Consider the following 68734-nt stretch of genomic DNA (forward strand, 5'->3'; position numbering starts at 1 on the left):
TCTATAACACTGTGAAACATTTTCAAAATGGACTCACAACCCTTGCATCCCTCGGCTTCCTGGGAAACAGAAGCACAGCAGACGCTGGTTAGGATGGATGAAGGGAAGGGTCATCAGTGTGCTGTCTACCCCTCCGTTGGTGACACGAGATGTGAGCACTTGCTTCTCACCTCACACCTAGAGAGAAGAGCTCTGGTGGGATCAGGTTTTGAGAAGCCTAAGGCAAGTCTTCTCCAATCTGTGGGGAACAAGGGGACCAGTATCTCATTTCTATTTTCTAAAGGAAACAAGTTTGGCTCCTGAGCTATAAGCAGAGGTAGGGAGAAAGTCTGCTGCACTGGGTTTGGCCTGAGCAAACTGAAGGTGTCATGGTGACAGATGTGTGCTGCGCAGAGGGCAGGCGGCAGGCCATGAGTGAGGCAGAGCCAGAGTGAGTTTCTCTAATATCCTGAAGGGCCTTTCTCTCAAGGAAGGAATCCTCACTGGGAAGAAGACAGAGGAGGAAGGCCATGTGCCTAGGGGCTGTGAAAGGCAACAGGGGACCAGCTCTCACAGAGATGTGCTTGCTTTCCAGAAGAAAACTAATGTCCTGCAATCGCACTTAGGAGGCAGAAGCAGGAATGCTGGGAGTTTGAGGCCAACCTTGGCTACTTAGTGAGAGACTGCATCAAAATATCTGAGAGAGAGAGAGAGAGAGAGAGAGAGAGAGAGAGAGAGAGAGAGAGAGAATAAATATGAGTTGAGAGAGTTCTTCCAAACACACACACACACACACACACACACACACACACACACACACACACACACACACACACCCTCAAGAGAAATACTCAGCTTTACACACATCCAGGGACACCTACAAGCCACATTGCCCAGGAAAGCCACAATTCTGTCCAAGTATTCCTTCCCAGGAGCAGGTCCAAACCAGCTCACCGTGAAGAGGACACAAAGGCCAATCTAGGAGCTGGAGAGATAACTCTGTGAGTACAAGACTGATGACCCGACTTCAAATCCCCAAGCCCACATATAAAGCCAGACACGGTAGCACGCATCTGTAATCCCAGGGCAGCTCAGATGAGATGGGAGGTGGAGCCAGAAGACGTCCATAGGCTGGCTAGTCAGCCGTATGCAGCCATAATCAAGAAAAAAAGGGACTTTGATCTCAAAGGATTAGGCAAGAACGAATACCCAAGGTTGTTTTCTGAAATCTGTACATATGCTGTGGCAAGATGGCTACACAAACAAGGGTGTAACACACACACACACACACACACACACACACACACACACACACACCATAAAAATCAACCCACTTTCTGGTCACTCCTTCACAATGATGACATAGTTCCTCAAAATACTAGATTTAAACAGTTTTCATTTCAATTCACATGTATACACTTGGCCAATTTTGAGCACTTATTCTGAGCAGAACAAGCTTCATATCATATGAGGGTTTGTTTTTCCTGAAGTGTTTAGGTTAATTTTAGAGATACAGAGAAAGAGACCCATGGAAATGAGAGCTACCTATGTGTGTTCCCCTTGCAAGCCAAGGCATAAAGTGAGAATCTGAGTGTCAGGAGTAAGCCTGGGTTCCATCCAGCTTTCCAAGGCCCTGTCCAGAAAACACAGCTGCAAAAGGATGACGTGTGAACACACGACCTACGGGAGACATCCCATGAGTGTTAACACATGCTCCAGGCAGCACAAAGCCTAGACTCTGCACATACCATGGACCCGGGAGTCCAGCGTTAACCAGACCAGCATCTAATACAAAAGGGAAGGGCTTGCTCTGAAGGATCCTTTTCCTTCTGCTGTGCATTGCCCATACCAGTCAGGCAACTTAAAAATGGAGGGGCACTGAAAGTGGCGACACACACACACCTTTAATCCCAGCACTTGGGAGGCGGATCTCTGTGAGTTCAAGTTCCAGCACAGCCAGGGCTACACACAGAGAAACCCTGCCTCGAACCAACCCTACCCCCCACCCCCAAAATAAAACCTGAGAGGCTTCCCAGCCACACACAGGATTGCACAGTGTGAACATCAGCGCTATGGAGCCTGACATAGGAGGATTCCAAGTACCAGGCAAGACCCTGCCTCAAGCACATCAGTAACGACACCCAGCAGCACAGTCCCCACCCCCAGAAAGTACACACAGTAGACCTATTTTAGACATTTTACCATTTTCGAGTGGTTGCATATGCGCACGCTCAGGTCTCCAGATTGACCAACCTGCATGGTTCTGCCTCTCCCATCCCTCTCTCAACCCGGGTCCCCACCCCCACACCGCCATCTCTCCATCCTCGGTTCCGTCCACACCTCCTTTCCCTTTCATAAGGCCAACATAGTCAATTATTTTTCACTTTCTCAGTATCCTTGGCTTTCTTTAATGACCAGGAAATCATCCCACAGCCCACATTTAAGTACAAGCTACACTAGGCTTTTAAATTGTTTACTTGCTTGTGTAAGTTCCGTAAAAGAATTCCATTCATTCATCTATTTAATAAACACCATCTCAGTTCTGAATTATAGACCATTTAGCTCCCTGAATGGCACACTGTAGGCACCTTCTAAAAATCGCTTAACAAGATAGACACATAGATGGATAGATGGGTAGATGGATGGATAGATGGATGGATGGGTGGATATGGCAATTAGGAATATGTCAATTAAGGATGCATTTGGCAATAAGTAAAAGAAAATCTAAACTATGGTTTAAATGAAAAGGAATTTAAGCTGAGTGTGGCGGTGCATCCCTATGATCTCAGCACACAGGAGACTGATGCACTAGAGTCATGAGTTCAAAACCAGGTGGAGCTACACAGAAATACTGTCTCAAAAGTAAAAAGGAAGGAAGAGGGAGCGAGGGAAGGATGGAACAGGAAGGGAAGAAGGTAGGAAGGACAAGAGGACAGAATGGGAGAGAAGAAGGGGACATATGTGACTTATAAGAAGCCCTAAGTTTGTACGCTAATTAAAAATGGGATTTTAAAAGCAGCTTGAACACAGGTGTGCGGCATGGATGCATAGTGCTCTTCCCGCCGCTCTCAGTGCCTTGCAGTTATTAAATGAAAATTCAGTGCCATAGCCTCCCCGTGAGGATTAATCAGGGAGGCCCCTAAAACCACCAAAACAAAAGAGGCTATCGCCGTTGCTCTTAGTTGCCCATGAAAAGTAAATGGTAAGACCACACTGCTGAAAATAAAACAAACAAAAACACACAAAAAAGCCAACACACACTTCAATTGCAGACCGCAGAGGAATCAGCCTGGACCTGGCTAGCTGTCACAGTTCTCAAAGGAGCTATGCAGACCACTGGAGGAGAAAATAAGCAGTAAACCTGAAGATACAATACCAGGCTGCCAGGCAAGATGTGCCCATGGGGTTATGGGGGCAACCAACCACTTTCTGATTGGATTTGAAGCCTGTTCCTCAGGAGGGAATTCCTGCCTGGTACTGTAAACCTGCAGGAAAGCCCATGGCTGAGGAGGTCAGAGGCCCTAAGGGAGAAACCACTACTGTTGTCTTGCTAAATGGACTTGTTGACAAACTCCTTTCTGAAGCTTTCTTTATTCTTTATACCCATAGATCAAAGCTGCCTCAGCCTTGACCAGGGAAACCTCTCTGTGGAATAGGCAGCAGTTACCACAGAGATGCACAGCTGGCCTAAGAGCTGAGACTACGTGACTGTTGATTGTTCAGTCCTACATGGGACGTCTGTATTAACCACACTCTCCTTACTGCTCAGGAAAAATCATAGATGAGAAATTGGAAAGCGGGACCTGAGACTTTCATTTAATAATCCATGTCTTCAGGGGGAAGCACTGTCCATTCACGCAGGATGCCTGTGTTCAAATGCACACACTTTTAACCCTAGCACTTTGGGAGGCAGAGGCAAGTGGATCACTGTGAGTTCAAGGCCAGCCTGGTCTACAGATCGAGTTCAAGGACAGCCAGGGCTATTACACAGAGAAACCTTGTCTTTAAAAACCATATGTGTATGTATGTATGTATATATATGTGTGTATATATATAATGTTTAAATTAGCTTGCAAATTTATAACATCTTGTGTGAGTCAAATAAATTCCCCCCTTCTCCCCTCCCCTCCTCTGTCCTCCCCTCCTATGTTCTTTCCCTCCCTACCTCTCCCTCCTTCTTATAAGACACAGAGGATGAGGACAAGTGCTGTGAAACATCTTCTGGACGGGACATGGCCACTGTACTCAGGAACTCACTGCAGTTGTGGTCACCTGCACAAGTGGAGGCCAGCAAGGTGCCTCAGCATTCCAGGAGGCAGCTTGATTAGATACTGTGGGTTAGAAAGGTGGAGGGGGGAACGTGTGGGCCAGTGTTCCAGGAGAGCGAGAGGGACACGCTGAAGTAGATATGATCAAGATCTGTTATATGCACACATGAAATTGTCAAAATAAACTGTAGATATAATACATGAAAAAATATATATATATACATACATATGTGTGTGTGATAAGTAGGCCACCCAAGGTTGAGCACAAGGTTCACAGAAACTTCTGTCTTCTCACTGTCTGGCCCCTGTCTGTTGTATTAGTTGAATGGTGCTTTCCTAACACACATCCAAGTCCTAACCCCTAGCACCTGTGGCTGAATTGTACTTGGATGTATGGTTTGTAGATAGAATCAAATCAAGATGAGGTCATATTGAAGTAGTGTTAACCTTGAGTCCAATGTGACTGGTGCACCTGAAAGCGGAGGCCCGTGAAAGTGCCCAGCCCCGGTACAGGCAGAGCCTGGCGTGATAAGCCCCCAAGGCTCCACAAGGATTGCCCACAACAGCGGAAGCTAGGAGGAAGCCGGGAGGACCCTTCTCTGGAGCCTTAGGAAGAGAGAGTGCGGTCCTACAGAGAGCTTGCTTTCTCTCAGGGCTGTGGTCAAGCCTGGAGCCAGTCATGGAGCACTTCTGGAGAGAGCTGCTGGTCACCAGCTTGGGCCCCCTTCCCCGCTGCTGCCATAGCCCATCTGGTCTAATAAAACCTGGAGCCGACCATCACACCTCTAGGGAAAGTGCCCACAGACCAGGCCAGAGACGCCTGAAACCCCCTCTCTCTTTTAAAAAAATATTCTCTCTCTTAAAAAAAAAAAAGATTTGTTTATTAATTGTCTTACACAATATTCTGTCTACATGTATGCTTGCCTGCCAGAAGAGGGCACCAGATCTCATTGTAGATGGTTGTGAGCCACCATGTGGTTGCTGAGAATTGAACTCAGGACCTTTGGAAGACAGTGCTCTTAACCTCTGAGCAATCTCTCCAGCCCTACTACAATATTGTTAATTCATTCTCTCCCTCTCCCTCTCCCTCTCCCTCTCCCTCTCCCTCTCCCTCTCCCTCTCCCTCTCCCTCTCCCTCTCTCTCTCTCTCTCTCTCTCTCTCTCTCTCTGGTTTTCTCAAGACCAGGTTTCTCTGTGTAGCCCTGGCTGTCCTAGAACTCACTCTGTAGATCAGGCTGGCTTCGAACTCGTTGGTCCACCTGCTTCTGCCTCCTGAGTGCTGGGATTAAAGGCATGCACCACCATTGCTCAATATTCTTAAATATTTAACAACTTATACAATAGAAATAATACTCTTCCTATACCAGTATACTTCACCCTTGCATACATCAAATATATCCTGATAGAAGCAACCATTATTAGCAATTTATATGTTGCTTCCTGTTGCCTATTTATGCAAACACACACACACACACACACACACACACACACACACACACACACACACACCACATAAGCAGCATTTTGAATTTCTTTTTTAAAAATGAATTTACACTGCCACCCATCTGTTTCATTTTATAATCTGTCTTGTAAGGACTTCGGTGATTTATACAATAAAACTTATGGGCTGTATGGTAGCATTACAAATCAGGCTCCTCCTCCCACTAGCTGAGTGGCCTTGAGTAACCTGCACTGCTCTGTGCTCAGGTGCAGTCCTCACTGTATTTCCTTACAGGGCTGCCCTGGAGGACGAGGTTTGTGTGAAGTGCCAAAGACAGCTACTGAACTGTTACGGAGACAGCAGTGTTTCGAACATGTGCCATCATGAGATCTTGATAAACAATGAAGGGAGCATCCTGTGTGGGCACATTGCACATTCCTGAGGGAGGGTCCCCATCCCTAGCAGTGGGACTACTAAATCAAATGATAGGCACATTTTCTGTTTTCTCGGCACTGCAACCTTGGGCCTCCCAAAGACAAAAATAGGTGCGGGGGCACGTGTTTCTTTGTACGTGCACCGACGCTGGGTGGTTCGGATGGTTCTTCATGTGTTCCTTTGCAGCCCCTGATGACCATCAAAAGTAGGTATTGACTTGTCTTCCTTCAGCCACATCGCACCCACTCCCTTCCCAGAATCTGTTAGCTGTGCTCTCAGCCAGTTTTTCTCTTGGTTTATCTTTCTTTTCTTTTTAATACAATAGATTTTATTTATTCTTTGATGATTTTGTACACATAAACAGTGTATATTGATCAATGCACCCAAAGTTCTACCTCCCCTCAGACACTTCCCAACATCCCCCCTTTCCCATTTCATGCCCTGTTCTTTTATTATTATTGTTATTATTATTATCATGATGATGATGATGATGATGATGATGATGATGGTAATGACAATTTAATTCTCTGAGTCCATTAGTGCTGCCTGTTGGCTGATCTTGCTGGCTTGGTCTTGTGAATACAACCATAGCCATAGTGAGTTCACTCATGGCCGTGTTGTGTCCAGAAGACAGCATTCCTCAGCACCCCCCTCCATCCTCTTGCCCTTACATCCTCCCCACTCCCTCTTCCATGAAGTTCTCTGAACCTGGGGCTGGAGGGGTGGGGGGAGGGTGATACAGATGCTCCGGCTAGAGCTGAGCACCCAACCATCACTCACTCTCAGCACTTTGACCAGGACAAGTCTCTGTATTAACTGCTGCCCACCACGGAGAGAAGCTCCCGAGGCATTACTAATCTAAAGCACAAAGATTCAGAAGGCAGTTTGAGGCCCTGTCCATTTAGCAAGGCAACAGCTCCCTAGGGCTCAGGACCTCTCTAGCCACAGCCTTCTGACCCAATTTAGAATAGCAGGCATGAATTCCCTTCTGTGAGTACACCTCAAGTCCTATCAGAAAATGGTTGGCTGCCCCTGATAACCTTCACGCTACTATTGTACCCACAGGCACATCTTGCTTTGCAGGTCAGTATTATAGCGTGCAAGACTAATGGTTTTCCTCTCTTGGCAGCCTTGAGCACTACAAAAACTAGCTGGGAAAGTGGAGGCATGTTTTCAGGTCAGTGACAGCTTTATTTTTTTTTCTAGATTATGCACAACCAACGTGTATCTTATTTCCAGCAATGGGTCGTACCATTTACTTCTGGCAGGCAACAAGGGGGCAACAGCAATAGCTGTGTTGCTTCAGGAACTCCTAGCTACCTCTTTTTCCTCTTCATCTGTCTTTGCTTTCTCTGTGCCATGGTAATTGGCCACTTATGACTGTATATATTACACATAGATTCACTTACTGAGTTGCTTCATTATCTTTAATCTGTTACGCAAAAAAAAATAATGTATCAAAATTTTGATGGAACCTCCTGACAGTCTTTTCGATTGACATCTTGATCATAGGAAAAGTCTTTTCCACACCAAATCATACAAAGGAAAGATGGAGTACAAGTGGGGCAGTTAAGGGGGGGATGTGTCTTCATAACAAATAATGAAAAACGTTTGAGCTGGAAACATATCTGGGAAAATTAATTTAAATATATTTTTGTTCTAATATCAAACAACATTTTTGTTATTATTTCAAGCATCCATTGATTTTTTGAGACGAGCAAAAGGACGGCAGGCTTCTGTGGCGAGGAAGCTACTTCTTATGCCTTTGGTCAATGTGTAAGAACGCTTCCATTTTTGCAACGGCCATTTTTACAAAAGCATCCTTGCTCCATCAGTTCACCCACAAGTCTGACCTCTTTGGTATTACAATTACTCCCTCTTGAAAAAAAAATTCTTTTGATGTTCTGTGAGCTTTCTCTTCCTCATTCCTTCCTTGGTGCTGCCTTCCAGAGCCCTTCTGGCTGAGCGCTGGTCTACTGTCCCTTCCACCAGCTTGCTGAGATGCTCACTTGCTTTGGCATGGCACCTCAGGGTGTCTGAGGTAGGGTGGAGTGGGATGTAGCTGTGGAGACAGTCTCAGTCTCCCCCCACCCCACCCCCGCAACCCCTACCCCCCCCCCACTGCCATTTCTGGCATCTGTCTCCATGTCTGGCCATCGTAAGACAGAGACTGGTGTGTGCCTGACGAGATTTCCAAGTGTATTGTGTGAACAGCTGTGTCTGTGCCCCGAGTCACGCTGGTCACTAGATGGAGGGGGAGAAGACGGAATGGCTGTGATCCAAGCCCTCCAGGGTCCTGCAACACTGTGATAAGGAACGCTGCAGCCAAATGCACTGAGAGTTGGTCACCAGCATGAAGGGGACAGGCCATCCAGATGGGGGAGTGAATGTCACACTGAAGTACAGAATCCAAAGAACCCCATGGAACTTTCTTTGGGGGTGGGTCCCCAACATGCCTCCCACTTGCCTAAACTTTAACTGGAACCACAGCCGTTATCGAGTTTACATGCTGAATGTTATTAAGAAGACTGGAAGAAAACATCCTGGGTGGTGGTTTTTTTTTTTCTTTTTTTATTATAACCTGGGGTCTAGAGCAAGGGTCAGCAAGTTGCAGCTTAGGCTGGCCAAGCTTGGCCCATCACCCATCTTGGTAAATAAAATTTTATTGGATTGCCTAGGGCTGGCCTGCACTACAATAGCAGAGATGAGTAATTGCAACAGAAACCATATGGCCCACAAAGCCAAAAGTATTTACTTTTGGCCTTTTGCGAAAAGGAGGTTGCCAACCCCTGATTTAGAGGAAAGACATCTGAACTCAGACAAGCCCAATGTTTGTGCTTCCATGGAGGTAGTGTGACGTGTTAAAGGCAAGGCAAGGCAAGCCCGATGGCCAAAATCTTCCTCCAAGATTCAGTCATCTGTTAAAATGCAAATATTGGTTCATACTCCTTACCTGCTCCTAGTCTGCTGGGGTGGGGCCTCGCCCCCTCTGCGTCCTGCCTGCTCTCCTTCTCACAGACGACTGTGCTGTGGGCCCAAGAAAGCTTATGTTCAGGGTCCTGTCCAAGGTCTGGTATGGAGATTTGCTGCCACTCCCCCTCCTCTTCCTCCTCCATCCTCCCCTCCCCCTCCTCCTTCTCCTCTTCCATCCTCCTCCTTCTCCTCCTCCATCCTCCCCCTCCTCCTCCTTCTCCTCTTCCATCCTCCTCCTTCTCCATCCTCCTCCATCCTCCTCCTCCATCCTCCCCCTCCTCCTCCGTCTCCTCCTCCTTCTCCCCCTCAGTCCTCCTCCTCCATCCTCCCACTCTTCCTCCTCCTCCTCCTCCATCCTCCTCCTCCCCCTCCTCCATCCTCCCCCTCCTCCTCCATCTCCTCCTCCTTCTCCCCCTCAATCCTCCTCCTCCATCCTTCTCCTCCATCCTCCTCTTCCCTCCTCCTCCATCCTTCTTCTCCATCTTCCTCTTCCCTCCTCCTCCCTCCTCCTCCCTCCTCCTCCTCCTCTTCGTTCTCCTTCTCCTATTCCCCTGTTTCGTGTCTCTCTGCTCCTCTCCTCCCTCCCCCATTTCTCCTCCCATTATATCTCTTCCTTCCCCTATTCCACCTCCATCCTCCTCCTCTTCCTTCTCTTCTTCCTCCTGCTCCTATTCTTCTCCTCCACCTTTGCCTCCTCAATCCTAGGCACGGACAGGGGCTTTACACATGCTGGCAGGCACCTCTGCCTCCGGCTTCTTGTGTTCTTTTTCTTAAAGAAAGCTTAAGATAAATGGGATCTGGCCCCAGTCTGACTGAACGCGGCTAAGGTGGTACCTGCCCCTGCCCAGCATGACTTGGTACCTTTTAGACTCCCAAGTTACAGAACAGTGGACTCTCCATCTGCAGGCTCCTGTGGAACCCCATTTCTGACAACCAGAGCCACTCATCAATTAGGGGGTCATCCTTTGACTACCACAGCCAGATGCCTATGCTGGTTAAAGTTTTGGTTTGGTTTTGTTTGCTCGTTTTTAAGACAGGGTCTCACTCTGTATCCTTGATTGGCTTTGAATTCACTGTATAGACCAGGCTGGCCTCAAACACATAGAGATCCACCTGCCTTTACCTCCCAATTGCTAGGATTAAAGGCATGTGCCACCCTGCCAGGTTCTGATTAAGTTTTTTATGTGACAACGTGATACATCACTTAGATGCTTGGTTTGAAAATATTCCAGAATCACTGTGAGGGTGTTTATAGATGAGAGTAATACCAAAATCAACAGAGTTTGAGTAAAATGGAAGGACCTCCGTGGTGTGGTTGGGGCTCATCCAGTCAGCTGAAGGCTTAGACAGAAGAAGAAGGCTGACTGCCACTGAGCAGGAAGGAAATCTGTCAGCAGACGGCCTTAAGACGTCATCTGAAAATCAGCTCTTCCCTGGCTTCCCAGCCTGCTGGTCGACCCCAGCCCTTGTGGACCTAGCAGAACAGCCCTGCATGGGCTGATGCCCCCATCCCCCCACCCCCCCCACCCCCCGTCCTTCTACATCTACATTCATCCACACAACACACACCCACACACCCCTACTGGTTCTGTTTTCCTGTGCTCTAGCTCCTGTGCACGTACACAAATTCAAACTGGGGGAGATGGGAGAAGTCTCAGGAATAATCTCCAATCTGCTATTGTGAGGCCAGGTTCTCCGAAGTTTGTTGAGCAATTGTCTTGTGGCCATTAACACCGTGTCCCGTTTGGGTCTCTTGTTTTTTTGTTTTGTTTTGTTTTGTTTTGTTTGTTTGTTTTTTTGTCTATCAGTTAGAGGGGAATGGTGGACTCAGCTGTTGGTACTTTTAATCTTAAACATTAATCATACTAACTTCTTCAGTGGGAGTCTGGAATCCTTTCGCAAGTGACAGCAGGCTATACTATTCTCCTTCTTGGCACTCTCTGCAGCTCAAAAGGGAACAGATTAGCCAGATGTAATAAGGAAAGGCTATGCTTTTTGTATTGGGTAGGTTGAGGAAAGAGGATGACAGGTTTGGTTGAGATGGAAGGGTCTAGAAAGGACACTCTGATGTAACAACTTTTGAGTAGAAACCCAGGGGACAGGAGTGATTTTTCAGGCACACTGAGTAGTATAGTATAGGGGGGTCACACCACACGCTGGAGGAGAAGTGGGGGGGGCAGCTGATGGAGAGGAAGGGGGGAGACAGTTGGTAGTGGGAGGTGGGTTGAGACTGTGAACACAGACCTCGTGAGCCTCCAACATCCTGGTGAGAGCAGTGCCTTTCTCTGCCTGAGAAGGGAAGTGTTATGGTTTGAATGTTTTCTGAAATTCATGTGCTGGGAATTACCTCCTTCTTATGAACTGGCATGAAATTTCCCTCCCCAAAACAACTCATAGGTTGAAGGCTTGGTCTCCAGTGTTCTATTCAAAGGTAGGGTTTGGAGAAAGCAATTACATTGTGGTGTTTCTGAGCTAATTAGTGGGCTAATGCATTAGTGGATTCATAATTTGAAGTTGGAATTGGGTGGAAAGTAGTAAGTAAAGGCGAGCTAGAGGCTGTAGGTCACTGGGTCTCTGCCTTTGAAGGGTGATTCTTGTCTCTGGGCCTTCCCCCACTCCCTCCCCCTTCCTGAGTAGCATTCCTCCACCATATCGTGTTGTCATGGTGCCTTGCCACAGTCCTAAAAGTGATGGAGCCAGCCAACACAGTGGAATAAAACCACTAGCCAAAATAAATCCTTCTCCCTTCAGTGTGCTCTTCTAAGGTTTGGTCAGAAGTCGCACAAACAATAAGAAAAAAATCTGATATGGTCTTCAAAGTCATATATGATATGGTGTGATGTGATATATTGGCATTTAAAAGTAAGTGGCTTAATTCTCACTAGAATGAGTCAGTTACTGAAGCCAGTCTGCCCATCTCTCATGAGTCTTCTCGCCATGCCATATACCTCAGGACACTGCAGAGAGTCCCCATCGGCAAGAAGGGCCTTTATCACACACAGCCCTAAACCTGAGAACTTCTCAGTCTATGGGACTGTAAGAAATAACATTTTTTTCTTTGAGATTATCCAGTCTTTTACACTTGGTTATAAAAGAAGGTAAACAAAGATTTAAATAAACAAACAAACAGACCCACCAGTAAGTTTGAAACAGTGAAGAGACAGAGTCTCAGTGCAGGGCAGAAGGTTCATGGAGGATCCTGATTCCTGTGTAGAGCAACATGTAAGACAAAGAAAGGCAACCCCAGGGTGAGGTCTTTGGTATAGTTGGAGGCTGATGGGCTCCCTAGGTAATGGTAAGGGCAGAGGAAAGAAATGGCCAGACACTAAAATTGTCAGGATGTGATTGTGGCCTAGGTACAGACAGAGGAAAAGAGTGAAGGATGAGCCACTGCAAAAAAACAAAACAAAGAACAAAAAACAAAAATAAAAACAAACAAACAAAGAACTATAGTTTGCTGAGATATGGAAAACTGGAGCAGGGCTGGTTGAGATAAAGAGTTGGAAAGAAATAAAAGTTTGTCTTTAAACATATTTATTTAAAGATGCTCATTAGATATTCAAGATAAGCCAGGAGTAGTGGAGCATGCCTTTAATCCCAGCACTCGGGAGTAGAGGCAGGTGGATCACTGTGAGTTCGAGGCCAGCCTGGTCCACAAAGTGAGTCCAGGACAGCCAAGGCTATCACAGAGAAATCCTGTCTCAAAAAACTAAAAAACAAACAAACAAACAAACAAAAAACCAACCAACCAACAACAAAAACCATAAAAATAAAAATACTCAAGCTAATGAGATATGGATAGGAAATGCTACGCCCAAACAGTATCTGCCACACAGAGCATTTTAATCTATAGCAAATGCAAAATCTTACAATTCTCTCATCTTTATCAAACGTCAATATGAAAATAAGCAGATTTCCCTGGGCTTGGATGGCTTCCTATCTGCAGGCTTGCATGTCACATAGAAATCTGGCTAAATAAATTTGTTGTGCTTTTCTTGTTTGGTTGGGTTTGGGTGTTTTTTTTTGTGGTTTCTTTCGGTTTGTTTTTTGTTTCTTTGTTTGTTTCTAATAGCTTCTCTCATGTATCCCTGGCTGGCCCATAACTATACGTAGAGCAAACTGACTTGTATCAGTACTCCTGACTCTTAAGTGCTGGACTTGCGTGCATGCACCATCACACCTGGCTGTTCTTCTCTTGTTAACCTGCAACCTTTGAAATGACCTTGCATCTCCCCAATATTTCCCTCTTCCTTACAAAGTGAGGGACGCCCAGTGCTGAGGACAGGGGAGAAGGCTGGAAAAGGTTGGGATTCATCAGAACACAAAAGGACTTAAAGCCAATAAGAGAGATGAAAAAGTGAGTCTTGCGCATTCCACTGTTAAAAGTCAGAGGCGGGGCTGGGGGGGTGGGGGATGGGGGTGGGGGGGGGGTTGGGTCTCAGATATCAAGATATCCTGGGAAGTAGAAAAGAAAACCAGAGAGTGGTCTCAAATGTCAACGACATTCAACCGCAGTTGAGTTGTCAGTGGTGGGAGGACACAGACACACTCCCTGCAGCCTAAGGAGTTCTCTTAAGGGAATTCAAATCAGGCAAACCCAGGACTTGTGGCTTCAATACAGAAAAAAATTTCTGGACTAGCCAGTATGAAGCAGAATTGTGGTTTTAAGATTATTTTAATATAGACTTTAAATACTAGGGTTGGGAGAAAGAGAGATGCTCAGGAGAGAAAGGCGGGGGGGGGGGGGGAAGAGAGAGAGAGAGAGAGAGAGAGAGGCCCAGGAGTGGTTGCGGGTTCCCAGGGAGAATCACATTTAAGTGTCTTGGCCCTGGCCATATATTCCATTTTGACAGCTCTCAAGTTTACTTCAAAAGATTGCTGAGAAAAAAAATTTTTTTGTGTGTGTTATTGTTTGTTTCTGTTTTGATAAGTGAGGTGGATGGAATTATAATAGGCTAACGTAAAACCAGGGTGGTACAAGCCCCTTAGTTCATGTCCTATCGCTACAGTTAGGGTTGCTAATAAGATTGCGAGAAGGCTGCAAGTTTGTATCTGGGAAGGGAATGGCAGAAGTGTTGTCAATTGTGCTGGAATCCTTGCTTTTCACCTGGCACTGGCTTCAGCTGGGTTCTTGAGGACAGGTTCCTCTCTGTCTCGTGTCCCCATAATCACCCTGGCCTTCTCGCCTGCTTCAGGCTCAAACTGAAGCAGAGAGTTAGCATTCGGAGTTAGCAATGCGGGTATCTTTGTGGCCTTTCACTGGCAAAGCAAACTGGAGGGGAAAATAATGCCTGCGAGATAAGAAAGGAGAAAGTAAGAAAAACATCTAGAAACGTGTTATAGAGTCTGTCATAAAGAAAAGAAAAAAAATGGAGTGATGACAACAAAGAAGATAGGGCCGTGAGGATGGCTCTCGGAGACTCTGCCTCACTCTGCAAGGGATGGGTACCTTACCAGCAGACCTGAGAGCTGGGGAGAGTGATGACTAGAGGGGAAACTTAAATGCAAAGAGAGGAAAATGCTATGAACCTCTAGTAAATGAGGGAAGATGGTACCCTGCATTTAAGAGGTGATGGGTTGGAGAGGTAGCTCAGTGGTTAAGAACACTTGCTCCTGCAGAGGACCGGAGCTCGTTTCTCAGCACCCATAGCATGTGGCTCACAGTAACTAAAGCTTTAACTCAAGCTCCAGGAGACCAGTGCCTCTGACTTCTGTGGACATTGGCATTCTTGACAACATGTTACACACACACACACACACACACAGAGAGAGAGAGAGAGAGAGAGAGAGAGAGAGAGAGAGAGAGAGAGAGAGAGAGAGACTCACAGTCACATAATTAAAACATAAGGAAATAAATTCCTTAACAAGATGAGGTGATTTTTTAAAAATCAGACATAGAATAACAATTTAATCCTTTTGTTTGTTTTTTGTTTTTTATTTTTTGTTTTCCAGGACAAAATGAACCAGAAAATGATTGAGCTTTAAAAGTGCACAGGACTTCCATGTATGAGAGACTGTTCAATGTTTTTACCATAAGGTGGCAGTAAACAGCTTCATTGACACCCTCTGCCTCTAAAGAACACTCTGAGAAACAGGCAAGAGCTGAGCATGACTGGGAATCCACATATATGACACAACATGTGTTTTAAAACACGTTTCTGCCTCCCTGTCTTTTCCTATCACACAAGCCAACAGTCACATGCAAACACCTACACATAATTAAAGTAAGATCTTCCAAAGGGGGAGAAAAAAAAAAGCTGAATTCATGACTGCAAGAAAACATGGCAATCCCATGTGGAAAATTTTTACCTGAGCATTTGAAAATAGAGTAGTCCACACCAGGAAGGGACCCAACGTCGAGCGTGGATTTTAAGTGCTAACGGGGTGTCAGCACAACGCGAGCTAAAGTTCACCATTTTGACCTTGACTGAGAAGAAGACTGTGCCTGTGGAGGGATGGAATGTGCTGTAAGTCTACAGCAAACGTCACCTTAGCCTATCTCCAGCCTTTTAATGGGTAATGCCTTAACTTTTGTGTGGGTAACCTAACATTCTCACCCCAGCATCTGGCTCCTGAGTCTTTATTGGTAAAATTGAACTTTTGGGATTTTCGGTCTTTATAACAACAGTCAACACAGTTAAACGGCACCTAAAATGCTCTGGAGTGTCTCAGGAGGAGCCCACAAACGGCAAGGTTAAGTGTGCCCAGCAGAGGCCCCAGGACTCAAGAAAGAAAAGTATTCCCGTGAAGCTGCTCAGTCCTCAGACCCTTGTCCTACACAGGGTCAGTAACAGCACAAAAGCCATCACGAGCCCACCGGATCCCCCTGATCCGTGTACAGTGGCGTCTCCCGTCTGTACAGAACCTGTTCCAATGATGCACCTCTTTCCTTTTCCATGAGATTTCTTTTCCCCCCGATACACACTTAGCTGCATTTTTACAGTACTACATTCTAATTTTCTTTCTGTTTTTCTTTTTCCATTCTGTGTTGCATTTTTTTCCCATCTAGGGGCAATATTTCTTTCCCTTAGTTTCTTTTTTCTTTCTTGTCCCCCATGTTCACACACACCTCTATCAGTATGTTTTACTTTGATGAATTTTTAAAATACTTATGCTTTTACTCTCCTTCCTATATTTATCTAATTTTATTTTTGAACTTTTTTCATTGTTGGGAAATCCTTGGCTTTGTTTTTCCTTTTATTGTTTTATGAGCAGTTTTTAAAATTAAAAATATAATTATGTCATTTCTCTCCTTTTCTGTTCTCTCTGCAACCACCTCATATCCCTCCCCTCACTCCTTCTGAAATTGATGGCCTTTTAAAAATTGTTGTCTAAAAATTATAAATATAATATATAAACACAACCATTGACATACAACTATATATATTATTCTATATACAAATAAATTACATATAAATACAGTCTGCTGAATTTGCTTAGTGGGGCTGTGTGTACATTATTTCAGGGCTGACCACTCAGGATTTGATAATTAATAGGCATGACCAAGTCTTTTTTTTTTTTTTTTTGGTTTTGTATTTTATTTATTTTTTAAATATATTTTATTAATTTATTCATATTACATCTCAATTATTATCCCATCCCTTGTATCCTCCCATTCCTTCCTCCCTCCCTCCCATTTTCCCCTTACTCCCTTCCTCTATGACTGTGACTAAAAACAGTGGTTAGCTGCCACAAAGTAAGTGGCAATGCCTTAACCGTATGCATGTTGTTAAGCCCAAGGGCCTCTTTCACCCTTGCCAAGGGGAATGCTAACCTTCTCTCCTTTTATATAACACCATGACCAAGTCTTTAAGTTAGATGCCAAGTTGTAATTCTCTGTGTCATCTGACACTGGAAGTTAACGCACTTATGTTGACTAAACATGGGGCCACAAATATACCAAAATAGTGATTACTTTGCCCAGAAATCTTAAAATCTTTTCAAGTTTTTCATACAAAGTCAAAATGCAAAGTTACATATTTTCATATTCGTAGGATTGTGTTTAGCCCATGACGCAAAACTCATCAAACTGCCTGCCTTGACTTCAGCGTGCCGAGGCTTCGTCTGGCAGGATGTGATCTGAAACATCTTAGCAGCCGGATCCACCTCGAAGGCACACGTTGAACTCATTCAAGTGAGAGTTTAAATCTAGTAAAAACGTAGGATGTTATGGCACAAATTTTGTTCTGATTCTATAAACAAAAACATATTTCAAATTTAGAAGGAAAAAAAACCTCTCTACCGTTTGACTTTGACGTGGCCATCTTACTTCCCCCAAAAAAATCTCTCTTTTTGAGGAATTCCTGGTATTGTCAACAATTTGATCCCTTGTCCTCTATGGAAGTCAGTCTGGACAATTCTCAGGACGTTATCAATTTGTAATGCTTCCTCGCCTACGTTTTCTTTGTGTTTCATGCAACAAAACTTCATAAAACATGAGTTTTGAGTGGCAGCAGCATCATTTTCTATTTTTTAAAAGTCCCTCCACAAGCCGGCCATGGTGGTGCACGCCTTTAATCCCAGCACTGGGGAGGCAGAGGCAGGCAGATAGCTGTTATTTCAAGGCCAGCCTGGTCTACAAAGCGAGTCCAGGACAGCCAAGGCTACACAGAGAAACCTTGTCTCAAAATACCAAAAAATAAAATAAAATAAATAAAAAATAAAAGTCCCTTCACCTACTGTCATCAAGTACCATCAAGTACCACATATGTTGACAACGGACAAAGAAAATTGCTTCAATGTATTTTCTTACTGCTTCATATAAATCTACTTATTTAGTCGTGTCTTTAAGGATTCACTTCATTTTTAAGTATGTGCATGTGTGTGTGTATGTGTGGGTCTGTACACATGAACACAGGTGCCCAGAGAGACCAAAAGCAGCCCCGCCCCTGCCCCACCCCGGGAGCTGGAGTTCTGGTGACTGTGACCAATCTGGCATGGGTCCTGGGACCTGAACTTAGGGCATGCAGAGCAGTGCGTGCTCTTAACTGCTGAACCACCGTGGCTTTTTTTTTGCATATTTTTCAAGTTATAATAGTTGAAATTGTAATTGCTCAGATTATAATCTTTAATTTTTTGAAACTTTATGAACTTTATTACAGTAAGGACAACTTGAAAATAAATAAAAACACCACACACCAAAATTCACCAGACCCAAAGTCTATAAAACTCAATGAACTTCTCCACAATTCCATAGGCTTTGGAATAGACACTAAGTTTTATGTCAAATTATAATCCTTGACAACTTCCACAAATCCCCTAGATATTGAATAGAATGCCTCGCTATTTGCCTTAACAACAACAACAATAATAATAATAACTATTTGTTGAACAATCTTTTCAGAAATTTTTCTTTTTTTTTTTTTTAATTCTATGATTTTATGTGCACTGGTGTTTTGCCTGCATGTATGTCTGTGTGAGCATGTCAGGTCCCTGGAACTGTAGTTAAAGACAGCTGTGAGTTGCCATGTGGGTGCTGGGAATTGAACCCGGGAGCCTCTGGAAGAGCAGTCCCTAGGAATGAGTAACTCCCCTGCTCTTAGCGTTTCTTGCTTGCCTTGGGATAAACATTTGCGCTCAGGCCTTTTTTTTTTTTTTTTTTTTTTTAGTTCACTAGCCCACTCCCGTTCGCCTGAGGGCCTTTCTTCCTTCTAATAAATGTCTTTATTTCTATTATCTTACCAGGCGTCCCTGCTCCAGTTCTTTGTCCTGGGACACAAGCCCCTGGAACTCTCAGTGAGTGCGCACCCCCATTCTGGTCCGTGCCTACAACAGCTGGCCAGGATAAGACTAGAGCTATACAACTTCCTGGCCTCTTCTTCTTGGCACTCCGGGCTCACTTTACCCTGAGCACGTAGAATTGGACAGGTTTCGTCTGGAGGCGTGGTCATAGCCCGAGGCATCAGAATCAACCTCTCCTCTCCACTCACCTTGGGAGTCTTTCCCCAACCCCAACTCATGCGGCCCAGAGCCTGGACCCCATTATATATCCAAATGAGATGTGAGTCTGGACAAATAAGTGTACTTTCACCAGCACCTGCCAAGGCCACTCGTAAGCTGGGAGGCAGCTGCCCAGGAGGGTCCCATTTGCGGGGAGGCTCACGCACATCCATAACAACCCGGCGCCAAGTCCAGAAGATTCACAGATCCTGCTGGTGTACCAGCAGTCAACGGACCCAAATTCTCACAGACCAAAGACAGCTAGCCAGGATGGTGGCACTCACATGGACTACCAAGATGGCAGCACCTTGGGTTACTCAGAATCTCTGGTGCTACCTAGGTCCCCTAAGGGTGACCGGTAGCCCCCAACCTTCCTATGATGCCGATACCCGATGACAGGACCTGGGGGGCGGGGAGGCCTCTAGAGCAGGGACTTCGCAGCTTTAGTCCACATCCAAGATAAGGTCCCAGAGACCCCACTTTTGTCACTGGATACCAAGAAGGTTTAGCTACTAAGCAAAGACAGACTCCACAGCCCGTATGGTCCCACCATGCACCACAGGGGCCTGCTACCCACAGGCTTTGTGTGATGAGTCTGCCCGGGGTTAACTTCGTCCCCCAATGTCCTACTATAATGCTTATTTATATCCTAACTCTGCCAAAGTTTGTGTCCCTTGACTGTAAGCAGCACTATCGCTGCAGGAGTGGATGTCATTCCCCAGGTCATAAGCCATTCTCTTGAGCATGAGTTCTAAAGGGAAAAACAAAACAAAATGATTAACTCGAGCAGCAGCTTAAAACAACAAAGCCAGAGCCTTTCATAGAAACATACCTCTTTCTTCTCTGAACCTAAAAACTCAGGCCTTTTAAGAACTTCTTAGGAAAGAGACTTTATTCCACTGAAATAAAGGAAGTAGCCTTAGAGATGTCTGGAACAGGATATAACACACACACACACACACACACACACACACACACACACACACACATTTTTTTTTTACATAATTAAAAAAATATTTCAAAGCATTGGGCCAGGAGTGAAGACACACACCTTTAATCCCAGCACTCAAGAGACAGAGGTAGGTGGGTCTCTGAGTTGGAGGCCAGCCTGATCTACAAAATGATTCCCATGAAAGCCAGGGCTGTTACACAGGGAAACCCTGTCTCGAATAAAACAAAAACAAAGAATTGGAATACGGTTGATCCTGTGAAACTAAAGAAAAAGAGGCCAAGGTTGTTCAGTTCAATCTAACCTCAATACAACTTGGACAAAGTGGAAGTTTGGCCAGTGGATGGAAGCTTAAACCACACCATCTTTTTTTGTTTGGTTTGGTTTGGTTTGGTTTGGTTTGGTTTTTTGATTTTGCTTTTGTTTTTTTGGTTTTTCGAGACAGGGTTTCTCTGTGAAGCCTTGGCTATCCTGGACTCACTATATAGACCAGGCTGGCCTCGAACTCACATCAATCCCCCTGCCTCTGCCTCCCGAGTGCTGGGATTAAAGGCGTGTGCCACCACTGCCCAGCCAACCACACCATCTTGAAACTGGATCTATTTGCAGAAATGAACAACACGGTTGGAAGTCCCTCATGTTCAGTCCTTTGTGGCTCCCACCAAACAAGGGCAGAAGGGCCTTTAAAGACTGTGGAGGAACTATGGCAGCTTATGATCCCTGCCTGTGTCTAAACCCTGCTGTTCAACATGGAAATAGAAAAATGTATCTGCCTCAGTTAGGGTCTTATTTCTGTGAAGAGACACCATGACCCAGACAACTAGTAAAAAGAACAACATTTCATTGGGGCTGGCTGACAGTGTCAGAGGGTTAGTCCATTGTCATCATGGCGGAAAGCATGGCGGAGTAGAAGCAGACTCGCTGCTGGAGGAGCCAAGAGTTCTGCATCTTGCTTGGTCAGAAGGCAGCCAGGAGGAGACTACATCACTGTCATAGCTTGACCTCAGAGCCCACTTCCACACTGACACACGGCTTCCAACATGGCCATACCTCCTCATAGTGCTGCTCCCCAAGAGCCATGAGTGTATGGGGGTCATACCTATTCAAACCACCACAGTATCTCCTCCCACTTTGCAGAGCTCCGTGCTACCCATAGGCCCCCATTTAACCTAAACTACCAAAGAAAAGGGGTAGCCATTCGAACAGGGCACACCAGGAGAGGAGCTGTAATCACCCATCCACTCCTTTGCTCCAAACACTCCCCTTAAGGAAAAAAAAAACATAGACCTGCTAAATGCTAAAAAAAAAAAAAATAAAAAAAAATAAAAGTCCCTAAGGACTCCCAGCATACCACTGAGCAACTACTACACTAATTATCTATGTTTAAATCTGTCTCTGTCCCGCTTTTTCTAGGTGCTATGCAAGGCTGAAACTGGAAGCCTGCTTTGTTTGATTCTGGTGTAACTGACCTCCTGGGTGTTCCGTAGCCATACTTGGAGACCGAAGCCAGTGAAGATGTAGGGACTAAATGACGACATCACAGGGAACCTAGGCACAATCGAACACCTCAAAAAGGAGCCTATAGCTCTCATGAGTTACCTGTCTCCGTGGAGACCCCGGAGATTAGACTCCAAGAAGAAGGCGAAGCAGAGGGGAAAGCATTGTCAGTCCTCCTGAGGAAAACATGGTCAACAAAACCATGACTCGTCCCAGGAGATGATTCAACTGGTAAAAGAAAACTAGAGCTACAAAGGGATCCACCTAAGTCCCTCAGAGTAATGCCCAGGGAACCTCACCTCACCTTAACAATAAAAAGGGAAATGGTTAATTTCTGTCCATCTTCATGGTAACAAATACACAACTATAAAATATGGCCAATGAAGCCAGTTGTGGTGGCACACGCCTTTGATCCCAGGACTCGGGAGGCAGAAGCAAGTGGATTGCTGTGAGTTCGAGGTCAGCCTGGTCTACAAAGTGAGTCAAGGACAGCCAAGGCTACACACATAGAAACCCTATCTTGGAAAACAAAAAACAAAACTTTCTCTATATATATATCCAATGAGTAAAATCGTTAACAATACACACACGAGGGCGGGGGGGGGGGGGACACTGAGATGGAATAATGATCTTCCTACCCACCCAAATACACTAAAGATGAGTTTCCATTCTACACCGACCTATAAGTTTACTCTCACTTTGTCTTGTTTTTCTTCATTATTTTTCCTTGGGTATCATTTACATTCAATGGATACAAACTCACACTATTTCTCTTTTAATCTATTCGACTACTGGATTACCTTTTAGATTTTTTAAACCACATTTTCAATGTATAATCATCAGTTTGTGTGTTTGTTTTAATTGTCTAAGGGACTGCACTCTTGAGAGCAGTCTATAAAAGAGTAATCTTGCTGGGCGTGGTGGCACATGCCTTTAATCTCAGCACTTGGGGAGGCAGAGGCAGGTGGATTGCAGTGAGTTCGAGACCAGCGTGGTCTACAAATTGAGTCCAGGACAGCCACAGTTACACAGAGAAACCCATTCTGGAAGGCCAGAGGAAACAAGAAAGAAAGAAAGAAAGAAAGAAAGAAAGAAAGAAAGAAAGAAAGAAAGAAAGAAAGGAAAGAAAAAAGAAAGAAAATAAAAAATGATTAAAAAGAACAATCTTCAGGGACAAACTTTACCACAAATTTCCTTCTCTTGACTTTTCTGGGGCCTGTCATTACTCTTGCTTGGACCCTATATTCTTAATCTTATACAGTGTGTGTCTTCTGGATACGTGAACTTTCCAAACTACAATCATTCCTACTAGAGGAAAACCAAAGTCTCCTCTAGTGTGTCAGGTGTGGTGGAACCTTTAATCCCAGCACTTAGAAGCCAGGAACGAGGAGAACTCTGTGAGTTCAATGCCAGTCAGGTCTACACAAGGAGTTCTAGGACACTCAAGACTCTATTAGAGAGAACTTGTTTACAAAAAAAAAATTTTTTAACACACAAAAAACAGAAGCCCAAAATGTTTCTTGAACAACATGTCTTACAGAAATTTCTGACATAGAGTAAGCATGTAGAGAGAGCACTGTGACACACAGTGGGCATGTGGACAGAGCATTCTGACACACAGAGGACATGTAGAGAGAGCATTGTGACAGACAGAGGGCATGTGGAGAGAGCACTGTGACATATAACAGGCATACATAGAGAACATTGTGACACACAGTAGCCATGTGAAGAGAGCACTGTGACACACACATTGGGCATGTGGAGAGAACCCGGTGACACACAGTGGACATGTGGAGAGAGCACAGTGACAGACAGGCGACATGTGAAGAGAGCACTGTGACAGACAGTGGGCATGTGGAGAAAGCATTGTGAGATGCAGTGGGCATGTGGAGAGAGCACTGTGACAGACACTAGGAAAATGGTAAGAGCATTGTGACAGACAGTGTACATGCAGAGAAAGCACTGTGACACACAATGGGCATGTGGAGAGAACATTGTGACACACAAGCGGCATGTGGAGAGAGCAATGTTACATAGAGGGAGCATGTCACGAGAGCACTGTGACACACAGTGGGCATGTGGAGAGAGCATTGTGACAGAAAGGAGGAATATGGAGACAGCATTGTGACACACAGTAGGTATGTGGAGAGATTATTGTGACCAATAGGGGAATGTGGAGAGAGCACTGTGACACACATTGGGCATGTGGAGAGAACCCGGTGACACACAGTGGACATGTGGAGAAAGCACTGTGACAGACACTGGGCAAGTGGTGAGAGCACTGTGACACACAGTGGGCATGTGAAGAGAGCACTGTGACACACAGTGGGCATGTGAATAGAGCACTGTGACACACAGTGGGCATGTGGAGAGAGCACTGTGACACACAGTGGGCATGTGGAGAGAGCACTGTGACACACAGTGGGCATGTGGAGAGAGCACTGTGACACACAGTGGGCATGTGGAGAGAGCACTGTGACACACAGTGGGCATGTGGAGAGAGCACTGTGACACACAGTGGGCATGTGAAGAGAGCACTGTGACACACAGTGGGCATGTGAAGAGAGCACTGTGACACACAGTGGGCATGTGGAGAGAGCACTGTGACACACAGTGGGCATGTGGAGAGAGCACTGTGACACACAGTGGGGATGTGAATAGAGCACTGTGACACACAGTGGGCATGTGAATAGAGCACTGTGACACACAGTGGGCATGTGGAGAGAGCACTGTGACACACAGTGGGCATGTGGAGAGAGCACTGTGACACACAGTGGGCATGTGGAGAGAGCACTGTGACAGACACTGGGCATGTGGAGAGAGCACTGTGACACACAGTGGGCATGTGAATAGAGCACTGTGACACACAGTGGGCATGTGGAGAGAGCACTGTGACACACAGTGGGCATGTGGAGAGAGCACTGTGACACACAGTGGGCATGTGGAGAGAGCACTGTGACACACAGTGGGCATGTGAAGAGAGCACTGTGACACACAGTGGGCATGTGGAGAGAGCACTGTGACACACAGTGGGCATGTGGAGAGAGCACTGTGACACACAGTGGGCATGTGAAGAGAGCACTGTGACACACAGTGGGCATGTGGAGAGAGCACTGTGACACACAGTGGGCATGTGGAGAGAGCACTGTGACACACAGTGGGCATGTGGAGAGAGCACTGTGACACACAGTGGGGATGTGAATAGAGCACTGTGACACACAGTGGGCATGTGAATAGAGCACTGTGACACACAGTGGGCATGTGGAGAGAGCACTGTGACACACAGTGGGCATGTGGAGAGAGCACTGTGACACACAGTGGGGATGTGAAGAGAGCACTGTGACAGACACTGGGCATGTGGAGAGAGCACTGTGACACACAGTGGGCATGTGAATAGAGCACTGTGACACACAGTGGGCATGTGGAGAGAGCACTGTGACACACAGTGGGCATGTGGAGAGAGCACTGTGACACACAGTGGGCATGTGGAGAGAGCACTGTGACACACAGTGGGCATGTGAAGAGAGCACTGTGACACACAGTGGGCATGTGGAGAGAGCACTGTGACACACAGTGGGCATGTGAAGAGAGCACTGTGACACACAGTGGGCATGTGGAAAGAGCACTGTCATACACAATGGGCATGTGAAGAGAGCACTGTGACACACAGTAGGCATGTTGTGGAGAGAGTATATCAAGATTAACACATGAAAGAAGCTGGTTGACAGAAAATGACAGAAACCCTTCCCCACCTATTATGCACAAAAGACAGAACATGCATAACTGAATGCCCCCAGTGTGCCCATGCTTTGAATGCTGGCCTCCCCCTTCTCACTAGCCCTCTCCCATTTAATGGGTTCCTTTCTCTTTTTTAATAACCTTTATATGTTTCTATTACCTTTAAAAATAGAAACAGATAAAAGACAATATTTACTTTTTTTTTTTTAGAAATTGACACCTATTAGAGCAAGATTTGGGCCAATCGCTGTTTTAAATAAAAATCTCAAATGTTCTATTTTACCAATAAACACTCAGGAGCCAGGTGCTGTGGTGAAAACCTGGTAGCTCAGAGAGGCAGAGAAATTACCCAGCTGATTTTCATACTCAGCTCATGTCCAGATGGAAAAGGCCCAAAAGGCTCACTAGCTCAGCTGACAACCCAGGAAGAAAACACCAAAAACCCAAGGCCCATGTCTTGCTAGCTCAAAGCCCAAAAGCCAAAGGCCAAGGAGCTGAGGAGGTCAAGGACTGAAGAGCCAAAAGCTAAAAGTCCAAGAACTCCTCCTACTTCCCCAGGCTGTCTTAAATATCCCTCAACTCAAAGTCCCTCCTACTCTTTAATCCTTGCCAGCCCATATCTTGCTCCACCTCTTGACCTAGGGGTAACTTTATTAAATCCTGTGTACAGAAGGCTCTTGGATTAGAGGTGTGTTAGGGCTCAACTGCACCAAACAAAAGGCATCTCAGCGATCACAGTGGGATCAAAGATCCTGCAACACCATTCCACATTATGGCTGTCAATGCAACATGAAGCAGAAGGTCAATTACCAAGTGCAGTGGGCAAAAGAGTGAAGAGTGGACAGGACTTGGAAGTTGTTTGTTTGTTTATTTGTTTGTTTCTTTGTTTGAGACAGGGTTTCTCCGTGCTGCTCCTGCTGTCCTGGAACTAGCTGTGTAGACCAGGCTGGCCTGAAACTCATAGAAATCCACCTGCCTCTGCCTCCTGAGTGCTGGGATTAAAGGTGTGTGCCACTACACCTGGCTAACAATCTTCTAAGAAACATTAAGAATCTATGATTTGCAATTTGTTAAACTATATTACTTATAACTGCTGAGTCACTCACCAAGTGACGATGAGCACATGCAACATCTGATGGTGCCAAGTCAACCGTCTGCACTTGGAAGGTGACACCCTTGAGCCTGCGCCACCACAGAACTGAGGAGTCATAGGCTGGAGAGACGACTCCACAATGGATAGCACTGGCACTGGCTGTCCCCAAGGACCCGTGTTTGGTTCCCAGCACCCACACAGCAGCTCACAACCGTCTGAACTTTAGTTCCAGGGGAGCCTGACACGCTCTTCTGACCTCTGCAGGTGCTGCACACACATGGTACTCAGACATACACCTGGGCCAAACACCCAGAATCCCAAAACTTACAAAGACCTGAAGCCATACAGGGGCACAAAGAGTGGGACTGTGTACACATTTATTTTGTGTGACAGAGACATGACATCATCTACAAAGTTCATTCTGGAGAACCACTCAATTGAATTAAAAATCTCATAATGTGAGCTGGGCGCACCCCTTTAATCCCAGGACTCTGAGAGGCAGAGGCAGGCGAATCTCTGTGAGTTAGAGGCCAGCCTGGTCTACAAAGAGAGTCCAGACCAACCAAGGCTATACAGAGAAACCCTGTCTCGAAAAACAAACAAATAAATAAACAAAAATCTCATAATGTTTTAAATAAATTTGGGGTTTGTGTTGACCCACATTCACACCTATTCTGGTCTGCGTGTGGCTCAGAATTAGACACCCATTATCTACAGAATGGGAGAAAATCTGGACATCCAAATCTGACATGAGACTCATATCTAAAATCTACAAAGTAAAACACACACACACACACACACACACACACACACACACACACACACACACAAAATCAGCCAACCAATAAGTGAGAAATAACTGAGCGTTAATAATTATTAATAGTCTCATTCTCAAAAGAAAAAAAATACAAATAGCAGAAAACATAGAGAAAAATGTTTAACATCCTTAGCATTGGGAAAACACAAATGAAATATATTAGCATTTGTCTCACCCCCATCAGACTGGCTATCAAGACAACCAGTGCAGGTGAGGGTGTGTATCTGCTGCTGGTGGACATGTGAGCCAGCTTGGCTACTATGTAAATCAGGGCACAGGCTTCTGTACCTTTGCCCTCTTGGCTGCTTCACCTGGTTCCCTTCCCTCCCCCTCCCCCCACCCCCCCCCCCACCCCCACCCCAGCCCAGCTCAGCCTGGGCATGTGGCCCCTTCCAGATGTTTCTGCCTCAGGCTATGTTCTCCCTTTTATCTACAATAAACTTGCTCCCCCAGACCTAGGAGGTGTAACCTTCTCTTGTATTTCTTTTTTTTTTTTTTTCATTCAGCTATGAAAGTAGACCTGGGACCACTGGAGGAAGTAGTCTAAAGAGCTGACTTGGAGATCCCCGTGTGGCCAGCAGCTGTTGTGCACTGTGACTAAGGACCGTGGTCATCACTTCCCCACCCACATGAAATACTAGCTGGCCATCAGCCACTGCTTATTAGCACGCCAGTGGGTCTAGGCCACCGGGAAGTGCCTCACTGTGACCATGGAGCTACCTAACCTCCTTCCTGGGTGGGGGTGAGGAGGGGTTCTCAAGCTCTTCGTTCACAACTGTAAAGAGCAGTAGTGTGGCCTTTGGTCATACCTCCCTTCAAACAGCAGGGGGTGCTTGTCAGCTGTTAGGAGCAGGGCACTTAGCTCCTGAGACTCCCAGTGGAGGTGCCTAGGAGGAGAGCTCAGGTCTTCTGTGTATCCAGGAGGATAGGATGGGGCAACAGAGAAGACAAGGAAAAAAACAACCAAACAAACAAACAACAAAACAAAACTGGTCCGGCCAAGTTGTTGGGCTTTCCGAGCCTTGGCAGGAAAACGCACTATGTTTAAGGGCCCTCAAGGGCTCTGGAGTCGTCTCTGGAGGAGTTGCCACTGTCAAGTCAGCTCCAATGCTTCTCCAGCACAAACCATTGAAGCCAACACTCCCAGCTGAAGCTCCACTCTCAATCTTGAAATCCCCTCTGCAACACCATGCTTGCCCACAGGCTTCTGGAACATTCGCTGCCTTGACCCTGCAGTGTGGGTTCTGCGACAGTTCTAACTACGGTTAAGTGTCTCCTTTGCTGTGAGCCTTAACCTGCCCACCCCACTTTGGGGAGTTCACCTTACAGGTTACAGTTCATCAGGGGAAGCCAGGGCAGGAACTCAGGGCAGGGATTTAAAGCACAGACCACACAGGAACAGAACGTACTGGCTCCCTTTTCTCAGACTTTCTCAGCTACTGGGAATGGTAACGTCCACAGTGGGCTGGGTCCCCATACATCCATTAGCCAGCAAGGTGATGGTCCACAGACAGGACAGTCTCAAATGAGATTCCCTCTCCCCAGGTGTGTCAAACTGACAACCAAGATTAGGCGTTAAGATTGCCATGCACAACCATTCAGTGTGTAATTAGAGGTGTGAGAGAGTTTGAGAAGGAGGCTGGGGGTGTGGGGTGGGGCCAGGGATGGAGCCCTTCCCAGCAGTCCTAGGAGTACAAGATACAAAACAGGAGCCAAGGACTTCTGTCAGGACTTGTTGCCAGGCTGGCTGCTCATTTAGTACTGGAAGCTGTTAAACAGGTGTTGCCAGGGACCACGGCATCCACCAAGGCAATGGGCTTGATGTTTCTGCCTTCACCTTGTCTTCCACCCCCACTGTGTCTCCTCCCCTCAGGCCAGCACACCACAAAGAAGGAATAAGAGGAAGGTTGTTTCTACCCCTGAGGCACCTGGGCCAGCTTCTTCTGTCTTTGCTGGGGAAAGTCGCTGTGGCTGGGGGCAGGGGGAAGGCACTGCCCAGTAGATCCACCACAGAGCTTCTGACGTCATCAACCCTGAAGGACCTGCCACAGGGACCACAGCACACTGAGGGGCAGTGACAGGCACACTGCAGGTGGCTCTGAGCACCTCTGGTGCCAAGAGGGTAAAGGCTACAAACACATCCAGGACCAGAAACCAGAACTGCACCATGAACCGCCGAAGTCAGGCACACCCACTCATCCATGAAGGGATCCCACAATTCGGGGTGACTTGTGGCTGAGAACCGGAGCCTCAGACTCTAAAAGCTGGGGATAGGAACCAGGCAGGTAGAGGCCTGTACAAGTGCTGACACACCTGGAAGGACGGCTCCCAGACTGGGCATAGGTCACCCCTAAACCTCTTTCCCAGTGCTCTTCAGACAGTTGTACACCTCTCTCTGCTCCCCAGTGATGACAAGAAGAATCCAAGACCAGCCCAAGGATGCAGGTTGTGGAGTTAAGAGTCATAACACAAAGCTGAGGACACCTTTCAAAGTCCTGGGCCTGTTGGAGCCCTACACGGAACAGACACTGCAGCCAGCTCTTTCAAAAAATAACTGCCAAGCCTCCTGGGGCAGTTGGTGGTCCTGGGACGGGATAGGAGGAGATGGTAGAGGGATAGGGTAAGAGGGAGCCCTACTGGAGGCAGAAGATGCCAGGAGTACAAGTCCCTACAACTGTGACATCTGAGAAAGGCCACAGGCCCAGAGGAGACATCTGAAATTTCCTGCAGGAGATCCACCCCAGCAGTGGCCACATAGTAGCTTGAATTAAGTCACTGTCCTGCAGCTGGCAACCCCGGATGCCCATCACATCCAAACAGCACATCCTTCCTGGGGATGCCCATGACTCTCTGGAAAGCCCCACCCCAATCCTCCTCTCCCTGCAGTCAAGCAGACAGCATCAGAACAGGCCACCTTGCAAGCAGGACAGGACTCTGGCTCCCTCAGGTTGTAAACTGGAGGAGAAAGGTATGCATCTGACTTTGTTGGGAACTGTCACATAAATGCATCAGCTCCAGAGGTCTGTGTGCTTGAGAATCCTTCCCATGTCATGTGGGAGAAGACTCATAGCTCAGACATGTGCAGCAGCCATCCCACAGGACAAGCAAATGTCCCTAAGAAAAAGAAAGGACCAGGCTGGAGCTGTGCACACAGTGGGTGCAGGAAAGAAGGATGCACAGATGGCGCACAGTGTGGCAACATATACAGTGTCTGCCAAGGACAGATGCGAGAGAATGATACACACAGCGGATCAGCACAGTGAAGGTCCACGTGGGAGGAGGAAGTGCAGAGATGTGACGTGACCAGTGAGACTTCAGCAGAGTTAGCATTAGGCAAAAGCCTGTCCAAGCCTCAACGACTTTCCTGTACAAGACTGGGCCTTTCATGGATGGGTTAGGGACTCATGAGACCCTACGTGGCAGAGGGGAAGTTATTGGGTTCAGTTGTGTGGCCACTGGCGAGCCCACCATGATCTGAGGGAATAAGTGATTCCACTCCTGTGCTCATGCTGATGGCACTGGTTAAACTTAGTGGGTCACAGAACAAATTCCAAGGGGCAATAAAACTAGATCATCTGTCCCATGAATACTGCCACCATGGAGAGAAATGATGCAGTAACCACGGGGTGGATGTAAACATGGTTTTGTTTTGATCCCAAGTGTGGGATAGGAAACAGACTTGTGAGAGAACAGGTGATGTTTAACCTCTTAGAAGTCAAACTTGGGAGGAGAGGGGATTGGTTTTTGCCGGCTGAACCACATCTTAGAACAGACTCTGAGAAGAGATATATGTGAGCCCAAAATAGGAGGCTGGGTTTTTTTTTGGGGGGGGGGCGGTCTTGGTATTGTTTGGCTGTTCATAACTCCACTTTGAGACGCTCCTAGAGAGAACGCTCAAGAGAACGCTTCGGGGCTCCGGGTTCCAGCTGCTGTTCCAGGTCCAGCAGCAGCTTTGGTGAAATTGCTGGTCTGCTGAAATCCTGCCGACTACGCCAGGGGAATCACTGCCAGGAACCGAGTGCAAAAAGGTCTACTTCTCCTGTTCCCATAAACCTCCTTTCTCTCCTACAAGGGAGATATAAGCATTAAAGAACCCAAATACAGTAGGCTTGGAAAAGGTAAAGCCTACAGACATATGATACTTGTTATTTCATTATGCTAATATTATCATTATTATATTAACATAATTATATATAGTTAATATAATTATGTTAACAAAATTAATATTATTAACTATTAATATAATGATTCCTGGCAAGGCATGGTGGGCATGCCTATAATCTCAGCACGTCAGAGCCCAAGGTATAGGATCTCCATGATCCTGTAGGATCCTAGGCTACATAGTGAGTTCTAGGCCAGCTAGGGGCTGCAGAGACAGACCATGCCTCAATTAAGAGTTGTACAGGTAATAGTGATGCACAGTTTTAGTTCACGTACTCAGGAGGCAGAGGCAGAAGAATCTCTGTGAACTTGAGGGCAGCCTGGTCTACATAGTGAGATCCATGACAGCCAGAGCTACATGGTGCCTCCTGTCAGAGGTCAGAAAACGGATTCAAATCTCCTGGGACTGGAGTTACGAGTGGTTGTGAGCCAATATGTGAGTGCTGGGAACTGAACCCAGGTCCTTAGGAAAGAGCAGTAAACGCTCTTAGCCATCTCTCCAGCCCCTAAATATTTAAAAAGAAAAAAAATATATCAAATGATCCCTTCTCTCAAAAGGCTTATTTGTAAGTTATTTGCTAGCCAGCTTCCCCATTAATGTGGCAAAACACCAGAGGAAATCAACCGCAGGAAGGCCAACAACTTTATCTTAGTTTTCACGTTCAGGGCTTTCATTCCATGGCTGTTTGGCATTGCTTTAGTAAAGAGTGAAATAGGACTGGGCCATGGCTCCCAATAGCTCCCTCAGAGGCACACTCCACAGGCTCACTGCCTCCACCCAGCCTCACCTCTTCAAGGTTCAACCATTTCCTAATAGCTGTACAGGGAGGCCTTTATCATGTTGGCCTTTGGGAGGCTGTAACATGGGAACTACCACAGCACACAGTCTAGGGGGTAAACAGTTAGACCCAGTCAGTGTTAGCTGCACGGTAGAGGTGGTGCTACAGATTTCAGTAAAGAAAGTCGGCGTGCCTAAGCAAATGCCTGGGTAGGACTGAAAAATAAGCATCATCTAGTTAAAAGGGAAGCAGGAGAAAACAAATGTGGAAAAGCCCATCTGCCTAATCGCAGTAAATTGTTGAACTAAGGGCATTATGTTAGTCTATTTTCTGTTACTAGTGTGTTATGAGATGAGAGCCAGCTACAGTTGCATTACAACGTGGAAGACAGGGAGAGAGGAACCAGGCCATGTGCTCAAAGTGCAAGACACAGACACAAACAGCCGGCCTTGCTGATGACACCCGTTTTTCTTTCTCTCTCTCTTTCTTCTTTAAGAGATATTTTTATGTGCACTGCTGTTCTGCCTACATGTCTGTGCAAGGGTGGCAGATACTCTGGAACTGGAGTGACAGACAGTTGTGAAGTACACCATGTGGGTGCTGGGAATTGAACTCATGACCTCTGGAAGAGCAGCCAGACCTCCAAACCTCTGAGCCATCTCTCCAGCCCATGATAACCCATGTTTGAACTAACTCTGTGAGGTCAGTTAATTCAACCCCAAGAAACTAATACAGAGGACCCAGGTCCCTCCCTGTCACCAGGAGGTGCTCAGTATTGCCACCTTGAACAAGAAGATAATACAAAAAATGGTTCATTTGTTCCTTATTAGTTTGGTAAAGAATCAAAGAGAAAGGCTCACCTGTTTCTTTTCTCTTGTGTGGCTTTTGTCCTCAAAGAGGAATGTCTTCCGTTGTCACTGACCCAGCAGAAACACAGATGGTTTTTGGAAGTTGTTGGCTAACAAAGCAGCCGAGAAAGTGACATTTCAGATAAAGCAACATGATGATGTGTTCAATGAGGACACATGCCCAAAGTCGGTCCCTCCATCTACTCACGAGACATGTTGTGGTTAATTTACCAGTATGGCCTAGTAATATTTATTATTAGGCCTATAATTATTATTACAGCAGTATTTTCTAACCTGCTGGCAACCAATCAAGACACAGACACCTGTTATATTTTAAAATAGCCTAATTAACCTGGGGCAGGGCAGATATTAGTCCCCTAAACTACCTCCCATAGTGGGACAGGTATGTGATCCCTGCCCCAATCCTATGCCATCTGCTTCTAATAATTTCTATCAAGCTGCCTCCCATCCAAAATCCCAAATACCTGCTAAAGTTCTTCATCTGGGCCAAGTCTCCATGCAGGCCGACATGTGCTTGTCCTCCACCTAACCCATGGCACAGCCTTCTCCTCTCCCCTCCTCTGGCCTCTCCTCAAGATTCTCTCTCTTTCCCCAAGCCTGGGAACCTTAGCCAGGCCTATCCCATTAGCCCTGCTCAGGTGTGATGGCCTTTTATTGGTCAAACTCGTAGGCAAAGTACAGGTGGGGCAGAGACAGCAAGCAGTAATTAGCATCAAAATACATCAGACCAACCTCCAACAGAGGCAGCATAGTGAGACCCTGCTGAGAGAACCAAGAAAAGGGACAAGCTGGGAACACAGGAGGTCTTTCAACAGAATCAAGCCTGCTCACTGAGTGTCTCTTTGGCATCCGTGTGGCGAGTGCAGAGAGATAATCCAGTGTCTGATGTTCAAGCCACCCTTCCTACAAGATCCTGAGCATAGCTCTTCCCAGGTCTCTCCTTGAAAATGGGAGTTGGAAGTTTATTTTCCCTCCCAGACTTCTGTGACGTCCAAGCAAATTATGGAACATGTCTACATGCTGTACATAAACCTCTAAACACTGAACAGCATGCTAACTAAGGCAGTAATTTTCCTCTTCCAGGTCTTGCTACACAACATGGCTTTAAGAAAAAAAAAGATTTATTTATTATTGTGTATACAGTGCTCTGCCTGCATGTACACCTGCTGGTTGTGAGCCATCAAGTGGTTGCTGGGAATTGAACTCAGGATCTTTGGAGAGCAGTCAGTGCCCTTAAGCTCTGAGCCATCTCTCCAGCCCCACATCATGGCTCTTTAAACTTGCTATCCCCTTGGCGTTTTATTTAGTATTTTTAAAAGTCAGTTTAGGGCCAGACAGTGGTGGCCCATGCTTTTAATCCCAGGACTTGGGAGGCAGAGACAGGTGGATCTCTGTGAGTTCAAGGCCAGCCTGGTCTACAAAGTGAGTCCAGGACAGCCAGTTTAATAAAGATATGCTCTTACTATTTTGCCTAAGCTAACTTTGCAGCTCAAGCAAACCTCTTGTCCCCTACCACCTTCAGGCTATAAAACCAACTCTGGCTGCTTTTATCATTCTGCTAGAGAAATTCCTACTGTGACTGGAGGCCATAACTTTCCTCACTCTTTCTTACCTAAGAACACAGTTACCCAAAGAATAACATCCAAATCCATGTGTTTCCCTGTGCTCAAGCAAATCCTCCTGCCTCAGCACACCTTGTATGCTGGGGACTAAAAGCATGTGCCATCAAACTGTTTTGAGTCTCAAGAAGTTGGCTATTAGGTACACAGTAAGCACTGATCGTTCTTAGTACATTTGACAAAGTTCGGGGGATAATACTGTGAGAGGCTGGGAATGTTGGTGGAAGCCAGGTCTGAATGGACACATAAACTGGAGGTAGAGCCAGGACTATGAACCTGATACCAGGCCAGGCTACACAGTGAGACTGTCTGTAAAACAACAAAAATGCTGCAACTTGAAGGGTGGTAAAGCACCTGCCTAGTGGACGCGTAAGACCTTGAGTTTAAGCACAGCACACACAAAAGGGGTGGGGGCAGCTATAGTCATGGCTATAAGCAGTAGCTCATAACCAGTGCTGGGTCTGCGGATGCTCCTGTCTCGATGTGAAATAACAAGCTAACAGTCGCTGAACGCTAGGCACAGGAGCTCCAGCCGTAGAAGCCACTGAACGCTGGGCACAGGAGCTCCAGCCGTAGGAGCCGCTGAACACTGAGCACAGGAGCTCCAGCCATAGAAGCCTTGCTCTCAAGGAGCCCATATGGCAGCCGTCAGAAGCACAGTTAAAAAACTGGCTCAGCATCTCTTGGTCTCATTTCATCTATGTCCATACTTCATTTTCAGCAGCTGATTATGCTCTTAAAACTTTAGACTGTAAAAAACTTTAATTACAGCCAGGCGCAGAGGCGCACACCTTTAATGCCTGCACTCTGGGAGTCAGAGGCAGACAGATCTCTGTGAGTTCAAGGCCAGCCTGGTCTACAAAGTGAGTCCAGGACAGCCAGGGCTATTACATAGAGAAACTCTGTCTCGAAAAACCAAACCAAACCAAACACTTCAATTACGTCTTAGCTCTTTTCCTCTCTGCACCCTGTTCTACACCCTATTTCTTCCATACCACCTCTTTCCATTTATTTGTTCTGTAAAATATCTAAACAAGCTATCCAGTCTTACTCTTCAGTTTCTCCTAATTGGTAGAAATCATAATTTAAAATAAAAGGACCCCACTTGTCAGAGGTCTAGAGGAGGGGAATATGGCAGCAGTGGGAGGGAGGGTGGGAACAGGAAGACGGGATTACAATGGAGACAAAATGTAAATATAATAAAAATACGTATAAAAACAAAATTTTACATTGAGCATACAGTATTAATAATTTGTATGGTTTTGACTCTCAGAAACAGCAATTTTGTAGGACTCGGTATTACCTTAACTCCTAAATGCTGTGTGTGTTCTGTATGAGTAGATGTTCCATCATATCTATGTGCAGGCATGTGGAGGCCAGAGGTCAACCTCCAGGCACCAGGCACCTTTTTTGTTCAGTCTCTCAGTAGATATGGAGCTCCCATGTAAGCTAGGCTGGAGCAGGGATTATAAACAGGTGCCATCACGCTTAGCTTTTTTCACACAGGTTCTGTGGATGAAGTCAACACAGTGAGCGCTTGACTAAGCTATCCACCTCAGCGTTGAGTTTTGAATTTCAGGACGAATGCTGTACTACAGTGGAAGAAGAACACAGGCTCAGCACACACAAGGCTCTAGGTTCAATGCCAGCACCACGAAGGAGAGGGAGAAGATGCTTTGAACCTCAATTCCATAAATTTAGGAGTTGAGTTCAATGGAACTGTGTATTAGAAAGTGACCCTTTATTTCTAACAAAGAACAGCTGTGTGTAGTGTGCACAGCTGTAATCCCAGCACTTGGTGGATGAGGCAGGACTGCGATTAAGTTTAAGGCCAGTTTGAGGTACACAGCAAAAGCATGTATTAGAAAAACAAAAAGCAGCTGGGAATGGTGGTGTGCATGCCAGCACTCAGGGAGGCAGAGGCAAGTGGATCTGTGTGAGTTTGAGGCCAGCCTAGTCTATAGATGGAGTTCAAGGAAGCCAAGGCTACACATAGAAAAATCCTATATATCTCCAAAAAAAAAAAAAAAAAGAAAAAGAAAAAAGAAAGAAAGACAAAAAGCAGAGCCGAGCCCAGCTCTCATGCATGAAACCTAAGCATCAATCTGATCAAAATCTAATCAATCTTTGTCAACTACTTATTCTCCTTGGAAATGAAATCCTTAACTGGGTATTAGATGTCCAAGCTACTGCTAATGTAAGTGGGAGATGCTTAACACTTAATGCACTGGACTCAATTGACTGTTATAGATAAAACAGAACGCAGGATCCAGCAACAGTAGGGAATGTACTACCAACATGCACCACAGGATCAGTGCCAGAAGCCTGGAGTCCCCAAGCGTGGTGGCACATGCCTATAACCCCAGCACTTGGAAGGCTGACACAAGAATTCAAATTCATGAGCCAACCTGGGCTCAAAGACGAAAACAAACACAAAACACCCCTGTGTGAAAGAAGGCAGAACTCACATGGGGCATCCCACTGCCAAGAGCTGTAGGAAGAGAAATCTAATAGGCAGAGCCCTGGATGCCCTAGGCTGGGAGCAGAGAAACTATGCCAGAGGTACGAAACTTCCGGAGCAGCAGAACACAGTACACCCTGTGGTGGCTGTGTGGAGATACACACCGGTCACATTCAATGGAAAGTATTTAAGTAAGTACACTTTAGTGTACACACAGCACTTCAAACAACTTACAACATACAGATCGACAGCAGTTTTCAGTTATCAAATGAAACATGAATATATATTATTAACGCGGCCAAAGTTTCCTTTGACCAACCTCCCAATCCTGTTATCTACTCCAACACTTCCTTTCCCACAAATAACTAGGAATTTGGGATGGATGCTAATGGACCTTTAAAAAGGTAATCATATAAATACGTATCTGTAAGAAATACAGAGTATTTTTTGCATATGGATCTAATGCTAACTTAAATATACCTACCACTTGAATTCCCCTTTAGCTTTACAGTTTAACAACCTGTCATGTGAACACAGACTGACATCATTCCTTTGAAGGCCAATACAGCATTTTAACATACAACTACACCACAGCTTATTTAGCCAAGCCACTCCCCGTTCAAAAAGACACTTAAATTGTTTCCGTATTACACACAACTCTCCAGTGTGAGGAGAAAGGTGGGATCTAGCCTCCCCTTTAACTTTTTATTTTGAGGACTGATGTAAAAAGGAAAACTGCTATATAAATTATCAAAACAATGAAATAAATGGTAATATGAATCTATTAAAAGCTAAGAAAGGGGGCTGGAGAGATGGCTCAGCAGTTAAGAGCACCGTTTGCTCTTTCAGAGGTCCTGAGTTCAATTCCCAGCAACCACATGGTGGCTCATAACCATCATCATGAGATCTGGTTCCGTCTTCTGGTGTGCAGGTGAACATGCAGGCAGAACACTGTATATGTAGTAAATAAATCTTTATTTTTAAAAAAAGCTAAGAAAAACATAAACATGGAGGGTACAATTTTGACTCATCGTTGGAAGCATTTATTTATTAAAATAATGAGCATTACACGATCATAACAGCCACTTTCTCCTATACAAAGATTATAATTATTACATTAGCATATTTACTCCATAAGCATCATTAATACATTTACACTCTGTTTATGTTTTCTGTTTTCTTCTTTTATGACTATGATGTCTATCTCCATCCCTAAAATAGAGGCATAAAATTGTAAATGAAAGGCTTTGTAATAATTCAACAGTAATATATTCTCACCAGACATAAACAATGGTAAGTTAAAACATGCATTTAGAACTGAACAATACTTTTTTTTTTTTTTTACAGAGACTCACTATGCAGCTTCAGCTAGCCTAGAACTTACTATTCAGACCAGGCTGACCTTGAACTCAGAAATCACCTGCCTTTGCCTTCCTAAATGCTGAGATTTAAGACATTTTAATTTAAAGATTAAAGTGCATCACCACTCGCAGTTGAACAATACTTTTAGAGTAAAAAGGGAAAGTAGATTATTAAATTAAGATCAAGATTAAAAGCAAAATGGGGGCTCTAATTAAAAAGAGAAAGGGAGATAAATACAAAGTAAGGAAGTAGAAGGGTAAAATAATAATAATAATGATGCCTAAAAAAGCCATAAGGAATCATACTGAAAGCTGTAAGAAATCATACTATTAACTACCTTAAAAAACAAAACCAAAAAAACCTCAAAACCCATAATACATAGAAGTCTGTTTATAAACAAGTCTGTTTATAAAGATACTTGTTTATGGATTATATGAATTTTTTTCATCTGGGCTGACAAGAGCCAAAGGCTACCTAACACCCCCACCCGAGGCATGGAAAGCCTTCTTTTGGGCTGTTAGTGAGGGTTGGCCAAGAAACTCCCCATACACTGCAGGTTATTGATATTGCCCTCAGTTGCCCCCCAGGGGTGGAAGGTAAGTCCACCATGCACTTCAGACACGGGGCCCAAAGGCCCCTGAGCTGGAACTGACCCAATACCTCCTCCTTGAGCACCAGCTTTCACAGTACCAGAAGGAACCATGAAATTTCCAAAGGAGGGAAGCAACCGACAGTCCTTCCTAGCTATGATGCTATGAACCAACAATGACCAGTGTGACCCAACAGCCTTAAGGTGCAATAGTGGCTCGAGCACCTTGTCGGTAACCAAAAGCCCTCTACCTGGACTTAGGACCTGCTCAACAAGAGGGACGCTTTGCCTGGTGCTAAAAACCTAGCCAACTACCCAGGCTAGTGACGTCATCGATCTAGGGGGAGAACCTTCAACCACCACTTCACTCAACTAGCACAATCCTTAACTAAAAACCTTTGTCCTTATCCCCACAGTTAACACCCCTCATGCAGGAAACTTCTCTTTACAACAGACAGAGCATTACAGACAACCACAACAATCAAAATGTAGAGCTGTGAAGCCCTCTACCAACGGATACTTCTACAACACACCTAAGGCTCAGGGAGCACTGCAGAAGAGGGGGCAGAGAGGCTGGAGGACCCAAAGGATCAGTAAGAGATTGTGTCTCCCAGTAATTTCAGAAGCTATACCCATAAAGTCTCACTAACACAACTGCCTAGACAGAACCTGGACAAGGACAGCAACACACATGCCAAGGTGGCCTGGGGAAAGCCATGAGGCCCCAACCCTAGAGAACAACTACAGGCAACTAAAGGATTCTGAGAGCAGGAGAAACAGTATGCCACCATCTGGTTATCCAACCAATGCCAAACACATATGTAACACGCAGAACCGAGCAGGCTACATTTAGGGGTGTGTGTGCGTGTGTGTATGTATATACATACATACGTGTGTGTGTGTGTGTGTGTCTGTGTGTGTGTGTATACATGCATGTAACAAAGAATGAAACAAAAGGCAATGTATTGGAAAGAGCAAAGTGGTGTATGTAGGAGTTTAGAGGGAGAAAAGAGAAGGAGGAGGATATGATATCTCAAGAGTAAAAGAAAGAGAAAAAAGGCAAGCAAAATAGATGTATATTTTGGAGGTCTACTTTAAAATTAACTCTGAATATAATGTTAGGTCTTATTTTTTTGGTCACAGAGAATCCATTTCAAACAGAATATTAAAGGCATAGAAAAAATGTTAAATTGTCTGTTTCCTTATTCTGGCTGCTGTCTCAACTTTCGGTTGTCTACTCTACCTCAAGAATGAATGTAGCCCTTGGCCTTACTCCAGGAAGAAGCCCTTCCTGTTCACACACCGCTTATCCTCTCTAAGGAGACGACGTCATGTTCACACTGACGACTCCCAATGTAAGTTACAGCGACTGATTAAGATGTCCACTCTGAAAAGAGGCAAAGTACGGTTTCTACTAGATGGCCAGAGTTCATCTGTGGGAGTCAGAAGGGGTAACTCAGCAAGTGTTCCACCTTCCTAAGAGAACATAATCACAGCTTTAGACCAAAGACTGAATGACGCCCACATCAGCAAATCTGCCAGGCCAATACAAAAGCTAGGAAGACGGCTTGAGTGTTTACTGTTTTTGTACAGGATTAGGGTTCAGTTCCCACCACCCAGGTGCCTCACACCTGTCTGTAGCTTCAGTTCTAGGGTATCCAATGCCCTCTGGCCTCCACAGGCACCTGCAGACACTAGGAGCACATAAACTCAGGCAGGCACAGACATAATTTTTTTTTTAAAGCTTCACTAATCTTCTTTACCAGCAGCACTGGAGAGACATGTCATGTGAAAGCCTAGTATCTGACAGCACTGCCCACATCCTCAATCCCAGTACCTGGGAGGTAGAGGCAGGCAGATCTGTGAGTTTGGGGCCAGCCTAGTCAACACAGTGAGTTCCAGGACAGCCTGGGATACACAGTTGAGATCCTGTCTCAAAAAACAAACAAACAAAACCTAAGTAGGACATGGACCCTGCCTTCTAGGAGCGAAGACTCTAGTGAGGAGGGAACTGCTAAGTGCGGCAAACTGTAACACACTAGGTAAGGTGATCCATTCTGCTCAAGTAAAAGAGGGTTTAGGAGAAGGTAAGAGTTTACCATACAACCCTTAAAAAATAAAAAAATTAAAATTAAAATTAGTGCAAAATGGCATAGATGCGGATGAGAAATACAAGTCAGGCTCTGCAGGGCAGATTCTTCACTTCATGGGGTAACAGAAAGTACAAAAAAAGCGGAAGCAATCCAGAGTGCTGAGAGCCATTCAAAGCAATGTGAAGTTCGCTGCTGCTGAGTTTTAAGAGAATTCACTTAGGCAGTGGAGTAGAAATGGTCTCACAGCGGTAAGTTTAGATACACATACAGCGACAGGAACAGAGCGAGGCAGCGGCAGAATGGACAGGAGTTTGGACTTGATCAATGGTACCTGATTTCTGGTTTAGGTAAAATTGGAAGTCATCCCACTCACCAGGACAGGAAGACTGGGCAAGAAGGGGAGACTGAGAAACTGTTTAGTTAGAGCCTTGGTGAATGTTACAACCAGGGGGTGCCCAGTAAGCAGCTGGCATACAACAACAGACCTCAACTGGTTTAATTTATTATCTAACACTAACTCATATCCTAGTTATCAAAATTATACTAACAAGGGTAAAACTGACTGACGGAATTAGGATGTCTCTGATTCTGGAAATACTTTAACTGCAGAGTTAGCATGGAGCACGAGAACCCTGAGAGGACAATGTGAACAGAAGGAAGGTCTAAGCAAATACCTAACACTTACTGTCGCATCCAGGTGGTGCAGGTCTATAATACAGGCTACTTGGCAGGCAGAGGCAGAGGATCACAAGTTCAAGGCCTGTCTGGGCTCTACAGTAAGGGGCTGGGGCGTGGGGGCAAGGTTTTATCATGCACACAGAACTAGGAACTGCGTCACTACAGGGTGAACCATGGTGAACATGAAGAATTCCATTACTTCCTCCCTACCTTAACTTATTCCTACAAGTTGTGTTTCTGCATTCTACAACAACGTCAACCATGTTGGTTAACTCACCTCTCTCTCCTGCTTCTTGACTCAGAGCTTCTATCCTTGGTCCTCTTTCGTCTGTGTGGGCTCCTACTCCGGCCCCTTCTATGTCGTGAACTGTCAGCATCCAAGTAACTTCCACCAGACTGCCGTGAGTCTACCGAAGCTGACCGCCTTTCCTCGCTCCTGCAGCACAGAAAGGAATATCCATCAGTTCCTTCCACCAATGGTCTCCACTGCCCACACACAACATCTACCTAAAGTACAATATTCTGTATCATTCCAGCGGCACACAGAGCTAAATAAACACGTAAAATCTTATATCCCACAAAGGTAGCAGTCAAACAAAAAGCTATAAAATGTCTTACTTAATAACTATTTCCCTACTATGGCTGCTCATTCATAAGACTAGCAATGCCATAACACTAAATACAGTAATTCTAGCACTGTCAATAAACAAGCACTGATGAGTCACAGTATGCTACCAAGAGTCTTAGAAATCCTAAGGTCTAAAGTAGATGTGTTAAGCCACACAGTGTTGCATGCCCACAATCACAGCACATGAGAGGCACGCTACCGAGTGCACAGCCCTGGGTTCAATATACATATAATATTAAATAAGCAAACACTCCATCAGTAAAGACAACAGCGTACTTTTCCACACAATCTTCTGCTCTTCCCTGTTCTTCTTGCCAGTGGTTACTGAGTTCTTCCATGTGCACCTTTATCACATCCCGAATTACCTTGAAAAAGTAAAAACCAAATGTCAGATTAAAAAGTTGTTCTAAAACTTAAGATCATAGAACCAGAAAAATAGGAGAAATGGCTCAACGGCTTAAAACATTTGTTGCTCTTCCAGAGGACCAAGTTTGGTTCCCAGCATCCATGCTGGAAGTTCTCAATCACCTAGAAGTCAAAATCTGGGGATCTAATGTCCTCTTTTGGCCTCCTTGGGCACTTACACTCACGTGCACATACCCACACACATCATGTAATTAAAAGTAAAATTTTTTAGAAAAATCAGTCATTACTCACAAATTTACAAAAGGCTATGACATAATGGACTATGAGATGCATTAGGAACTCTAATAAAGGCATTGATCACACTGATGAATAAATGGTAGATAGAAGTATTATTTTAATGTTAAATCTGAAGTCGGAACTATGCTATGACTATGTAAGACAATAGCTTATTCTTTGGAAATACATACATACTATTTTGGGATAAAGAATCATGATGTGTACAACTTACTATTGAATAATTCAAGAAAAAATATGTACAGATACAAAATAGAGAGTAAAAAATATATAGAAAGGACAAACGTGGCTGGGTGGCTATGCCTATAATCCCAGTACCAAACAAATGCAATAATACACTGGGCTACAGAGTGGGACACTGTCAAGAGCAAAAGGGCAAGAGGATAAAAAGGGTAGAGTAATGGAATATAAGTGACATGAAGACAGGAGGAGGGGCAATGAGGGAAGGGAGGGGACCTGAAAAAGGGGTGGAGGCAAAAGAAGACAGCGAGGAGCTTGTGAATAGGAGCAAAGCATAATGGCGCAGGCACAAAAGGGGTGAGTAGGAACGCTGAGCACACACGGCACAGCACACACAGTGATCCAAGCAAAGCTGTGCAGAACGCTTACTATTCTTAGTTTTGTAACTCTTCTGTATGAGGTCTTTTGCACATGGTTTTTTTGTGGGGGGTTCAAGACAGCGTTTTTCTGTGTAGCCTTGGCTATCCTGGACCCGCTTTGTAGGCCACGCTGGCCTCAAATTCCCCGAGTGCTGGGATTACACGCATGTGACACCACGCCTGGCTTTGCACATAATTTTTAAACCTAATAACTAAAACAAAATGAGGGAGAGAGAATGAAATACTAGTTACTTCACAGATGCTTTCCCCAAAAGAGATCAAATCCCTAACCTACGAGAACCGCATGGAAGCGTCTTCTCTCTCTTCTCCACACTATCACGCACAGGACTAGTCCCAAGGAAGAAAGGAAAAAACCAAACAGAACTGACGCTTTTCTCTTGCCTGCCAAGACAATGTTTCAAAGGATAGAAAATAGGGGCAGTTACCAAAGAGAGACACTACAGAGCCAGGCATAGTAGCCCACACCTGTAACCCCAGCACTCAAGAGATAGAGACAGGTGGATCTCTGTGAGTTCAAGGCCAGCATGGTTGACAGAGCAAGTCTCAGGAAAGCCAGAACATGACATCCTGTATTGAAAAGTAAAAAGTAAAAAGACAAAAGACAGACAGACACCCGTCCCCCCCCCTCCCTCCCTCCCTAAGTTCAATCCTGATTGCAGTTTTTCCCTCCCTCAGTGAAACTTTCAATAGCTCTGAAAGCTAAATTCAGAACAATGGCAAACACCTTAATAAGGCCCGGGAGTAGAAGAAAGAGCACTAGGCAGTTCCCACAGAAGCCATCAGCCCCAGCCACCCCCAAAAGACCCTCAACTTTTATTTTTATCTGTATTTACCCTACTCCTTGCCCACTATACTCTCCCATGAAAAACCCAAGGCAGTCCAGTCTAAGCCAGCAGAGGGCACACCCCAGCAGTCACATGCCAGCTCCAGTACCTCAAGCAGCCCTGTTGACTACCTCTGGGTAGCTCTCTACCTGAGACCACTGGAGCCCACGTAGAACGTGCCCACCACAGGTCTGCCACACAGGAAAGAGTTGTGAGTTTCTGTAAGCTTCTTTGCCTGCCTCTCCCTCCCTGTGGCATTGTAGACCTCATGCCAACCCACCCTTTTACGAAGAGCCACTGCCCCTCATACTATGGCACTCACCCAGTCTGTAACACCTGCTGCACTTGCAGCTCAAAGCTCAACGATGCTGTCTTACTGCCATCACCTTTGCACAGCCAGTGACTGTGCATAGTAACTAGAGTATATAACCTTTTTGCCAAAATTTGTCAAAATTTATGTCCTAGACCAGAGCAAACAAAAAGTACTTATGGCACGAAATGGAAGCTAGGAAAGGGTAGAATGCAGACAAAGTCGTAAGAAGGGTAAACTCTCAAGTCTAGGGCAGGAGGTAGACAGTTAAGGGAATAAAAACTCCTTATAATGTGCTGTTCTCTTAAATACATTTAAATATTTCCATGAGAAAAGGCCAGCCACAACATGGTAAAGAATACCAGTATCAACATGATCCCAAAGATGAGACCAGAGGGGACCTAGAGAACAATCAACTGTTTGAGGGCCTCAGGCTTGTCCTGGGAGAGGTAAGTCTAAATATACGCTAATCAGAAAAGGCACTCTAAGAACACAATGATGGGGTGGCAAAGTGTTATTACAATGACCCACCAGTGGCTCAGAAGCATCCAGTACACTGTGAAAGTGGATGAGAATGCCCCTTCACCTACCAAGACTCAAAATGGCAGAAAAGAGTATTTCACGTAAAGTAGCATTGTGTCAGGGAATGGAGGCAGAGACAGCTTCTGAGACACGTTGGATGAAAGCGGAATAAAATACTGACAAAATGAGGCAAAACTGTAAAACCTCTGAAATCAGGTAAGAAATCATACAGAACAATTAGAGTTTAATATGGGAGCTGGAGCTGGATAAAGTAACTTACACACCAAAAAACTCACCTTTTTTATTTTTAAAGATTTATTCATTTATTTATTATGTACATAGTACTCTGCCTGCATGTACACCTGCAGGCCAGAAGAGACCATCAGGTCACATTATGTAGTTGCTGGGAATTGAACTCAGGACCTCTGGAGCAGCAGTCAGTGCCCTTAACCTCTGAGCCATCTCTCCAGCCCCAAACTCACCAATTTTATCCACCAAGTGACACTTAAAAGTAGGTCTAAGTATTTATCATAGAGACCAGCTTACAATAAATATCAAGACATTTCTCACTAGGCATGGCTGCACACAAACTGTAAGGCCAGCACTCAGGAGCTGGAAAGGAGACTGCTGAGAAGGGGTCCACTCTGAGCTACCCTGTGAGTTCCAGCACAGTCTGAGCTCTGGATTACAGTAGAGAACCTGCCTCAGTGAAGGAATGAATCAACAAATGAATTAATACATTTTCAGCCTAAATATCTCGGAAAGCACATTAAAATCTTTAAAGAAGAGGCTGGGGAAACAAGTCAGTGGTTGAGAGCACTGGCTTGTCTTTCAGAGGCCTGGGTTCAGTTTCCAGCATCCACATGGCAGCTCATGGCCTCCCAGAACTCCAACCCCTGGAGATCTGACACACTCTTTGGTCCCCACATGTCATGCCCTGACACAGATACAAGCAAAATACTCATACACATAGATTAAAAATAAATCTTAACCAATTATGCAAAAAGTAACAGCTAATACTCTCTGAGGAATTTCTACTATCTTAATTAATCCTCATGACAGTCCTGCAAAGGCTGTACTGTTATAAAAGGGGGAGGGGACTCTCCCAGAATCTACGAGAGCTCAATGGGGTTGGTAAGAGCTGCTGGGAAGTGGTGGCGCACATCTTTAATCCCAGCAATCAGGAGGCAGAAGCAGGCAAATCTCTGAGTTTGAGGCCAGCCTGTTCTAGAGAATGAGTTCCAGGACAGCCAAGGCTACACAGAGAAACCTTGTCTCAAAACAAAACAAAAAAAAGAACACTGGCTGCTTTTCAGATGGACCCAGTTTCAACTCCCAGCACCCATATAGTGGCTCACAGGGACCTGTAACTCCAGTTCCAAATCCAACGCGCTCTTCTGGCCTCTATGGGCACCTAAATATGCATAATGAGCATATACTCAGGCACACACATACAGACACACACACACACAATAAAAATAAAGCAAAAAGCTCAAATAACTTATGCAAGTCACACAGCCAATGACAAACAGCAGAGTTGAGACTGAAGGCAAGGAATGGGGCATGGTGGTGCAGGCCTTTAATCCCAGCATTCAGGAAGTAAAGCAGGAAGATTTCTGCGAGTTCAAGGCTAGTGTGGCCTACATAGTGAGTTCCAGGACAGGGAGGACTACACAGAGAGCCAGTCTCAACCCACCCTCCAACCTCTCAAAAAAATAAAAAATAAAAAAATAAAACCCCCTCTCAAGCCAAAGGCAGTTGAAAGCCCAAATGTATACTCTTATCACTACACAGTACCACTTTCTCAAAAAGAGGTGTCTTTAAAATGCTATGCAACCTCTGCAGATTATGTCAGCACCCAGAAACGCCTCTGCCTGGCAGACTGGTAGACCTAAAAGCACTGGCAAAGAAACCAGGTGTGGCATTCTCAGGACACTTCAGAAAAGCCTCCAGGGCCATGAGACAGACTTTACAACTATGGGAAATTTTTATTTTCAACATAAGCATTACAAAATTATGTGAAACTCACCTCAGTATATGATTTTTTGGTTATATGAACATTCTTAGCTCTATAGGACTGGCGTCTTCTTTTATAATCTCTCACTTCTGCCAGGATTTCCAGGTAAGATTTTGGACTTTTTCGGCTATTATCTAATGAAAGAATAAAATTATTATATCCTTAGAAACTTAAATTATTTTCAGTAATGTATCTGTATATTAAATATATATATGAAACTGTTGTGTGTATGTTTGTGGGTTTGTCCAGGTGAGTGAGGGTGTCTGTGGAGTCCAGAAGAGGGCATCTGATCCCTTGGAGCTGGAGTCACAGGCAGCTCTGAATGTCTGTGCTGAGAACCGAACTTGGATCCTCTGCAAAAGCATTGTGGCCACTTAAGTACTGCTCTATCTCTCTAATCCCACTTTAAATTAAGAACTTAACAGGAATAATCCTGTTAGTATGCTTCAAGGTAACACACACACAAAAAATCCCAAAATATTCAACATTACATACACAGACTATTTTCTATCACTCTTTCTTGTAGCCATTAGATGAACACAGAGGCGTTCAAGTCCACTGATAATATACAAGTCGCATTCCTAAGGATGGAACAGTATGCTTAAAAGTCGGAATAAAACTCCATTTAGAAGCAATACCATAATTAACAACCGATGTCAATATTAGATGATATAAACCACCTTACCGCGCCTCAAGTGGCACATAAATGAAATCACTTTACTGACACTCATGAGATAGAAAGACAAGAAATGTAAAAGATGATATTCATCCCAAACCTTGGTTGACTTTAGCAGCCAAGTCTACAAACAGATCGCTGTCATTTTCAATGACCTGAGAACCAGAACGCGTTTTCTTTGTCTCCTCAACAACAAAATCATAAAGAGCAAGGCGATCTGCTTGGGTAAGGTCACAGACAGACCGTTTATGATTCAGAGGAACTTCAACAGGCACTGACGAATACATTCCTAAGATAAAATAAGACAAGAGTAAATGATGGATAAAGCATGTGGACTTACACTCTTATATATGTGCTGTAACAATAAAATAGTAAATCAAACTACTTTTTACATATAAAAAAAATATGTGGTAAATGGTGATGTTTCATGGATGTTTGCTATTCTTTCCAACAAGGTTAGGACAGACTCCACATAGTCAGGCAGTAATAACCACAAGAAATGACTTGAGCATCAGAAAACCTGTTTCTCCTTTTGATGAGGTCTGGCCATGTTGCCATGGTGGCCAGGCTGGTGCAGACTCTTGGGTTCAAGGAATTCCCCCATCTCAGGTTCCCAAGTAGCTAGGACTACACACCACAGGAAGAGGCTAAGAAAGCCTCTGTGTAATAATTTCTTAAATACAACCTCTATCATTAATGCAGGAATTATTTCTGTGTATATTCTTTTTTCATAAAAGCTGAAAATATTTTTAATAGGCAATGCACATTTTTAGTCCTTCTGAAAACAAATTAAGAGACTGTGAAGAATATGTAAAAAAAAAATTAATCCTCATGTGAAACATTAAGGTAGATGTTCATGCTCAAAGTTCATTACATCTGTGCAGAGTAGGGAATCAAAACAATTACATTAAGCTAAGTGAGGCAGCACAGGCTGGTACTCCTAGCCCTGAGGATATGGCAAAATCACAGCCAGGCCTACACAGCAAAAGAATAAACTGGGATGCACAGTGAGACTTTTTCTAAAAAGTAGAAATCCTAAACGTCCTAAGACCAGGAAAAGGCAATTTAAACTCATTTTAGTTTCCTAAAGAGGAAATATACTGGCTAAAATAAATCAAATGGAAAAGGTAATAGCAGTGCCCCTAACAGTTACACATGATTCTAAAATCTGCTCATGAATGAACAATAAATAAATACAATACCTTGATATGATGTATTAAAACATCGAAGAAAAATTGTGTTTTGAGATTCAAATGTTCTCAAAGAAATAAAATGACTGTAACTGTAAACAAAGCAATGTAAAACAAGTCTTCCTAATGCACACAGAGAACACCACTACTACAGCAGTGCTAAGGAAGGAGCTAAAGCTGCACACAGAGCGATGAAGAACAGCAGCTCTCCCAGACCTCGCTAACATCTCAGGGAGGAGGCAAAAGAGGTCAAGTAAGAGCACAGAAGTGACTCCACACTTATCCACCAATTAGGGAGGGCTGCAGTGACGCTGAAGCTGTGGCTTAACAGCAGCAGATAATGACACTTGGACACTGTCACTGGTCAAGGGGTTGGAAATGGGTGAAAAAGATGGACTCTCTTGTAAATCAGCCAATCACACTGATGCTGAGGCACTGTCAAAAGACTTTATGCAGCCAGGGGTTAAGCACAACCATACCATGTAAGATTGCCTTTGATAAGCCTAGCTACTTTGATTATCAGCTAGAAAAATCTGAGAAAAAAATACAAAATTTAGAAAACAGTACAATAATCAAGCTCAATGTTTTCTTGCATTAATTAATCTTAAATTTCTTTATGACACTTAAATTTCTTAAAATTCAATCAAAATTCCAAACCAAGACTTTAAGAGTGATAGTTATTGAGATAAAGTCAGAAGTTTGAGTGATACTTTTAAAAGGATATCATTTGCAAAAAGGATACTGCATATCTTTAAATAAGGAGTACATTCAGGTTCCTAATTCCTCTTTATACTCACCCCAATTACTGAAAAAGAAAAAGTACAAAAAAGGTTAAGCAACAAACTGCATTTCAAATCTCTCATTAACATATTTCTGATTAAAAAAAAGATAAGCACACTTAAACAAGCTTCATTTACAGGAAGCGTTAAATTTTCAAGTGCGAGTTTCCATGTGGTTTATATGTTGTAATTGCTGTGAGTCCATGTCCTCTTTTTTCAGTTTTTTTTTAATTGTGGTAAAATATAAATGAAGTACAATTCATCTGTCTTATCATTTTTAATTACACAGTTCAGAGCACTGTATAAGACTTTACCACACATACTCATCACCTCTACCCATCTCCAGAGGTCTCATTACTCCAAAATCAAACTTTAATTCTCTTTAATATGAATTCTTCTTTATTAGTCCTTGTCAGAGGGAACTTACCCACCACACACAGGTTGCAGTAAAGGAACTGTCTCAATGTGACAGTCATGACCGTACAGAGTATCCATACAGAGACAACTGGTAACATTAGATAAAAAAAAAAAAAACAAGGCCCATGGGACAAAAATAACTTGTCCATATGGGCCCTCAAGATCTACAGGATGCTGATTTCAAATGATGGCCAGGTCTCAAATATGCATCATGAGATTTACAGCAACATGAATATTTAATATTGAAGGAGAAAGACACACCACTAAGTATAAAATTACTATTTATGATAATAAATTAATATCTTTGTTACAGAACAGGTCATAGTAGCTACACAAGAAAGTAAACACCCAAGCCTAGGCAGTGAAGGACAGCCGGGTCTGACCTGACACAACAGGTGCCACAAAAGCATACTCGTTTCCAAAAGACTTCTGTCTTAGTACTAATCAGATGAGGACATGCATTTTGCTTTATGTTCACATAATAAAATCAGTAAGAAGGTTCATGTCCTTAGGCTAAAGGTGTGAAGGCAACTAAAATTTTAAGTTGGTCACAAAGATAATTCTGATTTAAAAAAAAAAAAGTAGCACTGTACATGGGATTTAAACATGTTTTTAAAAAAGAGGGTAGCAGATCACATTAAAACAGTTCTTCAAAGCAATCAAATATTATGACAGACAACTTCAAAGTCAAATAAGTTCCTCTACTCTAGTAAAAAGAGCTGTTCGAAGTCATTCTTAGATGCCCTAAGTTCAATCCCCAGCACCACAAAATAAATAAAACACCAAAATAACTGTTTGTGTGAAGAGCTGAGCTCAGTGTCTATATCTTGCTGCCCAGGTCTATGAACTCACACCAGCTGACATCTCTAAATCATTTACCCACATAAAGCTCACCCCTGTCATATAACACGTTGTGCACGGTTGTTTTTTCTTAGACAGGATGGCTACCAACTAACGCAGCTAGCTAGCCCCAGCTTAGCACTTACTGTGTCTAGTCTCACAATACTACCAGACAACTGCTCTACCTCAGATACGGGAACAAAAATTTGACAAGGTATTATGCAGGGGCGCACAGCAGGTGATTTCTGTTGGCTGACAAACAATGAATGGTGAGCAGCACTGACATGAGCACGTATGTGCAGTCTCACGTTCTCACAATGACATATGGTGAACATCATCAGACCCCTACCCACGACTTTCACCACATGAAGATCATTTCTAACCCAGAGTAGAACTCAACTGGGAGCCCGTGCCACAACTCAGAACCCCATTCTGGATGCAGCCTCGCTGTTACATAACAAAGGTGAGTTTCTTCCTTAACTCAGAAGGAAACACTTCTCCAATGTAACACAAGTTTGCTGGGGAAAAGAACTGGAGCGCATAAAAGAGCTCTGGGAAAAAGAAGCTTTAAAGAATAAAAAGATTAGCTGGATGTGTGGCACACACGGAGAACTCCAGCTGAGGCAGCAGCACTGTCAGGCTGAGGGTAGCCTGGGCTAGACACCCTGTCAAAGAACAAAGGGGAGCGGTGGGGTGGTGGGGAACACATTACTTAATAACAAGAACACTGAAGGCCTTTAGAACAAACACACAAGAACTTTATCCAAGTGGCCCTATCAGCCGATGTGTCTCCTATGCGTAAACACAGACACTGGAGGAGATGAACTAAGCAGTCTTTCGACTCAAAAAAAAAAAAAAGAAGAAAGAAAAGAAAGGAGAAAAATTCATCTATCTAAACCAGTTAAGAGTCAAAGTCTTAAAAGCCAACGCTCTCAAAAGAGCTTTTTCCCCTTAAACTATTCCTACTGGTCTATTAACTAGCAGAGCCAATGCGCAGAAACAACAACAGGGATCATCAAAGACTTAAGTGATCACAGATCAGTAATCTGTAAACTGAGATGAAGCAAACAAACACAAAAGTGGGAGTTTTGAAAGGAAATACAAGAAATGTGTGTAGGCTGGCAAGACGGTTCAGTGGGTAAAGACGCTTGCCACGACGCCTGACCGCACACATTCAACCCTTGGACGCCACATTGTGGAAGGAGAGACTGATTCCCTAAAGTGTCCTTGGCCTCTGTACAATATTATGACCCATGTGCTACCACCATCCTGCCACACAAATAAACAAATGGAAAATGTGTTCCTAGCTACTGGAAGGTACGACTGCAAGACATACAGACCAAGGACAAAATAATTCTCCTGAAGCCACAGTCACCGCAGGAGAAATCAAGTCAGACAGCACACAGTGGCTTCTTAGAACAGTACTGGGAAGAAAACCCTGCTGACAACCACAGGCAGAGCGAGGAAGGCACGCTCCACCTCTCACGGAAGGACAAGCCCGTGAGCGGAGCCAGTTGCTCTGGCTAAACGCCACACCCAGATTCAAAAATCTAAACTTTTTACTAACTTCCTTCCTTCTGTTTGGGTAAAGCTGTTCTTTAAATTTCCTAAGAGCGCTTATAGTTACTTTTTAAATGTTAGCGTCTGTGAAACATTTTACAACAGCTCCAACCTGGGAATGAGAGAGCCCACCAATGCTCTAAACCACAGGTAACCACCATGCTTGTGCTCTCTTTTCCCAGAGGCATCCAAAGCCTCAAAGAGGTCAAATCCAAAACGGTTACAAATACAAACTTGGGACCGGGTGGAGGTGGCGCATGCCTTTAATCTCAGCACTTGGGAGGGAGAGGCAGATGGATCTCCGTGAGTTCGAGGCCAGCCTGGATTACAAAGCAAGTTCCAGGACAGCCAGAGCTGTTACATGGAGAAACCCTGTCTCAAAAAACAAAAAGCAAATACAAACTTGGGAGGGAGTACTCTGAGAGCAGCAACGGAGACTGATCTTTTAACCTTCTGCATCAAGTTTCAATAATCTCAGGAACCTCTCAAGGTCTGGTACTTGCTCCTTTGTACTTACTCACTAAACATGCCTTGCCACAAGGCACCCATACCTATCTATTAGATGATGCCAAAACAGCTGCCTGGGCTGAGAGAGCTCTGAGGGAGCCTCCAGCCTACCTGAGTAGGAAACAGCTAATCAGGTTGAAACAGTGTAAGCTATCCCGGTGTTACACATAAGACTGATCCTTTTCCAGTGTAACCATTTTGCAAGCCTTTTCTTGGGAAGCTCATGTAACATGTGCCTATGAGGAAAAAAAAAAATACTTTGCTGCACCAATCAGCTGAAACTACAACAGCACTTACTTTGACTATAACAATCGCCGTCTTTCCCAGCTGCAGCTCTAGCTTGCTTAATTATCTGGAACTGTGAGTCCTTATCTGAAAAAGAAATATCCACACCATCACCTATAACCTCAATATGAATTCCTTTGGAGCTAGCTACAGCCCAAGAAATGACCAGATTCCAACTAGTTCAGAACGCACAATCAGGCATTCAGGGTTAGCAGGCACCAAGTGCAGCAACTAGTAACCAACGTCTCTTGGAGACCAGACACCACTTGAAGTACATTAGATACACCATAATCTTTAAGGTGTGGTACACAGTGCTTGCCCCAACAAGTAAGAGATTCTAGGGTCTACCTCCAGGACTATAAAAAATAATGAAGAAACTTGGGCAGTAAACAGGCAATGTCTCACCAAAAGTTACATACGTGTCTGAATCAGGACATTCTGTTTCTTGGGGTCAAGACTTGAGCCATACCCTTGAGACACGCTGCCATCTTCCCTTGTGTCTTCAGTCCACACTGTATGGATCACGACTCTACCCTCCTTCATATCTTTGAGAGGCATATGCCCTACTAGTTAATGGTTTGGTTCGTAAGACAGGAGTTCTCTGTTATGTAACTCTGCTGTCCTCCTCACTGCGTAGACCAGATTGGCCTCAAACTCAGAGATCCACGTGCCTCTGCCTTCCCACCATGCCTGACCAACTATTCAAAATTCTGCAGGATCTTCTCTCCCAGTTAACATAAATGCAATCTATTGGTTCATTACATGAAGCATGTTCACTGTATGTTAATTAATTCTATTATCCCCCTTAAGATACTAAAGGTCATTAATCATAAGCATGTCTATAATATCCATTCTGCTAATTCAAAAAGAAAAATTAATACAAAAACTAGGCTATTTTTCAATTATTATCTAATACACTTACTCAAAGTAACTGAAGGAATCTTCAATTTCTCATAGAAAAAAGTAGGATTGTACATTTCGTCCTAGACAATGGAAAAAACAAAAACAGAGACTTTAGTTAGTATTCTTAAGGATTGGACAATTGGCTGTTTTAAGATTTGCCATAAGTAATACCATTATTTAAATACATAACCATCTGTGACATCAAAATACTAACTACTCTACAAGGGCTCACAATACATCTCCTGACTCACTGAAAAGTGAGCTACATGATTTTACAGAATGAACAAACACTACCTCTTCCTTTTTGTCATAGCCCAGTTTCCTCAATCTGCAAGACTCCACGTGCTTTGCGAGTGCCGACTTAGGCATGTGATGATTGGAATCATAAGGGCATATGGCGACTTCATCCTGCAAAAACCAAACACAAGGGCGAAATAGTATTTAAACAACAGTCTAGTACTTCCTCTGTGGGCCTTGCTCCAATATGGCTGTTTGTATTTTAAAAATGGGGAGTGGGGAATTCTTAGTGCATCTTTCTTCTCTTTTCTCTCTTTTTTAAAAATTAACTTATTTATTCACTTAAGATTGCGATTATAGCCCCTCCCCTCCTCTCCCCCCTGTCCCTTGCTCCCTCTGTCCTCCCCATATACCCCACTACCCCTCAGAAAAGGGAGCCACACCACATCCCATCTCAGCACGTCAAGTTACATCAGGACTGAGCGCACGCATCCTCTACCACGATGGCTTGGCAGGGGGAAAGTGATCAAAAGCATGTAAGAAAGTCCTTGTCAGAGACAACCCCACTCCCCTCACTAGGGGACCCACACGAAGACCAAGCTGCCCATATGTGTAGGTGTACATATGTGTAGAGTACATATGTGTAGGGTACATATGTGTAGGGGGCCTAGGTCCAGTCCATGCACGGCTCAGTGCAGCCTCTGTCCTCTCTCCAGCCCTTCAGAGTTTAGCCGTCCCAATGGCTGACTCAGTATGTCCACAGCCTCAGGATAGCTCCTCACCTCCACCACCATTACATCACCGACACCAGCCACTAGCACGTTTCCTGCCCCTGAAGCCAAAGAACATGCCATAGCTGTTTTCTGAACTGCTGCTCATGATCCACTGTCCAAAGCTGTCACCCTCATACCCCTGGTATACTCTGCTCCTTCTTTTGTTGCTGTTCATATGTACATATGTGTGTAGGGGCACACATGTAAATGTGCAAGTGGAGGCCAGAGACCAACATGAGGTGTCTTTCTCTACTAAATCTGCAGTTCACCTATTTGGCCAGACTGGCTAGGCAGCAACTCCTTTCCCCAGCACTGAGGTCACAGAGGGTTTACCACTGTCCCTGGCTCTTACTGCTCCTAGGCATCCTCATACTTCTGAAGCAAGCACTTTATCAAGCCACCGCCCCAGCCTTTGCTTTGTTTCGGGGTTTGTTGTTGCTTGTTTTTGAGCAGGCTCCTACCAAGTAGCCCAGGCTGGCTTTGAATTGATGGCCGTGCCCCTACCTCAGCCTGCAGGGGCTGGGGATACAGCCATTCAGCACCACATCGAGCTCTTGAGAAATGCTTTGTGTTCTTTCTACCCCTTTGACTCTAAATGCTGTTATTTCATGTAATTCCACTCATTAACCTCTTGTCATTCAATAATATGCTTTCCAGCACTATTCTGGCTTCAGTTCTCACTAGTTTCCAGAATCCACCTCATCAGCCCATGTTTCTATCTTACTACCTTATACTAGGAAGGAGGTCGCTCAGTGGGTGACGCACTCACCAAACAAGTCTGAAGACCTGAGCTCAATCCCTGGAACCCACATTAAGAGAGACGGATTCCACACAACTGTCCTGACCTACCCCCACATCATAAAAAGTCCAACATGAATAAAAATAAATTCAATATATTCATGTTCTATGTGATGGTTAATCTTCACTGTCAAACTTATGATAAGACCTAGAATGACCTGGGAGGCAGGACACTGGGCCTGTGACTATGGACAGCTTTGTTGACTAGGTTAACTGAGGTTGCAGACTGTGAGTGGAAGTACTCCGAGGCTGCGCTCCTGACTGTGGAGAAGGAGGAAATGAGCTGAGCACCAAGACTCGCTGCTTGTCTTGGCAGCAGGCACAATACGCGCAGCTGCTGCACTGACTTCCCTCTCCTGAGACTCCGCCTTAGACGGTAAGCCTTCTTAGTGCTGGGTCTGTTGCTCTGATCAAACACCCTGTAAGAGCAACTTAAAGGAGAATCTGTCTGCCTCACAGCTCCAGGCTACAGCCCACCCTGCCGAGAAGCCAAAGTGGCAGACACCTGAGGTAGCCATCTACACCCACAGCTAAGGGCAGAGAGGAGGACCGAGTCATGCTAGTGCTCAGCCAACTTTTCCCTTTTGATTTAGTACAGCGCCCAGCCCACCTTCATGACTCCCCCCTTAATTAATCCAATTAGTAAACCCCTCCCTGGGATGCCCACAGGCCAACCCGATCTGGACAACTCTTTACTGGGACCCCGTTCATCATCACACCTGCCTTCCTCAGCCTGCTTTTGTTGGGTGTTTTATCAAGCAATACCAAAGCCTCCTAGCACCCAAACCTGCCTCCTTCCACACTTCAGTGAAAGGCGCCACATGCTCAGGCAGCGCTGCCTCTTCCTCCTCACCCACATGCCACCACCAGCCCTGACACTTTTTCTCCGAGCTGCCTCTCAAACCCTCTTCACTCTCCTAGGCCCAGGACCACTCCTCCAACTGAAGAAGTCGCCGCTGCCTATCTGGATTACAGCTGCTAACTGCTCTCTCTGCTTCCAGGGTGGCTGCTCTGTACTCCATTCACCACAATGAAGCCATCTTTGAAACCCCAGCTCCCCTGTTCACTGGCTATAAAAATTGGGATACATGGTTAACTTTCCCTTGAGTCAGTTTCTTCATCTGTAAAATGGAAGCAATAGACTCTCATCTTACAAAGCTATGTGGAAATTAAATACATATAAATATGTGCGCTTATACACAGAAAACATTTGAGAAGAGCCTGGTACATAGTAAGTACTAAATAAATATTAGTTAGTGAGTATTTTACTGAAACACAAATGTGATTTGGATGTGCCCTGACTTAAAATTTGTCTATGCCTCCCCTGTTGCCCTTATTTAAAAAAACAAAAACAAAAACAACCAAGATTCTCTAATATGACTGACAAGGACCTTTATAAGGCTCCAACCCCTACCCACTACCACTCCACTCCCCCATTTATATCACAGAGCCCCAGCTGGTCTAGAACTCGTTATGTAAACCAGGCTGGCTCAAACTGACATTGATCCGCCCACTCTGCCTCCCAGGTGCAGGATTAAAGGACTAAAGGCATCCACCCCCATGCCTGGTCACCAACCATCCTTACGTACTTGAAGCTCTCTAATCTTACAATTTAAGCCTGGACTTGTACGTGTGCTGATGTTTTTTCTCTGTGTTTCCCCTACCCAATTCTACTCACTTATTTTTTAGCTTTGATTTTTTGTTTTCTTTTTGGTCAGGACTGGGGAGATGACTGAGTACAGAAAACCTAAGGACCTGTGCTCACACCACTAGACCCATGCAGAAGACCTAAGGACCTGTGCTCACACCACTAGACCCACGCAGAAAACCTAAGGACCTGTGTTCACATCACTAGACCCCATGCAGAAGACGTGCCTGGTTAACACGGCTCTGCAGCTTCAGTGCCCCGGCTACGAGAGAGAAGATAGGAGGGAAAATGCTCAGAAGCCCACGGGCCAGCTAGAATGCTGCAGGCAACAGCAAGACACCAAGAGACGCTGAACAAGGTAAAAGCCGAGGACCCATGACCCAGGTCATACTCTCATACACACTCACACAGATTTTTTTAAAATATACTTTTCCAGACGTTTACTGACCCACTATACCCATAGTAACCAGTACTACAAAAATCTCAACCCTACGCATCACAGACTTTGCCACACGCTAATACAGCAGCTGCCATTCCTCTACCCCTCTCGCTGTCGTCACAATAAGCGCTGGAGGACACAAACTGTCAGTGCTACCCACTAAGCACTACTGCAGAAACATGGAAACTGATTAACTATCTGGATTTCATCTATCCTCGAAACTAGCAATGTCATTTGCCAGGACTTTTTTTTAAGCCAGTTTCTCTACTGAGTATCAGATAACCATGTACTTCACAGCTTACTCTCTTCTGGGGGCTTTACATGGAGTTTCACATAGCAATTAAGTACACAAGGCCTCAGAAGTCAGAAGGCCTGCATTCAAATCCCAACTGCCCGTCTCACCTCTATATTGTTTCTTCACCTGCAAAACGCTGCCAATCATTCTGCCTGAACTTTACATGAAGTAATGTAGTGCCATATGCAAAGCGCTAAGTGTTGCCATCACGATACTGAGTAATAGTTCGATGACACAGGAAGGTGTGGTGGGCCTTGCTCAATGGCCCGGAAACTTCATAAAATTATCTACTATATAGCCCAAACTTTCTCAAGTGTCTCCCAAATCCGCCACTACTAGCTTTTAAGCCACGAGCTATAATTGGTTAAAATCCACAATTTCAAATATACTTGAAAAGGTACATGGAGGGTTTTTTCTTCCAATTTCCAGTTCAATTTTAATACAATAGTGAGTAGCTTATATGCAAATCGAATATATCTTAAATATTTCCATTGACGTTTTACTGAAACCTTGTTGTTTCATCATCGTAAATGAAGAGGGTATAAGAAATCACTGTGCAGGCTGCAGTGATGGCTCAGAGGTTAAGAGTGCCGACTGCTCCTCCAGAGGTCCTGAGTTCAATTCCCAGCAACCACATGGTGGCTCACTGCCATCTATAACGTGATCTGATGCCCTCTTCTGGCCTGCACTTGCACCTGCAGACAGAGCACTGTATACATAACTAATGAATAAATAAATCTTTAAAAGAAAAAAAAAACTTAAAAAGAACTCACCGAGCAATGCAAATTCCCTTTATCTTGCACCCATCAAAACAAAAGTCAGGATAATTCACTCAACTGCATTCTCCCCCCTCCCCCCACATAAAGGTTTTCTCTCTGTAACAGCCTTAGCTGTCCAGGACTCACTTTGTAGACCAGACTGGTCTGGAACTCACAGGGATTCACCTGCCTCTGTCTCCCAGACTGCTGGGATTAGAGGCGTGCTCCACCACGCCCGGCTTCGGATATATTTCTTTTTTTTAATGTTATTTATTATAGATACAGTATTCTTCCAGGGTGTATGCCTACATGTCGGAAGACGGCACCAGATCTCGTTATAGATGAGCCACCAAGTGGTTGCTAGGAATTGAACTCAAGACCTCTGGAAGAGCAGCCAAGGCGCTTAACCTCTGAGCCGTCTCTCCAGCCCTCGAATATAATTCTTAAAGGTCAGCTACTAGTTACCATTCTTTAGTGGTTCGACCCCCAGGTCTCCGGGCAATGCGAAATCCGTGTGACAGAGGACGAAACAAAGCGCCAAACCCACCAGCAGCACCCAGGGACATGCAACCGACGAGCCCTTGCCCTCCCTTACCCCTGCACCGCATCGGTCGGGGTGGAGCGCTCGGAGAGACCAGGGTCCCTCGCGCGCCTTTCCCACGGCGAGAAAGCCCACAGCCCCGGAGAGGCCGGGCGACCTCGCCCCTCACCTCGGCCGCTGCCTCCTCCCCGGGGTCCAGCTGATCCAGGCTCCATCCCAGGGACGCTGTCACCTCCTCCAGCGTCCGGCAGCAACTCTCCACGAACTCGCTGAGATCTTCCTGCAGCCGCCGGCGCTCCTCCAACGAGGAAGGCTCAGTAGCCTCCATGATCCGCAGCTCACCTCAAACAGGAAGTGGCCGAACTGCTGGCCGCGCACTGGCTTTTGGGAGCTGTGGGAGGAGCCTCTGATTGGCGCCAGCCTATAGGGAAGAGCCGCGGGCAGGGCGGGAGCGGTAGTTTGAATGGTGTCTTCCGGGCTTTTCCCGGACCAAAGCTTCCTTTGCTTACTTAATTGGTTTGTACTTGCTTCCTATCTTTGAGCATCATTTCTCCGCTTGAACCTTTTTAGCTAAAATTATTTATATTGTAGGAACGCTTAAATAGCAACACAAAGAGTATCGGCGTAGCCTTTCTCCAGCTTATTAGCATTATGCCACCTTCAGTTACTCTAAATGCCTTCTTAGCTTCTAGATTCTTTATCTAAACGTTAGCATGCAGGTCTTCAGAACATTTTCCTACATAACCACAATGCATGATCAAACCAGCCTGGCCTCTCCTCCTCCTCCTCCTTTTAAAATCGAGTCATTGGATTTGTGGTGGGCCTAGGCCAGTTGTCTTGTAGAATATTCTTCCTTCTGGGTTTATCAGTTCCCTTGGCCACTGCCCACCACTTCATAATCAGATCAAGTATTAACACTACGCTGAAAATGTGTGCCTTTCCTTACACAGGAACATGGTTTCTGTTACTGATGCTACATGTGGTCCCATGATAAAGGTAGTAGCTACATCTCCGCTCTAACCTTGTGTTTTCCTTTTGATAATTGGTAAGCAGTCTGTGGCCATAACTCCAAATGTCCTCAGCCTGGAAGGCAGTGGTTCTCGTCCTCGCCAGTGCTTCTATCCTTTAATACAGTTCCTCATGTTGTGGTGACCCCCCAGCCATAAAATTATTCCATCGCTACTTTATAACTGTGATTTGGCTACTCTTAGGAATCATAACATAAATGTCTGGCATGCGGGGTATCTGATGTGTGGCCCCTGTGAGAGGTTGAGAACCACTGCTTAAAGGTTAGGAAGAAGAAAAATCCGACAAGGGAACAAGTGACTCAGTGCAGCACAAGCTTTATTCAGCAAGGGATCTCTCCCTCCAGAGAGCTCACCATCTGCTCATAAACTGGGGTAGTAACAGGGAAGAAAAGGGAAAGGATAATGAAAATTAGGGAGGTAATTGTCTGTTACTAATGATAGTTAGGAAAGCAAAATGAGTGGTGGGTGAAAGAATGTCAAATGACAGATAAATGTTCCCCGTGCCCAAACATTTCTGAGAGTAGATAGGATGAAAAGGGGGGGGGGGGGGGGAAGCCAGTTACTTTAGTTCTGGGAACCAAATAGCATGACAATAGCTAGCCTAGACTGGAAGAATTTGTTTCCTAACACTCTTATATAACCCTCCACTGACCTCTTATTACAAGTTGAAAATAATTTTTCCACATAGTGTCATGCTGTCTGTCCATTTATTAATGAGCGTTTGTCTCTGTTTCTTGTCTATTGCTTCGATAAAATACTTTGACAAAAGCAACTTAAGAAGGTGTTGTGATTTGAATGTGAAACATCCCCCACAGGCTAACGTGTTTGAATACATTTTCTTTTTATCACAGCAACAGAGAAATAACTAGTATGCGGGGGGGCGGGGGGGGGAGGGTGTGTTTCAGTTCCCAGTTCAGGGTTACAGCCCATCATTCCAGGACCGGTGACAGTGGTGGGGGCGTGGGGCATCGGGGCACATTGCCTTCACAGTAAAGAAGCAGAGAACATGGCACGAGTGCATGCATCCCGCGCGCAGCAACCTCTCTCCTTCTCCTTCAGTCCTGGGCCCGATGCATGAAACGGTGCAGGTGGCATTCAAAGGAGCAGCCAGTCCCCGCTGGCATGCAGGAACCTCGGGAGGTGGGAGATGGGAGGAGGGGGTGGGGGTGGGCCGTGGATGGGGGAGGGGGCGGTGTTCTCCTGAATGAGAGCGGGAGCAGCAGCTCTGACCAAGCTCACCATCTGCAGGAACAAACTGCTTCTGCCCCTTGCCTGCCTTTGCTAGTATTGATAAACGTGATGAGCAGCTGACATTTCTTCCTTCCGCTGTGAAGGACATAGGAAACCTTCAGAAGCTTATTGTCAGCCATAAAAAACTGAACATATGCCCTAAGGAAATCACAAACGGAAGAAACCCGAAGGTGCCAAATATCCAGCAAAATGAGCCGACTCGTGTACGGGCAGGCGCGGGGGTGGGGGGTGGGGGGGTGGGAGGAGGGGGGATTTCAACCTTTCTAGTGTAGAAGATTTAGATCTTTCAAACAATCATCCCAAACTCCTGCCTGCTCCTTTGGTTTCTTTATCCAGTCTGCTGCAATCCCGCCATTCTAGCAGAAGCCAAGGCGACTGCCCGCAGAAATAAGCAGAATAAAAAGATTCAAGCATTTGGGTTGCAGTTCAAGTCTCTTGGGGGCCTGTGTCTCCCAAATCGGCCAGTGTGGAATCACTAGAATTACTTTATTTGCAAACAGAGAAATAAGCAAATAGAATGTTCTGCCAGAATTTCCTTCCTGAGGGCTATTGGAAAAAAATTACATGTAGATGAACAGATTGAAACATTAGGGCAGTGGCTCTCAACCTTCCTAATGTACAACCCTTTCGTACAGTTCCCCATGTTGTGACCCTCAACCATAAAATTATTTCATGACCACTTCATAACTGTAATTTTGCTACTGTTATGAATCATGGCACAAATATCTAATACGCAGTCCCCCAAAAGGGTCATGACCCACAAGTTGAAAACCAGTGTGCCAGGGGCAATGTCTCAAGCCCTAGATGCTATCCTTGTGCCATGCCTGAGGGACAAGTTGAACTCTTCCAGAGGAAACAGCCCTGCTATCGTCTTTAGGAAAGCTTGACCTATACAAAAATGTTATTAGTAGTCTGTCCTGTCCATTGGGAAAGCTCCACTTGAAATTCCTGGCACTAAAAGGGAATCCTGGGCTGGAGAGATGGCTCAATGGTTAAGAGCACTGCCTGCTCTTCCAAAGGACCCAGGTTCAATTCCCAGCACCCACATGGAGGCACAGAACTGTCTGTAACTCCAAGATCTGACACCCCCACACCAACACACATAAATTAAAATTAAATAAAATATTTTTTTAAAAAAGGGAATCCTTTACAAACCATTCAAAGAGAAAGAGTAAGCAAAGAGCCCAAGAAGCTCTAAAATACCTACAAAGCAAATTTTTTAAATGACAAATTGTCCAGGCATGGTGGCACACGCCTTTAATCCCAGCTCTCAGGATGCAGAGGCAGACAGATCTCTGTGAGTTCGAGGCCAGCCTGGTCTACAAAAAGTGAGTCCAGGATAGCCAGGGCTGCACACAGAAATCCTGTCCCAAAAAACAAAACAGAAAACAACAGGACAAATTGTTCCTGAGACTAGCATGATACTGGCAACAGTCGGTGACCACACCATTGTTACACTAAAGCTGTTAGACTAGACTACACAAGCAACCTTCATTTCATTTCCTGGTGACATGTTTGATGCCATAAAAGCATCATCACTCCTGCAGTGAGACTCGCCTGTGTGAAAATGCAGACAGGATTTGTACATCTAAAGGATTGGCATCTAACATCAGGCTCAGTTTTTAACAAGCCTTTCTTCGTATCCTGGGAGTTAGGCATTCTTCACCGTTTGAATTTGTGGAAGAACTTTTTAAGTTCTTAGCCTGAAGAAATGAGCATCACTAGCAGAGCTGCAGCTAATCCATCTTTCCCTTGACAGATTCCGAGCACTGCTCGCGGTTCTGTGTCCTACCCACACTGGAAGTAGCTATGATCGGTTAACCTTCAGGCTGGCTCCATGGGCCTTGGACAATGAAGCTGGTGGAAAACCTGAGCTCCAGAGTCTTCAGCACAGTGGCCGGCCAGCCTCCCCTGGAGCCTGAGAAACACTATTGCTCAATGGCCACCATTCTGGGTTCCTTGAGCAGTCATATTAAAGAAAGGCACAGCCACTGTGTTTAAAAGACCAAGTTCCCACCTGAGTTAGATTTGGCTTCTCATCCTGGCGTGGTCACCCTGGAAAGCCAGAACCAGCTCCAGTGCCTGTATTCAGTGTCACTAGGTAGTCACTGACCACACTGCCACTAAATGTTTGCTCATTGACAGCTTAAAAGATTGTAAAGTGTCCTGTACATTTATGATGGCGTTAACAATGTAGACTACTGGAGTGTTCAGGTAGTGTTTATGCATACTCTCTTTAATATTTTCTTAATTTAAAAAGTGGATTTTTAAAAATGTGTATGGGTACTTTGCCTGCATATATGTCTGTGTACCACATGCATGCCTGGTGCCCGCAGAGGCCAGAAGAAGGTGTCAGACCAATGGAACTTGAGTTACAGATAGTTGTGACCTACCATGTGGGTACTGGGAAATGAACCTGGGTCCTCTGGAAGGGCAGCCAATGCTCTTAATCTCTGAGCCTTCTCCCTAGCCCGTTTTGCAGATTCATACTCTAATAACATTGCAAGAAACTGTATTTAAGCCGGGCATGGTGGTGCACGCCTTTAATCCCAGCCTTTGGAAGGCAGAGGCTGGTGGATCGCTGTGAGTTCGAGGCCTGCCTGGTCCACAAAGAGAGTCCAGGACAACCAAGGCTACACAGAGAAACCCTGCCTCGAAAAGCCAAACCAAAAGAAAGAAAGAAAGAAAGAAAGAAAGAAAGAAAGAAAGAAAGGAATTGTATTTAATGGGATTTAATATTTCATAGTGATAAAGTAAGCATTTTTATAGAACTGGGTTCCTTCCTCTTGCTTCTTTCATAGTTCACATAATTATCCAGGGATAGCTTTTTAAAATTAGGGATAAAAATCAATGATTTTATTAAATATTATTCTCTGAGATTTAAAAGAAAATATGGCTTTCCATCACCACCTATGATATGCTTAGTCTAAGGACATGTTTGTGTGTAGGTTTTTTGTTTTGGATTCTTTCTTCCTTTCTCTCTTTCTTTCTTTCTTCTTAATATTCCTGTGGGTGTCCTTCAGCCCAACCTGGAGGTTAAGAGTAGGTGAGCAGCTACACATCATTTTCTAAAAGGGAATTTGTATCACTAAGCTTGATTCAAATCAAAACCAAGTACAAACACTTTTGTTTATAATTACATTATCAGGTTTCTGAGCTATCCTGGAACTCACCGTGGGTGACTCCAGTGACTAATTCACTAGCAGGTGTGCCAGCAGGTGGATCCCTGATGGGTGGCCAGGGCATGTTTATCTAAGGGAAGATCATTGCTAATAAAGGTATATGCTACATGTTCATAATAAGAATTACATGACAACATGCTGCCTCTCACAGGCATGGTGAGAGGCCCACCTCAGGTGAGTCTAGGCTATCAGCTTGAGAGTTAACACTAACCAGCAAAGCAATCTGCCCTCATCTCTATCTTGTTACTTATTTTACCATAGAATATGGGAGTAGGGAAAATGAATTTAGGTTTTAAAATTCAGTATTATTTCATTATTGTTATAATTCCCGTTACTATCCAAATTGTTCTCAATCTGGCCAGTGGAAATCATCTTTTTCTCTTCCCCATGCCTTTGACACAACATGGTTATCATAGTGTTGTGTGCTCTGCTTTATACCCAAGTGTATCTCTTCTTTTGTAAGACTTCTGCTTTTCCTCTTCCAGTGTTCTTTTGACCCCAAAACTGCATCTCTCTCAGACCTGTAAGCCTCGGTATCAGACCTGTGCTTCCTCCCCCTTCATTCACCATCAGTGAAAGAATGATGAAAGGAAATTTTCATTGCAAATTGTTTCCAAAAGTAAATAGCATAGTTCCCACCTTTCAATTTAAAAAAGAGTGAACTCACTCACTAAACAGTAAGACATGAGTATTCTGAACAAGACATCATAGCCCCAGTAAAAACCAAAGTGGGCCAGCGGCGTGAGGCAGATTGCTCAGTTAGGGTTGATGTCTAGGGTCATTCTTCACCCACAGTGTCTTTGCTTTTTATTTTATTTTTTTCATAGCCAAGTGGTTAGGTCTTAGACCACAGACCTGCTTGCTTTCCTTCCCTCCTTCTGCCCCCTCTTTCTTTCCCCAAGTTCAGGCTGCAGCTGACAAATCCCTGCTGTGGAGGTGAGAGCACTCAGATGAGGTGGGGGCAGGAAGCAAGCCAAGCCAGCCCACCCCCACCCCCCACCCTCATGCCTGCAAGACAAGTTTATGTTTCTACCCAGTACCTGGCTCTTTGGCATGTAGGCTGTGTCAGATTAAATAATATGGTGTAGAACTTCATGCTGCTCTCTCAAGCTAAAAGTCAGAGAACGTCCTTGATTTGGGGGATTTCCCTGAAGGCGTGTGCCCTCTCTACTCCCCTTCTCCCCGTCCTGTCCATGCGTCCATGTGGGAGACTTTTTTCTAGTCTTCCACCTAAGCCTATCTCTCCTACTGCTGTCCCACCCCAAGGCCTGATCACGCCCCCTAGTGGTTGTGAGGTTGTTCTCTCCTATGAAGCTCCTTCCTTTTTCTCTTGGTTCTGTCAATAGGGAAACTGTGTGAACAATCTTGGAGCTGCCGTGATGACTGTTGTTGAATTTCTGTTTCTATGGATGCCTGGTGTATATGAAAGAAGTCCAAACTGAGCCCAGGTCAAGTATGTGCTGTGTCTAGGACATTCCATATTTTTAAAAAAAATTTTAAAAACTCATCATCAATGTGTGCTGGCTAGCTATTGTCAGCTTGACACCACTAGAGTCACCCGGGAAGAGGGAACTTCAGTTGAGGAACTGTCTCCGTCAGGCTGGCTTATGGGCGTGTCTGTGAGGCATTTCTTTGGTTAATGCTTGATGTGGGCGGTGCTAAGGTCATAAAGCAAGCCAGCTGAGCAAGCCATAGAAAGCAGCATCCCTTCATGGTTCCGACTTGAGCTCGAGCCTTGCACCATAACCTACAGGATGTCCATACCGCAGCATGTGTGTGGAGACCAGAGGACAATTCTGTGCTTTCAGCTCTCCCCTCTCATTTTTCATGGCTCCAGGGATCAAACCCTGGGCTTCAAGCTTGCACGGCAAGCACTTTCATGCACTGAGCCATCTTGCCAGCCCAACAGTCCCATCAGGGCTTAGTGACAACTTTTACAGAAACCTGGAGGATGTAGGAAAAATTTTCCAGCTGACCCTACCTCTCTGGGTGCTGTTTTAACCTGAGGAACTACGCCACATTAGTGCTGCTAATCTGTTTAATCATCGCCTCCATTTTGGTGCTTATTTCACAATGAATTGAGTTTAATTAAACAAATGTAGAGTTTTAAATTTTAGTATCATATACATTATTGTATAAGGTGTATTTGCTGTTCTTGTGGATACTAGAATCATCCTATATTTGGTCAGTGGAAGCCAGATCAAGACATGCCCTATGTGTCTTTGACATATCCCCATTGGTCTTTGTATGCCAGGCTTCTATTATGGGCTGAGGTGGGTTCTCCCGAAAGTTCTATATTCAGTCACAATGTAGTTATATTTGGCTATAGGGCCTTTAAAGAGATTAAGCAAAGTGTAAGAGTAAGATCCTACTTTGATTTCCTTGTAAGTCTTTATAAAAGATGCCTCTTGTGCAGTGACATGGAGGTTAGCTTGACTCTTGTACAAGGATGAGAAGCCCACAAAGCATCCATGTTTACTGCTGCACTGCTCATAACAGCTAAGATACAGAACCGGTCTAGGAGCCAACAAGTGAGTGGACAGACAAAAGGTGGTGATTATGCACAACGGGCTTTGCTCAGCTGTGGCACAAGTAGAGGTGCCGGGAGATGGGTGGAACCAGAGATCATTATAAACAAAAGAGCCAGATTCTGAAAGGCAAACTCAGAATGCAGGTGTGTGTGTGTGTGTGCCAAGTGATGGAACACATGTGACATAAAAGCAGAAGGAGCAAGGCAGCAGTGGCGCATGCCTTTAATCCCAGCACCCGGGAGGCAGAGGCAGATCTCTGTGAATTCAAGGCCAGCCTGGTCTACAGAGTGAGTTTCCGGACAGCCAGGGCTGAAACAGAGAAATCCTGTCTCAAAAAAGACCAGAAGAAAACGATCTGTCTGATTATGTCTTTCCTGTTGATGGATGGAAGTCATCCCATTGATTGTTTTATGTGTCTCCTGTCCCAACCCAGACTGCAAATGTCCTGCAGTCAGTGGACTTATAAATTCTACCAAATTCTTGCAGTACTTTGCCCAATACCAGACACAATAGATCCTCTTTAGGCTCACTGTGGAAGGCTTGGTCCCCACTCAAATGGTTGAAAATTTTGAGACTGAGCCTAGCTAGAGAAGCAGGCCTCTGGGAGCATGTCTTTTCCTTCCATTTCTGCTCCCCTTCCTGCCTACCCTGAAGTATCTTCTACCATATAACCCCACTTCCAAGGAGTTCTGCCCCTCAATGCACCCGAAAGCACTGAACTGAAACCACGAGGCAGAATAAATCATTTCTTATATATAAGCTCATGTTTCTTTTT

At 44.9% G+C, this 68734-nt stretch overlaps 1 protein-coding gene and 1 long non-coding RNA gene across 2 annotated transcripts in view; one reads left to right on the forward strand and one right to left on the reverse strand.

The window, feature by feature from the left end:
- LOC311604944 overlaps positions 1–16640 on the forward strand; it is an 18417-nt gene extending 1777 nt beyond the window's left edge. The window contains exons 2-3 of the long non-coding RNA XR_014781759.1: positions 7253–7300; positions 15049–16640. This is a non-coding gene — a long non-coding RNA (uncharacterized lncRNA). The remainder of the gene's footprint in view (positions 1–7252; positions 7301–15048) is intronic.
- Positions 16641–37976: 21336 nt separating this feature from the next.
- On the reverse strand, positions 37977–60329 carry SNRNP48 (small nuclear ribonucleoprotein U11/U12 subunit 48). Its single transcript, XM_084794907.1, has 9 exons — positions 60137–60329; positions 54773–54886; positions 54498–54558; positions 53588–53662; positions 48098–48286; positions 47334–47455; positions 42645–42733; positions 42018–42176; positions 37977–38230 (listed from the first exon to the last, which is right to left on the reverse strand). The coding sequence occupies exons 1-9, from the start codon at positions 60293–60295 to the stop codon at positions 38182–38184; spliced, it is 1017 nt and encodes a 338-aa protein (XP_084651033.1). The 5' UTR covers positions 60296–60329; the 3' UTR covers positions 37977–38181.
- Between the last annotated feature and the right edge of the window lie 8405 nt (positions 60330–68734).

This window comes from Acomys minous (assembly GCF_964271855.1).
Source record: "Acomys minous genome assembly, chromosome: 9".
NCBI classification, from domain to species: domain Eukaryota; kingdom Metazoa; phylum Chordata; class Mammalia; order Rodentia; family Muridae; genus Acomys; species Acomys minous.

Bases quoted from the DNA above. Each gene is read 5' to 3' on its own strand.
- SNRNP48 (XM_084794907.1), bottom strand. From the start codon at position 60,295: ATGGAGGCTACTGAGCCTTCCTCGTTGGAGGAGCGCCGGCGGCTGCAG. The intron at 54,559-54,772 runs GTAGTGTTTGTT...TCCATTGTCTAG, and splicing joins GCTATGACAAAAAGGAAGAG to GACGAAATGTACAATCCTAC. The intron at 47,456-48,097 runs GTTTGGGATGAA...TTCTTTCATTAG, and splicing joins GGCTGCTAAAGTCAACCAAG to ATAATAGCCGAAAAAGTCCA.